Raw genomic sequence first — 70292 nt, forward strand, 5'->3', positions numbered from 1 at the left:
CTGCTACGGCTGTAGTTACGCCACTGCCTGGATATATAGATGTGTATCTTGCGTTCAAACCTGAATCTGTCAGGTCAGCAGGACTGACAGATTCAGTGACAGCGGGTCACGATGGATCCACCTGTTATCACATCTAAGTTATGAAGGGCAATCCCGCTGACCTGACGGATTGGGCTTTGAACACAAGATACAGCTTCTATGTATCCAAGATACATAGAAGCTGTATCTGAAAAAGTAAAAAAAAATGTTAATAAAAACCAATTACAAAGTTGCTTAAAACACCATAATACATTGTTTTATTTTATTTTTTTTTACAAAAAAAATGTGCTTAAAGGTCTCCATAGCCTTTATATCTGCTCCCTATTCTTACTGTACTGTCACCTTAGTCCTCCCCAGTGCAGCCAATCGGTTTCTCCTGTAACCCCCTTATGCCACTCTTCTCAGTATACCCAAATCTAGTGTGACATCCAGTCTTACTTTGGGCATGGTGAGACACATGTATCGCACTAGGCGGTACCATTGCCGAGAAGACCATACGATGCCGGAAGATTCTTGTGAACAGCTCCATTGCTACCCGTGTTTCCCCATGTCTGGGGGCAAAATAAACTTAGGCTATGTTCACACTGAGTTTTTTGCAGGAGGAATTTCTGCCTCAAAATTCCATTTGGACGTTTGAGGCAGATTTTCCTCTCCCTGCACGCCGATTTTCGCGGCGTTTTTCGCCCGCGGCCATTGGGCGCTGCCAGCATAAAACGCCGCAAAATACGTTTTCTCTGCCTCCCATTGAAGTCAATGGGAGGTCAGAGGCGGAAACGCCCGAAGATAGGGCATGTCGCTTCTTTCTCCCGCGAGCTGGTTTTACTGCTTCATAGGAGAGTCTCAGTATCACGATATACTTCAATACATTAGTAATGCAGTATATCACGCAAGCCATCCAACAATCGCTGGTTCAAGTCCCTTAGGAGGACTAATGTAAAATAAAGGTTGTTTTTTTTAAATAAAAAATGTAAAGTTCAAAAAGCCCCCTTTTCGCATAAGCATGTAAAAAAATATATTAAAAAAATAACATAACTGTTACAATTTATCATTACTAAGTCCGCACAGTGAATGCCGTAAAGAAATAAAAAATGCCATAATCGCTGTTTTTGGGTCACTTCATCTCCCACAAAGAATGGAATAAAAAGTTATCAAAAAGTCTCATGTACCCCAAAATAGTACCAATAGAAACTACAGCTCGTCCTGAAAAATAAATCCATACCGCTCAATCAATGGAAAAATAAAAAAGTTATGCCTCATTGTTCCCCTCCTTTCCTTCTGTTTCCCCCACAAACTTAATTGTTTGAAAAAATGTTCAATAAAAAGGTTAAAAAAAAAAAAAGTTATGCCTGTCAGAATGTGGCGACAAAATTCACATTTTATTTTTAACAATCTATTTTTCCCTTGTAAAACATACAAAAATGATAAAAGTTAACATCAGAATCAAGTTAACATGCATTTTTTACCGCACGTTGAACGCCATAAAAACAAAACACCCCCAAAATATTGAGGAATCGCTGTTTTTTTCCTATTCCACCCCACAAATATTTTTTTTCTAGTTTCCCACTACATTATATGCAGGGGCGTAACTAGGAAAGACTGGGCCCCATAGCAAACTTTTGACTGGGCCCCCCCGCCTCCCCTGGGTGTCACACAACCCCCCCCCTTGTAGATAGTGCCTTTTTTACAGCCCCCCCTGTAGATAACGCCATACAGCCCCCCTGTAGGTAGCGCCACACACAGCCCCCCTGTAGATAGCGCCACACACAGCCCACCTGTAGATAGCGCCATACAGCCCCCCCCTGTAGATAACGGCATACAGCCCCCTTTGTAGATATCTACAGAGGGGGCTGTATGGCGCTATCTACAGAGGGGGCTGTATGGCGCTATCTACAGAGGGGGCTGCATGGCGTTATCTACAGGGGGGACTGTATGGCGCTATCTACAGAGGGGGCTGTATGGCGTTATCTACAGGGGGGACTGTATGGCGTTATCTACAGGGGGGACGGTATGGCGCTATCTACAGAGGGGGCTGTATGGAACTATCTACAGAGGGGGCTGTATGGAACTATCTACAGAGGGGGCTGTATGGAACTATCTACAGAGGGGGCTGTATGGAACTATCTACAGAGGGGGCTGTATGGAACTATCTACAGAGGGGGCTGTATGGAACTATCTACAGAGGGGGCTGTATGGAACTATCTACAGAGGGGGCTGTATGGAACTATCTACAGAGGGGGCTGTATGGAACTATCTACAGAGGGGGCTGTATGGAACTATCTACAGAGGGGGCTGTATGGAACTATCTACAGAGGGGGCTGTATGGAACTATCTACAGAGGGGGCTGTATGGAACTATCTACAGAGGGGGCTGTATGGAACTATCTACAGAGGGGGCTGTATGGAACTATCTACAGAGGGGGCTGTATGGAACTATCTACAGAGGGGGCTGTATGGAACTATCTACAGAGGGGGCTGTATGGAGCTATCTACAGGGGGGGCTGTATGGCACTATCTACAGGGGGGGCTGTATGGCGTTATCTACAGGGGGGACTGTATGGCGCTATCTACAGAGGGGGCTGTATGGCGCTATCTACAGAGGGGGCTGTATGGCGCTATCTACAGAGGGGGCTGTATGGCGTTATCTACAGAGGGGGCTGTATGGCGTTATCTACAGAGGGGGCTGTATTGCGTTATCTACAGGGGGGACTGTATGGCGTTATCTACAGGGGGGACTGTATGGCGTTATCTACAGGGGGGACTGTATGGCGTTATCTACAGGGGGGACTGTATGGCGCTATCTACAGAGGGGGCTGTATGGCGTTCCCTACAGGGGGGATTGTATGGCGTTATCTACAGGGGGCTGTATGGCACTATCCACAGGGGGGACGTATAGCGTTATCTACAGGGAGTCTGTATGGCGTTCCCTACAGGGGGTCTGTATGGAACGCCATACAGCCCCCCCCCCCGCCTGTAGGGAACGCCATGCAGTCCCCCGTGTAGGGAACGCCATGCAGTCCCCCGTGTAGGGAACGCCATACAGTCCCCCCCCCCGTAGGGAACGCCATACAGTCCCCCCCGTAGGGAACGCCATACAGCCCCCCCCGTAGGGAACGCCATACAGCGTCCCCCCTCCCAAAAAAATCCGACCTACAGTGTGTCCTACAAAAGACATGTATCCCCTCTCCACAGGATAGGGGATACATGTGTGATCGCTGGCAGCGATAAGGAGAACGGGGGACCGAAAGTCCCCCCACTTTCTCCATGACTAACTTCGGACTTCCGGCGTCTGCGCATCTCAATAAAAAAGAAAGGAGCGCTGGTCACGCATGCGCACAAGCAAGACCGGCGCTCCATTCATTTCTACGGAGCTGCCGACACAGACCCCGGAAGTCCGAGGTTTGTGATGGAGAACTTCAGGGGACATTCAGTCCCCCGTTCTCCCTATCAATGCCAGTGATCCCACATGTATCCCCTATCCTGTGGATGTCCTGTGGAGAGGGGATACATGTCTTTTGTTTAATGGCAGAGCGGGGAGATACCTCCCTGCTCTGCCGTACTGTTCAGTGGCGTCCCGCTGTAGCAGCCATAGCGGCTGCTAGTGGAGCCTCCGGCCATGGTGGGGGCCCGTGCCGGCGGGCGACACGGGCCCCCTCATGCCGCTACGGCTGCTACGGCAGTAGTTACGCCACTGATTATATGGTACAATAAATCGTGCCGCAAAGATCTACAACTTGTTCGGCAAAAAACAAGCCCTCATGGCAATATCGATGTGAAAAATAAAAAAGTTATGGCTTTTGGAAGGTGGGGAGGAAAAAATTAAAGTGAAAATCCGAAAAATGGCTGCGGTGGAAAAGGGATAACAAATGTCATAAATAAAATATATGCACTCTCTCTAATTTCCTGTTTGTAGTCAAATATTTATTTTCAATAAAGTTATGCTTATGGAAAAAACAAAAAACGATGCCGTGTTCTAAGGAAGCCGGAGAGACATTTTGCGCACAAAACAGTGTTGTCAATAAAGATATGATGTTGTGAAGGGGGAAAAAAAGTGGGGGCGGGGCTTTATGTGACAGGTCGCCTGCGTTATCTCCGGAAACAGAAAGTGAGGAAGTGAAGAACGGGAGAAAGTGCGCATACAACACCGAGCCCGACATGACCGAGCCCGGGACCCCGTCACCGGCCGCCTGAGAGTAGGAACCAGGGGGACAAGCTGACTCCGGGGGGCGCCCTCTCAGGTGAGCACGACGGTTCTAGTGACAGTACTGTCTGGACCGGCCCTGCACCAGAAAGAGCGGTGTTGCATGAGATATATATATATGTATGTATTACTGTGTGCAGTGAACTGGGGGGGGGATAAAGGAGAACACAGAGGTAAGGCAGTTGGCACAATGCCATAGTGACCCTGCTCCATTGACTCCTATGGAGGGAGACTGATGTTTAGTAGAGCATGAGATTGTCACAACTTGTCCTGCCTAACGTGTCACTAAGTTGCACAATTTGTATTGTTCTGATCCTTCCTCTGGGATGCGGCTGTCATGTGGCAGCTTCTGCATAATACCCTGGCATATGCCATCTTCTGTCCCAAGATCTAGGTGAGCCAGAGCCCAAGGGAGGCAAACACGGGACTCTGCTGGTAATGTAGACGTGTTGCATGCCTGGAGCACAGTCAGGGGTGCAGCAGTCACACAAAGGCCCTGGTGCTTGAGGGGGCCCTAAATGCTTTTCTGCACATACAAAAACGCCAATATAATAAATGGGAGGTGGGGGCCCTGTTAGAAATTTTGCATTGGGGCCCAGGAGCTTCAATATACGCCTCTGACTGCAGTCACACGGATGATCTGTGTAGAGGAGAGTGGGACATATCAAAAATCATCCAATCCTGAATCAGGAGGGACTGACTCTTGTCCCCCCTTTTCTTGTTTGCTAATGCGTCACTGCCTGGGAGGGAAAGCTGAGTAGGTTTACACCTGGCATGTGGATGGGTCATCCTCTCCGTGCCTACATAGCAGCCTCAGTGACTATAGATATATTTGCATTCATGTACTGTTGATATGTCCAGTGGTCATCACGGGCGATGGTGGCAGGAAGCACACGGGCGATGGTGGCAGGAAGCACACGGGCGATGGTGGCAGGAAGCACACGGGCGATGGTGGCAGGAAGCACACGGGTGATGTTTGCACATACATGATTACATCACTTCAGTAGCCAATTTCCTTTTTCTTTGTGGGAGCACAGTCCGTAAAATTAAAAAAAAATAGGACGTGTCCTATTTTTTTTCGGAAAGTTTCTACGGCGCGGACACCTTCCCGTAAGTATACGGGAAGGTGTTCGTCGGCCATAGAAACTAATGGGACTGTAATTCCAGGTGGTTTTGTGGTCGTGTACACGGGGCCGGATGTTGTTTGGATCTATGACACGGGACTACTAGACGGGCCTATACTCTATCTCTCTGTGCTGCTGTACGGTTGTGTGCGTGGACCTCAAAAGCTCTACATTGTGTCCACCGCTGGTATCAATCATTGCGTTTCACCTGTGGGCAGATATGCTTCTTATATTCTTACGTGAAGTTGTTGTATTCGTCTTTTTTTTTCTTTTCTTTTTTTAAACGTATTTTCTGTCTCTCGGTGCCAGTAGGTTTGCATATTATCAATTACATGACCCAGAAAACAATAGCCAAGCACAAACTGATCGGTAGCTGATATTAGTAATCACTGCTCAGATATGTAATGTCCCGTCCGCTACAGTTGGATTTCACGCGGCTATTTTTTTTTTTTCTATTTTCCTTCCTCTATTTAATTTTTGATCTCTCAGATTTCCGGATGAGGGACTCTCACTGGTTGCATTATAGAAGTACAAGTCACTGAAATAAATATGTACCTGTACTTTTGAAGCACATGAGGATAATTTTTTTTTTCTACTGTACATATTGTACAGAACCCCACCACAATGCCCGCCACGTTGACACAATATATTAGCAGTTATAGTTCCCTCACCCTCTTCTGAACTCATCAGAGGTGTGGAGAGGCAGGGGTTAATGGTGATGAATCGGCTCAGGTTACTGCTTGAGTTGATTCTGCTCCTTCATCGGAGGAGGGGTCCTAGAAGTAACTGGCAGGTCAGTGTACACACAGCACAATAAATCTATGTAGGCAAATGTCTTTCCTCATTGAACAGTCATATTTGACAGAACGTAGAGGAAAAGTGAGAAAATACCAAGGCACCACATGGTGCAGATCACAAGCGAAAATGAGGAAACAAACCCTGGTGAAACTGTTGCTCACCTTTAAGAGTTGGGCAAGTAGTAGGCACCACTCTACTGTAAGCGGGTAGTAATGTAAATGGGTGATGTAGCTGCAGCTAGGTCCAAACCGGTGGTCCACAGACAACCGCACAAAGAGACATTTAAGGAGAAAAATGAAGGGCCTGATGAAGACGCTAGTCCAGCGCTGAAACGCGTAGCCTATCTAATTGCCTATTTATTATTTTTTAAACCCAATAAACCCCATTTATCAACCTTTCTATCTGGACTCCAATTTGATGTTAGCAGCGCTGTACGTTGGTCCTCAATTTTTCTCCTCAAATGTATATTTGACAGAAGACTCTGTGTATTGATGTGTTCTCATCACTGTCTGTATCTTGTTGAGGGGTTCCGTCGGAGGTTTACGTCGGGTTAACCCCTCAGCGGAAAGCAAACGGAAACTTCCGTTTCCCTTCCCATTGAACTCCCATGGTGACAGAAACCTAGCTAATGGTTACCGTTGTGACAGAGTTCCATAGTTTTGACAGAATCAATAGCGCAGTCGACTGCGCTATTGGTTCTGTCAAGAATAACGAAACCCTGTCTCCTCCCTGCCCCTTTCTCACATCATCATTGGTGGCAGTAGGGAAAGGAAGGAGGAGCGTTCCTCCCTCGTACTGTGACGCGGCCGGCACTAACTACGAGCGGGGCGTCACTGCAGGAGGGAGGAACGCTCCTCCTTCCTTTCCCTACTGCCACCAATGATGTGAGAAAGGGGCAGGGAAAGGGTCACTGTAAGAAGAGAACCTCGCGGGCGCTTTACACTGCGCGCACGCCATGTTCGCTTCACTTCTTTCAATACTAAGCTGTGTGGCCAGACAGCTTAGTATCCAAATACATAAATTGACGGTATTGAACAGATGCATCGTGCATCCCTACCTTTTATAGAAGCCTTATCTGTGTGTAGTTACCTGTAAGGCCTTATGCCCGTACAGGACAGTATTCCTGCGGGGAGGGAGGGACCCCTAGCGTCATACATAACTAGGACGCTAGGAGCCCGGCTCCCTGAACTGTGTTCGGTCCGGGAAATGCTTCCGACACACTGTTCGTATATCACGGACCAAACACGGTCATGTGAATAAGGCCTAATGCAGCATGTCGGCCAGCAGCCGAATGGGCACGCATTTACCAGGCACTTACTACCTGGTAAGTGCACCACACAAAGTACTGACTCCCCATTCTCTCCCAGCTTCACACGGCATAAATCATAAACATGAAGTATTAGTTGATATTCTCTCCAAAATCCACAATCTCACAACCCCCGTCAATGGTCCTCATCGTCTTGAGAACAACTCACAGAAAGTTATGTGATCTTTACTTCGTACCGCTATAAAGAGGCCCACAGTAAGTGAGTTCGGTCAATGTTTGTCAGGCTTTCCTGTATTTTTTATACTAATGCAGCTTTTAGCACTATCCTTTCGTTCTAAAATACCATTAAAGTTAGTAGCGTACGTCATGATTCGCTGTTATCCATTTGAAAACTCCTCCACCATCGCTGTCATTGCTCCGTTGTAAGCGGAAGCCTTGGCGCTAGTATGAGCAGAGCCTTGTTGACACATCTTACGTTTTAGTGCACTGACACGTTCATACTTTTATGTATATGTTGTTGTGCTTCCTTAAATCTGAATAGTAGAAAGCAGATAAAGGAATCGTGCAGGATGCAAAAAAAAAAAAAATGTATCGTTCTGGTTGCCAATGATAACCGCCTCATGCAGGGGTTCCCAGAGCGCATAACATGTAATACAGAGATACCAACTACTAGTCCTGTAGTTGATAAGAACTATGGCATGGGGTACATGGGGCAAGACTAAACTTCTGCTGTGGACTTCTTCTCTTCCACTGCTGCTCGCAGCTTCTATTCGTGGCCCTGTATCTGCTCCATAATGGGGACAATTGGCTCCGAACCGTTGAAAATCGGTGACGGAGCTCTATACCAAAAAGCATGTTACATCTGCTGTGAAGGAGCAACTACATAGGACTGACCCGGAGGTAACGCAGAAGTCCTGTGTGGTTGTATCCCCTGTTGTGTGAAAAGAACTCGTATGTATATAGCTAAACTAATGCCGTACAACTGACCTGCAACAAGAATCTTTTGGTATCTAGAAGTCCTGTATGTGCCACACATTATTACACTGCGGCCCGTCTCCGTGTACTCGTAGGAGCATGTGACTGCATATAAACAATAAAACAAGACTGTTTAATAACCTAATTCCAATAATTCCTACTAATCTCTTCGCCTCCAGAGGGTTGTCCGTTAATCACCAACCACAGGATTTAGTTTAGCATCGATAAATCCTCTTTTTCCCAGCCGGCCTCGCTCTAGAAACGTGAGACGGTATAGTCTTACTATCTGATGTTCCTGTATGGAGGTTGGCCGGCTTGTGTATCACTGCTGGGCGCCAAGGTGACACTTCATGCTGGACCTAATAATGCAGCAATTCGAAAGCCTGGTAAACCATTTCTCTTATCCATGAAATGGCCATGTTTGTTAATGTTTCTTACTCAACTAGTCCAATACATGGAATTGAATGAAAGTGTTAAAGCCGTTTCACAGGGAAGTCCGCATTATTGCTTTCAAAATTAAATCTGTTATATATTAGCCCTCTGGCATGCCCAAGTGCCCTAATAGGCCATCAATATCTGATTGGTGGAGGCTTGACTACCGGCACCCCCGCCAATCAGATATTTTGAAAGGGCTGCGGCGCTCCTACGAGTGCCGTGTCCTGTTTGTTCATTATCTGCTCATACTGTGAATCGCCAACACATTTGTAGCAGCTGTTCACAGTATTAGTCTTCTATTCACTGGCTGTAATACTCTGAACCACCACTACAAGTGTGTCAGCGATTCACAGTACAAACCGTGACCGTAATGAAGGGGAAGCCGCGCTCGTATGGACACTGCGGTCCCTTCAAAACAGCTGATTGGCAGGGGTGCCAGGAGTCGGAACCACACCTATCAGATATTGACGGCCTACCCTGAGGATAGGCCATCCATTTCTTATGACTAGACAGCCCCTTTTAAGATACTGTGAGATTGTATAGAATACATGAGGATGTGGCCATAGTAACAATGTCATTGTGCCTCAGATGCAGCAGTAGAAGCCGGTTGTGTGTCTTGGAGATTCCTCTCCATGGATAGTGATACGGAATAGAAAACATTCATGGCGCACATAGAGTAGATTACCAATGTCTTAGAGGTGAGAATTAGGTTCCAAAAGGAAACACACAGTCGCATGAACAAAATAAAAGGAGAAAATATCTGTCTACAGTGAAGGACTGGAATGTCTGAACCTTGTTATTGATGATGTCTAAGAATTTGAGTTGTATTCGGCAGGCTTGTCATGTGTTGGCCAGATCTGTGGACACCTCACAGGGAACAGACACAAAAGCAAATTATCACTGTTGGCTGAACATTGTGTCCTGAACATCAAGCCGGTTATTACCAAAGTCCCGAGCTCAAGGCCAGAAAAAAGCATTATTCTAAGATGTGTGGCAGAATATATGTAGATCACGTGTCCTCCTCCGTAGTGACGGAGCTGGTAATACGGGTGACTGAGCAGCATGAAATCAGACTTTATGTACTTTTATTATGGACCCTGAAAATCCCAGATACCAAAGAATGTTAAATTTTAGCTGACAATACTTGTACTCAGGACCAACAGCTAGAAATTTACTATAGACCTGGCCTGGACAAATCATTCTCTGGTCTAGCAAGTTTGGAGCTAGCAACAACTCATTGTAGGAATGGCCTTAGTCGTCACTTGATGTTGTGCTCTTTCTGGTAGATTAGGGCTCCCCTTAGTTAGAGCAGTGCCCCCCTTTAGTAGTTAAAATGTTTTGATGTGTTGTATACCTCACTTCCCCAGTAATTACAGCAGCCCCCCTCCCCCAGTAGTCATAGTAAGCTCCCTTGCTCAGTAAACGTTAAATACAAGCTTCACGAGGGAGTGACCGAGACCAGGGAAGAGCAGCATCTTTAAGAAAATGAGACCGGAGACATAGTAGGTAAGTTGGAGGAAATGATTGTAACTGTGTCTTCATGGAGCAGCGGTAGAAATTAGATACGCAACCAACCGCGAAGAAAGCAGGAAAGCAATACTGGATTACTCTACCTACATATTTATTATCATGGATTGCTCTTTGCGTTTTGACTAGGCAGGATGGACTGTAGGGAAGTTGGGTGACGTCCACTGTGGGAGCAATGAAGATAGCACTCGGCAGCCCCATAGAAATGAATGGAGTGGCGGTCGAGCATGCGTACCGTTGCTCCATTCCTATGTGTCTACCAGGAACAGCAAGTTAAGCCCGTTCTTGTGATCGGTCATACCCCCAAATATTTGTCACCTACCCCGTGGATAAGTATAAATATTTATTATGGGAAAACCCCTTTAATATTGTTCATACAAGCTTTATTGAGTATGGTGGGTGCACAATTTGAGAAATAAAGCCCGGTAAATCTATCTGTTTTTTCCGGCTTGCTAGTGTTGAAAGAGTGCTCCATACAGCCTGTCTGAGCTTGCGGTTCCTGGTTCAAGCCACTTTATGTTCCCTTGCACCTGTTGCTCTAGAAATCTGAAAGTTTACATTGGCGAGACTCCATAATTCTGCAGAAGAAATTTAAGGTGGACAAGAGAGCTCATAAAGCGATATTAGTGACTCCATCTGTAGTATATAAATGTATTTTCCTCGTGTAGGTTAGTGACTCCATCTGTAGTATATAAATGTATTTTCCTCGTGTAGGTTATCAAAGATTTAATTTTTTCTATGTCTCATTGATCTGCTCCAAGCACTTAGACATAGCTGTTCTAATAACGCAGACTTTTTTTTTTTTTTCTGTTTCTTTCACAGGGTTTGTACATCACAATGTTGCTGAATCTGCATCCCCTGGAGAACCTAAAGTTGTACATCACTAGTCGGCCCCCTCTGGTGGTCTTTATGGTCAGTGTTAGTGGTATGGCCATAGCTTTTCTTACACTTGGCTACTTCTTCAAGATGAAGGAAATTAAGTCCCCGCAGATGACAGAGGTACAGTGTTTTGCTGAACTATACTTATCGATACATTGAAGTATAAGGGTGTGTTCAGAGGCAGTGGACAATTTCCACCACATATTTTGCGGCAAAACTTGAGTGGGTTAGATTTCACTCCTTGCGTTGCAAAGAGAAGACAAAGGAGGATACCTGCGAAAATAGGAAATAGAGAGGACTAGGCTGCAAGTACTCCTTAAAGGGGTTGTCTGGGCATGGGGTGGTTTTTCATACTGGTAACCTATCCACAGGATAGGTCATCAGTATATGATCTGGGGGGGGGGGGGGGGGTGTCCAACACACGGACCCTGCACCGATCAGTGTTCCAGCTGCTTCCGACTCTGTAAGTTATTCAGTGGTCCGTGCTGGAAGCAGATGGCGCCATACATTATATAGCGGCAGTACTGCAGCTCTGCTTCTATTCACTAGAATACAATTATTTTTTTTTGTATGTTCGCAACTGTGGTAACTTCAGTAAACCTAAAAAAATGACCTGGAGAGTGGGGGGGGGGGATTATGGCAATTATTGGGTAGTAATACGTAGTCCCGCCAGATGTTTATCACGCTGCAATATTTAGAAACATGTATATTTATGGGATTAAGGCGGTTAATATGTGTTATGTTACTGTTCATAGGACTGGAACACGTTTCTCCTGAGATTTAATAACCTGGACTTTTGTATATCTGAGAATGAAACTTTGAAGCATCTCCTGAATGAGTCCACACAACCAGAGAGTACAGTCACCACTGGCCAGGCCCGGTCCTCTACACAGACGCCTCAAGCTTTAGAGGATACAGGACCCATAAATATTTCTGTAGCTGTTACCCTCACATTGGATCCACTAAAGTCTTTCGGAGGATATTCTCGAAACATCACTCACCTGAGCTCTACAGTTTTTGGCCGTCAGATTGGTCTTACAGGTATCCATAAGATTTGTATTTGTTAAAGATAATTTCTTTTTTTGGTTTGTCTACTTCTAGTCATCATGTCTACCATAATTTGGTATGTCATGTATACTGGCTAATTTAAAATTGTATATACTGTACTGTGTGGGCTTTGAGATGCTGCAAGTTATGATCAAACCTCAGATGCCAATTTTAAATGGCATAAAAGAAGAAACAAAACAATCCGACCAAATGTGCAGAAGAAGTTTACTTTTAAGTGTAAGTTCACACGGCAAACAAAAACAGCTGTAAAATACGGAGCCGTTTTCAAGGGAAAACGGCCCCCAATTTTCAGAAGTCTTTTATGCATCAGGCGTTTTTTGACGTGTTTTTTAAGGCCGTTTTTGTAGCTGTTTTTCTATTGAGATAATGAAAAACGGCTCAAGAAGTGACATGCACTGTGTCAACAACACGCCGGTTTTTGCCATTGAAATCAATGGGCAGATGTTTGGAGGCGTTTAGCCTCTGTATTTCCAGGCGTCTTTCGGGGCGTTTATGGCCCGAAAAGTGGCTGAAAATAAGCCGTACAAAAAAATAAAGTGCAACTTCTGAAAGAAAACTTCTGATATGTCATAAAGACAAGTGAGAATTTCATTGCTGGGCGTCCGTTCTCTGTGACCCACATTTATGGCTAGATTGAAGGGGCTTCTCCTCATCGGAATGCAAATTGTGTTTTCAACTCTCCCAGAAAAGGAAGTGGCTTTTTGACATGTCAGGAGTTTTCTATAACTAGACACTTTAAAGCATCTGATCGCCTTTGAGCACAATTGAACAGTTTACAAATATAATAAATCTTCACAAAAAGTTACATTTGTAATGCATTGCTTTATGTATCTTGTACCGATTCTAAGTTTATTGCCTGTTTTACGGGGCCGAGGCTGTATTCACAGTTCTGCAGGCTTGAGAGTAAAATCTCCATTCCTTGTTGGTTCAATATTTGCACTGGTGAATCTGGTGGCTGTTATACCAGGCACAGTAAGAAAAACAAACTGTCCCACTGCATTATAGGAGTTTAGGTAAGCTGATATGGATGTCTGATAGCTTGTCTGATGACCACGGGGGAAATCTCGTAACTTTTCTACGCCAGTTTTCAGGCATAAAAAAAAAAAGTTGCAAACTGCACAAAATGGACAGTCACGTCAGGGACGTGAAGCGGAATCCCCGGCTACCGCGGCCGATGCTGTGGCCGATGATTCCGCTCCAGGAGAAGTCCCTGACTTCACTGTCCATATATGCCTGACACAGCTGTGCCTGGTGATTCTGCTCCGGGAGAAGTCACTGTCCATATATGGACAGTGAAGTCTGGGATTTCTCATGGAGCGGAATCACCGGTCGTTGTGGCCAAGGATTCAGCTTCGGGAGCGGGGGACCGCTACAGGGTGGCGGGGCTGTGGCACTACCTATAGTGTGGGGGGGGGCCTTTGTGGCACTACCTACAGGGCGGGGGGTGTGGCACTACCTACAGGGTGGGGGTGTGGCACTACCTACGTGGGGGGTGCCTGTGTGGCACTACCTACGGGGGGGGGGGGGTGCCTGTGTGGCACTACCTACCGGGGGGGTGCCTGTGTGGCACTACCTACCGGGGGGGGGGTGCCTGTTTTTATCAGCCGACACTTGGACCCTGTTGTGTGAACAGGCCTAAACGCTAATCTTAGTAAGTCTGCCTTTGTCTCTACAAAGTCACGAAGTTTAGACCTTTCTAGATTAAACTAAACTATTGGAAACCACACATCTTTTGTACCTCGAGCTTGACCGCACATTTTGGTAGCCTATCTATGAGAAGACCAGTGTTGGGAAGCTTTAATATATAGCACAGCCAAGGAGGAATGTAGACTTCATGCTGTCAGGTTTGTTTTTTTCACTGTTCCCATTAAACTAAAGGACATTAAGCAAAAACAATTGTCATTTTAGACTGTAGTCCAAGCCCTTCCAAACCCTAAACTACTTCAACTTCACAATCGAGCACGCTTCTTATATTTTTATTTTCATACAAAAGATTGATTGCTAGTAAAAAAATATAGTGTGAATGGAAAAGTTATATTAAACTATTTGGAATTGAGTTGATTATGCGATCTGCCCCATATGGAACTTGTCCATTTAAAAAAACACAAAAAAAACCCTGTCTACAGTATAGATGTAAAGCTTAAAGGGATAGTCACAAGATTTAGGTGATAAGTGTGATCTCTGGAAGCACCACTGATGACTAGAATGGGATCCTGAACCTTCCGCATATTTATGGCGCTGGCGGAAATAGCGTAGTGCTATACTCACTATGGCCGTCAGTCCCATAGGCTTTGAATAGAGCGGCAGCGAGCATTTTTGACCTCCACTCATTTCAAACTCCTCCTCATTGCAGTCATGTGGTGAGCAGGAACGGGGGTTCAGGACCCCTGTTCTAGTGATTGGTGGGGGTCCCTGTTGCAGGGCCCCCAGCGATTAGACATTTATCACCATGGATAGGTGACAAATGTTAATCTTGTATATTCCCCTTTAGAGACCGAAGTCTATATCGCTATTGATTTCTTTCTAGGTGACCTTCTGTTTTTATTACTGTTTGAACACCATCTATATATATATATCCCATTTTTATTTTCTCCTCCTAAGGCAGAGAATCCCATGAGGAGATGAATATAACATTTACTTTGCCGGCTGCCTGGAACTCGGATGACTGTATTCTCCATGGGCATTGTGAGCAGGTGGTATTTACCACATGTATGACTGTAACAGCTGTGAGCAACGTGTTCCCCGTCACTGTGTAAGTACTTTATTATTCATTCTTCAGAATCAGATGGATGTTACGTTTATTTCATATTCAGAGGTGTTTGATAACATCACTCTTCTGTACTAGAAAATATCTCCTAGTCTCCCACTTACTTTGCTTTACCTTTTGTGTAGTTAATCCCCACTTCTAGGTCCCCCTCATTGCATTATTGCGCATGTTTGATTTACATATAGTTATTTTATTACAAACTGCTTAGAGGAGTTTTCTTATAGACAACCCCTTTCAAAATAAGGCCGTGGGACAATCGGGCCCTGCTCTCGGCGCCCCCAGCAAACAACGGATTTTGCTGGGGGAAGCTGTGGCCAGCCAAGCATCTATGTAGTATTACACGGCGGCTATTCAGATAAATGGCAGTCATTGTAATACAAGGATCGCTTGAGTCTGCCAGAATAGGAGATGCTTGTATGGATTGGCTTTCTGTTCTAGCTCATTGAGGGTGTCACAAAAGGGAGACCTCTATGATGTTCATATGCCCTAATAAGGCATATGGACAGGGGTTGTCTTCATGAGACAATTTCCTTTTAATCACATTTCCAGAATACTGTGCTGCTGTGACATGTCTAATACTTTGGCTATATCTTGTTTAGTCATTTACAAGTTCAACGGATAGAGGATTTGCATTACAGGTAGAAGAAAATAATACCCTGTTAATTGAAAGGCATTGTTTCTGTTTTTAGACAACCGCCTCATTGCATTCCTGAAACCTACAGCAATGCCACCCTGTGGTACAAAATCTTCACCACTGCTCGAGACTCTGGAACAAAGTATGCACAGGACTATAACCCCTTCTGGTGTTATAAGGGAGCTATTGGAAAGGTGTACCATGCTTTAAACCCCAAGCTCACGGTTATTGTTCCAGAGGTGGGTATATGACTTGGGAAGCTTCTCAACTTCTCTCTCACTACACTACGTGCACTATCGCTTTGGCATGTATGTGACAAGGATTGCCCTCTAGTAGAGGGTGTTCATTGACCTGAAACCTTAGATAATGACATATTGGTGGTTTATAATTTAGTTGGTATTAAAAAAACAAAACTATGATTCAGAGCCTAAAGGTCTTTTTACATGAGCCAATGATCGGGCAAACAATTGTTCATATGAATGCTCATTGCCTTGTGTAAACAGGGCAACAGTTAGCCGATAAACGAGCGTTTGCTCGTTAATTTATCCGCTAGTTTATGCAGCCAATAAAATGGTCGCTAGTCGGCAGCACATCTCCCTGTTTAAATTGGAGATGTGCTGCCGGCATGATGAAAATATATGGGGACGATCGTTCGTCCCTATATACTACCGATCATAGCTCTGTGTCAAGGGGCAAACCAGCGCCGATCAACGAGCTGTCTCGTCCATCGTCGCTCGTTTTCACTGCCCATATCTGGACATGTAAGGTCTTATTTAGACGGCCGTGTTGGGTCTGTGATATTTTTCGGACCGACTATAGTTCAGGGAGCCGGGCTTCTAGCATCCTAGTTATCTATAGTGCTAGGAGTGCCTGCCTCGATGTGGGACTAAGGTCGTCTGAATAAGGCCTTCAAGGACCCTTACCACGTGTAATGATGGTGATTTATGTTAGAGATCTTGATTGTGTAGAGCCCCAATCCACATGGGAATCCAGATAAAACCTGTCAACAAGGCCTAAAACTTTCTGGAACATCTCACTTAGGCTTAGTTGAACTGAACTTGGATTGCCAAAGAACCCCATCCGTGATCTAAATTTGGTTCAGTAAAATTAAGTGACTCCAGGTGTTGTGACTTTTAATAAGGACCCTTAAATGGCAGCTTATGCTAATCCAATAGTATACCTGATATAGATCAACTTTGTAATTTACTTACTGTTAAAATGTAGTAGTTATATCCATGCAAATTCTGTGTCAAATTACTTCTATGTGTCTCCTGAAATGTTGGGTACGCTTTAAGTGTCGCTAGATCAAAACTGCATCGTTCTTGATTTATCCCGATGTCAGAACTAGGCCTTATTCACACAAACGTGTTATACGTCCGTGCTACGCGCGTGATTTTCACGCGCGTCGCACGGACTTATGTTAGTGAATGGGGCCGTTCAGACTGTCAGTGATTTTCACGCAGCGTATGTCCGCTGCGTAAAACTCACGACATGTCCTATACTTGCCCGTGTTTTCTGCAGCATGCACCCATTGAAGTCAATGGGTGCGTGCAAATCGCGCTCGGCACACGGAAGCATTTCCAGGTGCCGCGTGTGTTTTGCGCAACAGTAGTAAAAAGAATGAATGAAAGCAGAAAAGCTCCACGTGCTTTTCTGTTTGTAAACATAAAAACAGTATCATAATGATGGCGGCTGCGCGAAAATCACACAGCCACGCACCATATGCTGATGCCACACGGTCCTTTTGCGTGCGCAAAACTGACACGTCCGTGTGAATAAGGCCTTACAATACAGCTTTCACTTCAATGGGGCTGGATTATAATTGGCAGCACTAGGTTGGAGCGGAGCTGTTTGAGAAAAAAAAAAGAGCAGAAGAAGTTCTGTCCCTTCATTCTTGGCATCGTTAGAAGTCCCACCCGTTGGACCCACAACGTGTAGACATTGGTGGTATATCTAGTTCATATCCTATCAATGTGTATGGTGGGAAAAAGTTTTAAATGTAAAGTACAGGCAGCATTAGGGTATGTTCACACGAGGTCATCACGTCCGTAATTGATGGACGTATTTCGGCCGCAAGTACCGGACCGAACACACTGCAGGGAGCCGGGCTCCTAGCATCATAGTTATGTACGCCGCTAGGAGTCCCTGCCTCTCCGTGGAACTACTGTCCCGTACTGTAATCATGTTTTCAGTACGGGACAGTTGTCCGGCAGCGAGGCAGGGACTCCTAGCGTCGTACATAACTATGATGCTAGGAGCCCGGCTCCCTGCAGTGTGTTCGGTCCGGTACTTGCGGCCGAAATACGTTCCGTCAATTACGGACGTGATGACCTCGTGTGAACATACCCTTACTCTGTTTGCCTCAGTTAGTACTTTGCTGCTTGTATTTTCCCTTCGTACCGTTTGTCTATTTCCTTTAGCACACTTTGCCTACAAACCAAAAACCTCCAGAGGGAAGAGTGTTATCTCAAAGGAAATGCTGCCCTTAGTGATGTCGTTAGCTTTTTATGGCCTTTTAGCCCCTAGGCCCAGTTCATACAGTTTTTTTTGGCACTGATTCCGACTTAGAAACCGCACCAGAAAACGGCTGAAGCCGTCTCCCATTGATTTTCAATGGGACACTAAGGTGTTTTTTCCGGAGCGGCTTTTGGCAGCTCACAGGAGAACAAAGCGTCATGTTCCTTCTTGCTGCGGTTCCGCCTCTGACCTCCCATTGAAATCAAAGGGAGGCAGAAAAAGATTTTTTCGCTGCGTTTTAAGCCTGTGGTGCTCAATGGCCACGTGTGAAAACCGCTGTGAAAAAGTGCTGGCAGTTTCCTGAAGTGATTTTGAGGCATATTTTTTATTTATTTTTTCTAGCTGCAAAATACTGTGTTAACGGGGCCTTAGTATTTCCAAGAGACGTGTTCATATTGCTGCGCACTCCTATGTGACATGTCAAAGAAAAACCATGTTGAGGGATAATGAACACCTATGGTCCATAAGACTGAGCATCTGAAGTGTTTTCAAAGTTTCTCTATATAAACCAACATCTGCTCAGACAAAATCTTGGGGATCAAGTTTTTAAGTTCTACATTTAATTATTTTCTGAGAACGCAGAAATGCATTATGAACATTAGCTGAGACTCTAATTCTGTGCTGGGAAGAAGGGTTGTTATGTAATCGTGTACACTGATGCATTGCGGATATTGTACACACTGTCACAAAGGTCTTGTGTACATCGTGTGACCAATGAAGACAAGTAAGCGCTGTCCTGGCTGTAGGACGCTGGGTCTGCTTATGGTAGGATTTGATATGCCTTGTCTGGTCCTCAAACACAAATCTAGATGGCCAGGTTCAACCACATTGTCTTGCAATCTGAGGGGAGGTTATTGCTTGTCCAACATATTTTTTATTTTTTTAAAATTTTTATTGCAAGCTGAAACTGGAAAAATGTTATGATTGATGTCCCCCAAGATAGTAGGTTGTATGATTATCAGACCGTAAGGTCTGTAGGGAAATCTTACCATGTTGTGCCAGCGTACAGACCAACCGTACACATTCCTACTGGTAAATGAATGGACGTTAACAAATGACTGTTTTGACGTGGGTGGCCGCTGCAGAGAAAATGTGGTCGTACATACTCGCCGTCCAAATGTATAGCCTACCATGTAGCCACAGCGGATGGGATATATGGAAAGGGATTCTTTCATGAGACAACCTTTTTACCGTTTAGATAGAGATCAGGGTATTAATAGTTTATTACAATTTTACAAGAAAGGTTTGTAGGAAGTCACCACAAATAAATAATAGTGTACAGCAAAAGGGTTCAAATTTATCTCAAAATAACGTGTTTTTCTAAGGTTTTCATCTGAAACTAGGGTGGGCAGTGTATTAGACTCTGCCATCATCCCACATTTACCTACCCCAACTTTCCGTGTGTCGGTCAGCACTGTGCAAGCATTGTAATGACTGCGCACGCAGCATCTCTCTGTAAGCGGGGAGAGGTTTCGGCGCATGCGCAGATCAGAATCTGCGCACCGCGCTACGCAGGGACTGGAACAAGCGATTAGAAGAGATTTGCACATGTGACCACTGATGGCAATACCCGCTGGTGGACGTTACCATTGGAAGCGGTTTTCAAAAAACAGATTTTGAGCATGGAGCACTGGTAAGCTCGTAATTTTGGATAGAGGCATTTACTGAAATACAATACAGTATGTGTATATATATATATATATATATATATATATATATATATATATATATATGAGTATCCTACAGCTAGAAGATGTGTAGCCCATCAAGCTTTCTATAAACGCTGCTTTATCGCTTGGTAAGTGTTTGTTGTTTGTTTTTTTTGCCATGTTTCACCTATTTTAAAGCATTACAAAAACCTATGATGAACGCCATGATTGTTCACGAAAGGTTACGGCTAAACACCAGTTTTATCTTTCACAACAGGACGACCGCTCTCTTATCAATCTGCATCTGATGGACACCAGTTACTTTCTATTTGTGATGGTCATCACTATATTTTGCTATGCAGTCATCAGGGGACGCCCAAGCAAGCTGAGGCAAAACAGTTCTGACTTCTGTCCCGAAAAGGTATTTCTATCTGTTCTCAATGGTTTCCAGCCTTTATAGTAATGTGTGGAAATGCCTGATTCCGAAGTGTAATGTTTGACTTTTAAAGAAGATACATGAGCAGCAAAGCTTCCATACAAGAGCAAGCAACACTGCTGGAGTGGACCAGGGAGAGCGCTTCACCAATCTGCTGCTTGCCATGTGTGACCAGTAAATACGACATGAGGGAAAGTGTTGAGGGCAGCTCACTTCCACATTGGATGATGACCATCATGCTCTCCTCTGTAGAACTCCTGCAGATGATGGGTATAAGAAATAGAAAATCCAATCTGTTGAGAAGTACAACGGTGAGCTTAAAAATGATGTCTCCAGCACACTATATTTACCGGTCTCTTTTTAAATCTCCTGTTGGGACGGTCTATCTCTTAGGAAATTGTTGCACACTAGAGAATCTCCTGCATGGTTTCTATTCTAATGAAGAGATTGGACCAGCATACCTGCTGCAGTGGTGGCGCCCATCAGTGACTGGGCACTAACCAAATGTACGGGCTCCTCTCATTTGCATCCTACACTTTTTTTTTTTTTTTTTTACTCATTGGAATTAATAGCCTGTCTTCCCAGCACCTTGATAGGTCCTATTCTTATGAGTTGAGCAGCATGGGGCATATAAAATGATATGCAGTATAAATTTGTCAGTCAGCTTAAATGTTATCACCCCCGAGGCTCTCAATTATGCCATTGTAGTTCCAGAAGCTGGAACACATTTGCTATATCGTGACATAAATGTCTGCCTCTGCTGTATGTAAGAGGTAAATGCATTTTGGCTTGATACACACCATTTCAGTGGTTAAATTTTGTCAGAAGTGACTTTGCCAGACATTTCAAACACAAGATCAAGAACCCTAGAGAAATCTTTAACCTACAGTCCCCCTCTGCACAAATGCTCATTGCCCCCCCCCCCCCATAACCTGCTTCTCTACCGTTACTGATGGAAAGCTTTCCACCCTACTCTCCAAATCACACTTCATCACGTGTACACTTGACCCAATTCCATCCCCAACTTTACCCATCTCTACAACCTATCTCTAACCACTGGCATCTTCACTTCTTCATTTAAACATGCAATATCACACCCATCCTTAAGCAGCCATCCCTCGACTGGTCCCTTTTGTCCAGCTATCGTCCATCTCAAAACTCTTTGAACAACATGTCCAGCTTGAACTGTCAAATTCAAAAAAGGCTGCCTGCCGGCAGAAATAAGCCCTGTTTTCCAACCATTATTAAAGAGTAAAAATAAAAAAGTCTTTATTCAATTTGCAACAAGGACAGACTACATGAAATTTAAAAGTTAATGTCCATTTCTGACAGCAATTAGCACAGTGCCAGACGTAGGAGCTCTGTCTAGAAAGGGTTAAGTACCACAACCACAGAGCGCTACATGCAGTTAGTTATTAGTTAGATTCAAAGGTGTCAATAGGACAATTATTAAAATAAAGGTAGAAGCCCCCCCGACATGTTTCGCTACGATGTAGCGTCCTCAGGGGTATCGGGGCCAATGACGGCTTGAACTGTCCTCCCACCTCTCATCTGACTTTTTTTTTTGTCCCAAACATCTACAATCTAGCTTCCGAAGCCACCACTCTACTGAAACGGCCATGACCAAAGTCCCTAAGGATCTGTAAACTGCCAAAGCCTCATGATATTACTCTACACCCCTGCCCACCCCCAGCCCATCTCGCCAAACTTTTTTTTTTTTTTTTTTTTTTAACCAGAATGATTGATTACAGTAAATGTCTCCACACAGCCTGCTGCCTCTGGATAACCTTTTGATTCCACCTCCTGCAGTCCCTACCTAAAAAAAAACAAAATGCAATAATTTCTCGATTTCCACTTTCTACATGCCCCCATCATGTACCGCCTAGACATCTACAACATCCTTCTCTGTGCTCTCGCATCAAACACTCTTGCACCCCTCCAATCCACCATCAGCTCTTCAGCCCAGTTGATCTACTTCTTTCCTCGTTTCACCTCTTCCTCTCCCCTCTGCCAATTTCTACATTGGCTACATATTGCACAGCGAATTCTGTTCAAAATTTTAACAATGACTGACCTACAAAGCTGTCCACATCCTGAATCTCAGACCTAATCTCATAAGAACTCCTTTTTTTGCTCTCCTTTTGTCTGCTCCTTATATCATCGTCTCCAAGATTTCGCATGTGCATCTTCCATACTCTGGAACTTGGAACCCCAACGCATCCCCTTATGCTCTGGAACATGCTACCCCAACGCATCCCCTTATGCTCTGGAACATGCTACCCCAACGCATCCCCCTATGCTCTGGAACATGCTACCCCAACGCATCCCCCTATGCTCTGGAACATGCTACCCCAACGCATCCCCCTATGCTCTGGAACTTGCTACCCCAACGCATCCCCCTATGCTCTGGAACTTGCTACCCCAACGCATCCCCTTATGCTCTGGAACTTGCTACCCCAACGCATCCCCCTATGCTCTGGAACTTGCTACCCCAACGCATCCCCCTATGCTCTGGAACTTGCTACCCCAACGCATCCCCCTATGCTCTGGAACTTGCTACCCCAACGCATCCCCTATGCTCTGGAACTTGCTCTCCCATCATCAACCTATAATAGTCCTGCTGCAACTACACAACTGGATAAACCGCTTCTACCATCACCTTCTGTCTCCTTCCCCTTGTAGATTGTAAGCCCTCCGCCGCAGTCCTCTCTCCTTTTGTACAAGTCTGTCATTCATTAAGTTCATGTTTATTGTATTTTTTTTTTTATTGTCTCATTTGATTTACACTTAGCCTTTTTCACGGACGTAACTAGGGAAGACTGGGCCCCGGCCTTCCTGACAACAAACATTCATCTGTGTGCAATGTAAAAATAAGCTAGACCTCCACCTCTAAGTACACCTCTTATCCGCTTCTAATTAAAGGGTTGTGAAAATTGTAACAAACCGTTAAGCACTGATATATATATTTTTTTTTAATTATGTTGTTTCATAGTCATAATAGGTTAATTTAAAAATTTTTACCTGAATCTCAGAAGGACTCCTTTCCATTTGTTCTTAACTTTTAAAGTGTAAAGGCGAGGAGCGAGTATAGCCTCTTTATTCTGTTACAGCTATCCCTGATTGCATCCACCCTCCCTCCCTGTTTTAGGAGATCCCATTATAATATATATCTATATTAATGGAATTTCCTAAAATAGGGAAGACCTGGGTGGGTGGATCATCTACCCCTCCCCTCTATTTTGAGATTTCATTAGTAATGATCCCAGAGCCCCCTGTAGGTAGTGCCACACACAGCCCCCCCCCCCTTGTAGATAGTGCCACACACAGCCTCCCAAACAAAATAAAATAAAAACCTCATACTTGCCTAGCCCCATCCCTGCGATGAATGAATGGAGCTGCTCCATAGCCTTCTCAGCCATGTTAGGTTTGCAGCCTCTGAGACGCCGAGACGGGACACTTGCGTAGACCGTCTTGATCCAGTGACATCATCGCGCCGGCCTGTGCAGGGATCCTGTCCCAGTGTCTTATAGGCTGCAGGCCTAACATGGCCTGTAACCTACTGAATGGTGGAGTAGGGAGCTAGCTCCCTGCTCTGCCATAGTATTTAATTGTGTCTGCGTTCTGAGGACGCAGATACAATTGAATGTGACACTTGCAAGCACCGGGTATCAATGTTCTCTGCTGGGCGGCACGGGCCCCAACATGTTGTGGGCCCCGTAGCAGCCGCTATGCCTGCAATAGTGGTATTTCCGCCACTGGTCTTTCATATGTATAGCGCCCTGGAATTGATGGCACTTTAAAATAAAAAATAATTAATGTTTCTCATGTTTTCTAGGTTGCACTCTCTGAAGCATAACCATCCTCTTGTACCATGAGTGGATACAACCTGGAGTCATTGCCTGTTGACCCCACCAGAAGAATGTGTCCTTCTAGAGGGGGAGGAGGGAACACACAATATTGCAATGTTGGTTTCTTCCAACCAAAGACATTTCAAGTGCCTGTAATTGATTTGTACATATTTATAAATGGGTACATCTGAAGCTTGGTGCAGTGTTCTGCATCGCCTGTGGACTAGCTGTCGTCTCCTCGTGTAGATATGTTTCGTGGATGTTTATAGTCAGCCGTGCGAGTTGCCTAATTGATGGGTATGTCTAATGAATGTGATTCTGATCTCAAGCAAAATTGCACTTTTTGTTTTCAAATCTGGAAAAATCTATTATCTGAAAGAAAGAAATATCACTTGTGCATGGTGAAGGCCTGTATTCTGGTAGCTCTATATTAAAAGCATCCATACTTTATGATGCATCCGTTTTTGGATTCTGTGTATACTTAAACTAACGTTTGTCTGTTCTCCCTGTGAAGTCGATACATAACACAGCTTATTGGCAAGGGCAGCGTCTGTTTAATTGTTGTCATGCTGGATATCCTGATACGTGACCTCAGGAGGGGGTCTTCAAGTAGGCAACAAGCAGGATGCATTCAAAATCATTCTACATGACCGTGCCTTGTTAAGTGAAAATAAAGCTAATCCGCTCTGATGGCGCTTCAGAACGTATTTTTTTTATTTTATTTTTAGCACTACCCATTATAAGGCTGTGTAGCCAGGGTCTATATGCCATTGCTTAGTATCTCGTTTGTCCCAAAAGAATGTATTGAATCTATTGGATAACCCAAAAATGTATTGTGGGATCCAATTTGGGGTCCCAATGGAAGCCATTTTTGATGTAGAATGTAATAAAAGATGAATCCTTCTCCATTTTAAGCTGCATTGGATTTACCAGAAACTAATGTTGTAGTTCAGTCTTTTAGCTGAGGGTCTTCTAGTTCCGCCACGCCACAATGTTACTATCATTTGGTAGGTGATCTGCTGGTCATTAGTAATTTTCCAAGCACCATCTCTCATGCAGCTTATGGGTCTTCAGGGGAACATGCAGTTGGACGGGAAGTAGAGACCTGTCACTTCAAAACATTACCAGGTATCTCTTACACCATTTGCGGTTTATTTTTCTTTTTTTCCTTTAAAGATTACTTTTCCATGAATCATTCATCACAAATTACAGCGGTTTTTATTTTTAGTTTTTCATATTTTTTATTTTTTTTGTCACGCTCTTTTCCTTCCATGTGAATTGCTGGATACCATGTGGACTCCTGGTTTATATGGAATTCTCTTTGGTTTTCTGAATAAAGCTTTTCCTGGTACTGTGACTTCTGCATTTTAGTTCATATATACCAACATTCAATAACAATACATTAAAACATGTATGTAATAAAAAAATTTGGGGTAATAGTTTTTATTATGATTTCTGACAATCTCTACTAATAGTTACCAGTAAACCTCTTGAGGAAGCGTGATACCTTCTAAAGTAACTTTTCCCCAAAAATACATATATTTAACATTTTAGAATTTTCTTAAAGTTGGTTGACCATTAGCATGGCCAGCATTAAACCTTCGGGTTGGAGCAAAGTGGCAAATGATCGCCTGAATTCTGCCGTTAATGCCATACCACAAACTACATTTTCAGCTGTTCGCGTTTATTTTATTTTTTTTTTAAATACTGATCGGCCATTTCGGAACAGTTATTTCATGTGTATGGCCAGCTTTAGAAAGGAATTGCCGGCACCGTGTGTGCTCGAGACGCTTGGACCCAGAAATGTCTTCTTTAAAGGAGGTCTAGAGTGTTTGTATAATGAGATCCCTGAGATTGAATATTGGATTCCTGACTTATCCTGGACTCCTGACTCATTCCCTTCACTATTAATGGCCTTGTCCTCAGACATTTATGTCTATCTCCCATTTACTTTTTGGGATTTATACCTTTTTCTTAATTAACTTTTCACAGCTTGGTCAGCAAACCTGCTAACTAACAAGTTTGTTTCTGAGTACTACCCAGACCTGAATAAGAGGGAATCTCTCGACATTGTGTCTTCAGATCACCTGTTTGTTTAAATATAAAATATCATAACTTCTATTACACATCAAACTCCTTCCTACACATCACAATTCCTGAATTACAAACCTCAGGTTATTTTATGTATTTCTTTTAAAGTATTTTTTGTTTCATGTGATGTTGATCTCCATAATTTTAGCCCTATCTTCAAATGTTTTCTAAGTTTCTTAGAAAATGTAAGTGAAAAATACATGAATCGCTACGGTGAACTTCTAACATCTTCACAATTTATCATTCAGATTCACTCACATATACATATTATCATTTAGTGAGAAACTAGACATGGACTGCACATCCACTATATACTTTGGTCTATCGTGGCTAGGCAAAATGAATAAACATGAACATGAGGTTCTTTAACATTTTGATCAAATTGTATACAAGCCCACTTGCCACTTCAAGGCGACCTCTTTAAAGTGGGTCCTTACTCTCTGTTGCGGCACTGCATGGCGGTCACCGTCACTGCAGCACCGCTCCTGCAGAGGGAGCAACCCAGAGGCCCAAAAGCACCCATGCCAAGCCTCCTTGGCTCTGGGATACGTCCCCCCACAAAGCGAGCCTCTGTGCGGACAGATAGTCTTATTGGAAGAATGGCGCATAGTGATCCATTCTGTACTGCAAGTGAAGTTGGAAGTCACATCCCAGACCTAGGGGGGAAACCAGTGTCGATGCAAACCATCAGAAAGTGTTTGCATGACATTGGGCTACAAGCCAGACGTCCAGCTACAGGTGATCCATTGACTGCACTCCACCACTCTTAAAGTCTGCACAGCAATGGAGGTCTATCCTCCTGACACTTTTGTCTCGGCCGCAATGATAACCGGAGATTGGTCTGGAGACCACGTGGGCAACACCATGAAGAGGCCTTCACGATTTCAATGTTGAGGAGTGTATATATCGTAGTGATTTTGACATTCCCCCGCAGCCAGTCGCTGGTCCTCTTTGGTTATCATCTGTATAGAATGACTTAACATCCATGTGATCATGGTAACCAATCACCACCGCATGACGTAATGTCAGCATAGATGGATCTTCATAGAGGCTGGCCTCGATTGGCTACCACGATTATGTGAGGCCAGATGGGCATTGTGTCATTGCATGCGGTTGATAAGCAAGGTGGAGCGGGGATGGATGTTTAGGAAGAGCATAGAATCACAAACGTTACAATTTTGCTTACAGGTTAAAAAATGTTTTAACTTTATAAATCCTGAAAACACGGTTTAATATATATATATATATATATATATATATATATATATATAGTGAAGGAAATAAGTATTTGATCCCTTGCTGATTTTGTAAGTTTGCCCACTGTCAAAGACATGAACAGTCTAGAATTTTTAGGCTAGGTTAATTTTACCAGTGAGAGATAGATTATATAAAAAAAGAAAATCACATAGTCAAAATTTATATATATAAATTTGCATTGTGCACAGAGAAATAAGTATGTGATCCCCTACCAACCATTAAGAGTTCAGCCTCCTCCAGAACAGTTACACGCTCCAAATCAACTTGGTGCCTGCATTAAAGACAGCTGTCTTAAATGGTCACCTGTATAACAGACTCCTGTCCACAGACTCAATTAATCAGTCTGACTCTAAACCTCTACAACATGGGCAAGACCAAAGAGCTTTCTAAGGATGTCAGGGACAAGATCATAGACCTGCACAAGGCTGGAATGGGCTACAAAACCATAAGTAAGACGCTGGGTGAGAAGGAGACAACTGTTGGTGCAATAGTAAGAAAATGGAAGACATACAAAATGACTGTCAATCGACATCGATCTGGGGCTCCATGCAAAATCTCACCTCGTGGGGTATCCTTCATCCTGAGGAAGGTGAGAGCTCAGCCGAAAACTACACGGGGGGAACTTGTTAATGATCTCAAGGCAGCTGGGACCACAGTCACCAAGAAAACCATTGGTAACACATTACGCCGTAATGGATTAAAATCCTGCAGTGCCCGCAAGGTCCCCCTGCTCAAGAAGGCACATGTACAGGCCTGTCTGAAGTTTGCAAATGAACATCTGGATGATTCTGAGAGTGATTGGGAGAAGGTGCTGTGGTCAGATGAGACTAAAATTGAGTTCTTTGGCATTAACTCAACTCGCCGTGTTTGGAGGAAGAGAAATGCTGCCTATAGCCCAAAGAACACCATCCCCACTGTCAAGCATGGAGGTGGAAACATTATGTTTTGGGGGTGTTTCTCTGCTAAGGGCACAGGACTACTTCACCGCATCAATGGGAGAATGGATGGAGCCATGTAGTGACAACCTCCTTCCCTCCACCAGGACATTAAAAATGGCTCGTGGCTGGGTCTTCCAGCACGACAATGACCCGAAACATACAGCCAAGGCAACAAAGGAGTGGCTCAAAAAGAAGCACATTAAGGTCATGGAGTGGCCTAGCCAGTCTCCAGACCTTAATCCCATCGAAAACTTATGGAGGGAGCTGAAGATCCGAGTTGCCAAGCGACAGCCTCGAAATCTTAATGATTTACAGATGATCTGCAAGGAGGAGTGGGCCAAAATTCCATCTAACATGTGTGCAAACCTCATCATCAACTACAAAAAATGTCTGACTGCTGTGCTTGCCAGCAAGGGTTTTGCCACCAAGTATTAAGTCTTGTTTGCCAAAAGGATCAAATACTTATTTCTCTGTGCACAATGCAAATAAATATATATAATTTTGACAATGTGATTTTTTTTTTTTTTTTTTTTATATATATAATCTATCTCTCACTGGTAAAATTAACCTAGCCTAAAAATTCTAGACTGTTCATGTCTTTGACAGTGGTCAAACTTACAAAATCAGCAAGGGATCAAATACTTATTTCCTTCACTGTATGTGTATATATATATATATATATATATATTAAAGCCATCTCCATATATTGTACATTAAATACATCAATACCTATATGCGACTAAACAGTACCTGATCATATAACTGAAGGAATGTGAGTGAAAGCCTAACTAGGAATCTATGACATAATTGGTCTACAATCTGGGGAATATTGATCATGGTATACCTGGCTCTTGCTAACCCGTTCATATATGTAAACCAGATGATGTCAGCATAGGAGCATGATGGGATGTAGAACATGTAAATTCTCCGTATACATTTTAACTAATAAATCTGTGCCTTACAAATGACAAAATATCCACCAAACTTGCTGGTTGCCGTTAAAATATTCTATATGGATCCATTTGTGCCTGTCGTGTATATAATATAGTAGAAAAACCCAAGTACTCTATAGAAATGATGGACGTAGAAATAGATTATCTCAAATCATTGTTTTTTTATGAAATTTCTACGTCCATCGTTTCTATAGAGTGCTTGGGTTTTTCTACTACACTATATTGTGGGATATCCGTCACGAACCCTAATAGCACCTGAATATTCCTGTCCAGGAGTGCAGTCCATCATTTTTTCTATACCTGTCGTATATAAAACGTTATTTTCTGGCACTGTGGGAATTCTGCCTTGGCACAAAGATAGAAATGATAGAATGTGACCTGCACGGGAGCCGGCAGATTGAACGGATTTGCTATTATTTTTTTTGTGGCTTGTAAGTACAATAGTCTGGAAATTCACACATTCGTCATCCTAGCAAACCTTACTAATGTATTCAGTAGATATGGGGAAAGAAAAGATGATTTTAAGAGATTAATGTTTACAACTATCGTCCATAACATTAAAACCACCTGCATAATATTGTGTAGGCCTCCTTCGTGCCGCCAAAACAGCTGAGCTGTTGAGGCATGGACTCCATAAGACCTCTGGAGGTGTCCTCTGGCGCCAAGATGTTCGCAGCAGATCATTGGCCAGAGCATCAGACTGCTTAGGCCAGCTGCCTTCTTCCCATAGTGCATCCTGATGCTATCTCTTCCCCAGGTAAGCGACGCACGTGGCAAACTACATGATTTAAAATAAAGCGTGACTCATTAGACCAGGCCACATTCTTACGTTAATCCATGGTCCAGTTCTGATGCTCATCCATTATAGGCGCTTTTAGCAAATGACTGGTCAGCATGGGCGCTCTGACTAGCTAGTAACTTTTTTTTAGCAATTTGCGCTATAGTAGCTGATTTAGTATGATTTGACCAAATGGGTTAGCCTTCATCCCCACACGTCAATGAGCCTTGGGCGCCCATGACCCTGTCGCCTTTCATGGACCACTTTTGGTAGGTATTAACCACTGCATATCGGGAACACCACACAAGAGGTGCTGTTTTGGAGAAGCTCTGACCCAGCCGCAATTTGGCCCTTGTGAAAGTCGTTCAGATCCTTATGCCCATTTTTCCTGCTTCCAACGCATCAATTTAAAAAAACTGTTCACTTGCTGTATAATAGAGCATATATAGTATATGGCTTTAATGTTATGTCTGATCAGTGTATATGTCAATGTAATGACTGAACTGAACAACTGTCTGTGTTGTGATGGCATTACATGCATGTAAAGCATATGTTCACCTTGTATAGTTTACATGTATTGCATTACTTAAGCCCTGTTTACGTCTCCTTTTTATCTTTCTTTGTTTGGTACATACGCCAGGAAGATCTCGTTGCCTACGTCGCTCATAGACTCCCATGGTAAAAAAAAAATTAGTATACGGTGTAGTACAAGTATACACTATCTCTTTGTATTAAAAAGCCCTAGTCTATGGTTTTTAATACTGTGGCGAAAAATGTATCCCAACACATGCCACCTGAACATCCACTATATGGCCATAAGTATTGAGACGCACCTCTTAATCATTCAATTCAGGTGTTTTATTCAGTCCCATTGCCACAGGTGTATAAAATCCACCTCTTTAGCCATGCAGTTTGCCTTTACAAACATTTGTGAAAAAATGGGTCGTTCTAAAGCGCTCACTGAATTTGAGCGTGGTACTGCAATAGGATGCCGCCGCTGTAACAAGTCCGTTAGTGAAATTTCTTCCCTCCTAGATATTTCACGATCAACTGTGAGTAGTATTATTGCAAAGTGGAAGCATTTAGGGACCACAGCATCTCAGACACACAATGGCAGACCACGTAAAGTTAGGGTATGTGCACACACACTAATTACGTCCGTAATTGACGGACGTATTTTGGCCACAAGTCCCGGACCGAACACAGTGCAGGGAGCCGGGCTCCTAGCATCATACTTATGTACGATGCTAGGAGTCCCTGCCTCGCTGCAGGACAACTGTCCCGTACTGAAAACATGATTACAGTACGGGACAGTTGTCCTGCAGCGAGGCAGGGACTCCTAGCATCGTACATAAGTATGATGCAACGAGCCCGGCTCCCTGCAGTGTGTTCGGTCCGGTACTTGCGGCAGAAATACGTCCGTCAATTACGGACGTAATTAGTGTGTGTGCACATACCCTAACAGAGCGGGGTCTTCGGGTGCTGCGACACATAGTGCATTAAAGTTGCCAACACACTGCTCACACACAAACTACGCCAGCAGCTTCAAGGCATGGGTTTCCATTTCTGAGCATATGCATGCCAGCCTTACATGGAGTGGTGTAAAGCATGCCGCTACTGGAAACGTGTTTTAAGGAATCACCCATGTTCCTACGGCATATGCTGTTGTCAAGAAAAAACAGCCTTAGAATACAGGCTGTTTTTGGAGCTGATTTTCAAAGCATTTTTTGCAAGCGTTTTTGAAGCGTATTTTGAGACGTATTTTCATAGCCTTTGTGAAGTGTCAATAGGAAATGGGAAAAATCAGCTCGTAAAATGCTTCAAAAAGTGACGTGAACTATACAGTGTATTTTCCATTTAAATCAATGGGAAGCTGTTTGCAGGTGTATTTCAGAGCGTTATACGTGCATTTTTTTGTACAAAGCTTTTTCTGGAGTCACCATTGGGAACAGGAGAGAAGCATGATTCTGACTGACCTTGGTGCCAAGTTATAATATAACATCCTTGGCGCTTTATATGAATGACAGCTGGTGAACAACATGAAGAGGATCTGGAGCCACTAGTTCTGGAGCTCTGATCTAGACAATAACTACCTAACAATTTGAATGTCCTTCATACTCTTTTATTCTGTCATTTAGTATTGAAGTTAATGGAGCTGAGTTGTAGTACCAGACACATCCCATGGACAAGAGTGGTGCTGTTTTGTTTTTTAAATCCTTTTTCTAATGCCGAATAACATCTTTCAGGGAGTGCTGAGTGATGTTGCTGGTTAAACCTGAATTCATTTAAACGGTGCTTTCTGCTTGCTATTAAAGGGGTTTTAGATTAATAAAGTTGTATAAATTAGAAATTATACAACTTTCTAATATACTTTTATGTTTCAATTTCCCACTATTTTTAATATATTTGTTTTCTGTCAATGAATGAGAACATTCTTGTTTAGAGACTGCAAATCAGCAAGTTTGGTGTTTCAGAGGCTGCAAACCTGTACATACCTAGTCCTGGGACAATCCACAGGAGGGTTCCTGACCGCGTCCAGAGTCGTTGCTGCCGTCTGCTGGCCCCTGCTCGTCCAAGCCGGCCCGCCCAGACACTTAGGGTATGTTCACACACAAACTCAAAAATGTCTAAAAATACGGAGCTCTTTTCAAGGGAAAACCGCTCCTGATTTTCAGAAGTTTTTTGAGCCAAGAGCGATTTTCGTGACGTTTTTTACGTCCGTTTTTGGAGCTGTTTTCTATAGAGTATATGAAAAACGGCTTCAAAAACGTCCCAAGAAGTGACCTGCACTTTTTTCGCAGCCGTTTTTTAAGTGGCCGTTTTTCAAAAAAATGGCCCCTCGAAACAGAACGCCGTTTTTCCCATTGAAATCAATGGGCAGATGTTTGGAGGCGTTCTGCTTCCGATTTTTCGGGCGTTTATGGCCCGAAAATAGGCCGTGAGAACATACCCTTGACAGCTCCGTGTGCTCTGTTCAAATGGATGCGCGGCTGCGTGCTTTTCGCACAGCCACCATCTTTATGACACTCCGTTTGGATGTTTGTAAACAGAAAAGCACATGGTGCTTTTCTGGTTACATTCATTCTTTTACTGTTATTGCGCGAATAACGCTTGTCCCACGGAAGTGCTTCTCTGGGGCATGCGTGATTTTCATGCACCCATTGACTTCACGCGGCCATTGACTTGTGCAATTATGTTAGCACCGCTGTAAACAGTTTTGCTGTTTAGAGGAGCTATAAAACTGACCTTACTTTGAGCTAGTTGAGAATCTGGAGCATTACATTTGTGGGTTCGATTAATCTCTCCAAATGGCTAGAAAAAGAGAGCTTTCATGTGAAACTCGACAGTCTATTCTTGTTCTTAGAAATGAAGGCTATTCCATGCGAGAAATTGCCAAGAAACTGAAGATTTCCTACAACGGTGTGTACTACTCCCTTCAGAAGACAGCACACACAGGCTCTAACCGGAGTAGAAAGAGAAGTGGGAGGCCCCGCTGCACAACTGAGCAACAAGACAAGTACATTAGAGTCTCTAGTTTGAGAAATAGACGCCTCACAGGTCCTCAACTGGCAGCTTCATTAAATAGTACCCGCAAAACACAAGTGTCAACGTCTACAGTGAAGAGGCGACTCCGGGATGCTGGCCTTCAGGGCAGAGTGTCAAAGAAAAAGCCATATCTGAGACTGGCTAATAAAAGGAAAAGATTAATATGGGCAAAAGCGCACAGACATTGGACAGAGGAAGATTGAAAAAAAGTGTTATGGACAGACGAGTCAAAGTTTGAGGTGTTTGGATCACACAGAAGAACATTTGTGAGTCGCAGAACAACTGAAAAGATGCTGGAAGAGTGCGTGACGCCATCTGTCAAGCATGGTGGAGGTAATGTGATGGTCTGGGGTTGCTTTGGTGCTGGTAAAGTGTGAGATTTGTACAAGGTAAAAGGGATTTTGAATAAGGAAGGCTATCACTCCATTTTGCAACGCCATGCCATACCCTGTAGACAGCGCTTGATCGGAGCCAATTTCATCCTACAACAGGACAATGACCCAAAGCACACCTCCAAATTATGCAAGAACTATTTAGGGAAGAAGCAGGCAGCTGGTATTCTATCTGTAATGAAGTGGCCAGCGCAGTCACCAGATCTCAACCCCATAGAGCTGTTGTGGGAGCAGCTTGACCGTATGGTACGCAAGAAGTGCCCATCAAGCCAATCCAACTTGTGGGAGGGGCTTCTGGAAGCATGGGGTGAAATTTCTACCGATTACCTCAGCAAATTAACAGCTAGAATGCCAAAGGTCTGCAATGCTGTAATTGCTGCAAATGGAGCATTCTTTGACGAAAGCAAAGTTTGAAGGAGAAAATTATTATTTCAAATAAAAATCATTATTTCTAACCTTGTCAATGTCTTGACTATATTTTCTAGTCATTTTGCAACTCATTTGATAAATATAAGTGTGAGTTTTCATGGAAAGCACAAAATTGTCTGGGTGACCCCAAACTTTTGAACGGTAGTGTATGTATGTGTGTGTGTGTGTGTGTGTGTGTGTGTGTGTGTGTATATATATATATATATATATATATATATATATCCTCTTGCTATATTTGATCTATTGTGGCTCAGCAAAAATGTATGAACATGAGGATTTTAGTTTACATTTTGATCAAACTGTACGAGCCGACTTGCCACTTCACTAGCTATGTATGGATTTGTTGCCTCTGAATGTAAACAAAAATGTTCTTATTCACTGACATCAAACTAATATATTTAAAAATGGCATTGGTGTAATGCTCTAATCTGGGGTGATAGAGATCCCTGGCCTAAGTTGAAACTAATAAATAACAGGCCTGTGACAAAAGGGTTAACATCCAGATTGTAAAAACTGATGATAAATGAAAAGAAGGAAATCCCTTTGGGGAGGTTATTACCAAATGGGAGAGAGGTGAGGGACTTCTGTCACTAGAACAATGGAAAAGGATTTAGAGAGATGTTAAACAGTTATTAGGAAGTCCGGAAGTCTTATAGATTGACACAGCTATTTATAATTTATAGAGTATAATACTCCCCGTATAGAATTGCTTGGTTTGATAAAAATTAGAATCCATAAAGCCCTAAATGTAAAGAAGCTATAGGTAATATATCTCATGTACTCTTAGATTATCGTAAGATTAAACAGTTCTGGGGGGTGGTCTTAGAATATAGTAAAACAATATATACGATCTTTATTACAGAAAAACAGGGATGTAAACCGGGAGACATGCTGCCGACATGATAGAAATGTATGGGGACGAGTGATCAGAGTAACGAGTGCTCGTCCCCATACATGGCTCCATGTGAAAGAAGCAAATGAGCGCCGATCAACGAGCTGGCTCGTTGATCGCCACTTGTTGTTACGGCCACAATGGGCCGGTGTAAAAGAGCCTTAAGTATTGGATAAATTATGTAAACGGCTTTGCAATATGAGAAAGTTTATTGGTGAAAGGCAAATAAAATATATGGATTTCTAGAGTTTTGGCAACCTTGGATAACTATATTTGGTAAGATATTGTTCTCCCACTATGGTATTATTATTTATTTTTATTTTTTTCAATGCGGGTGGGTGAGGGGATAGGTACTGAGGATTTAGACCGGGGAAGAAAATTTTAATGTTGTTTTATTCACCCGAGAGAAACAAATTGAAACGCAAAAGTATATTAGGAAGTTATAGAACTTTTAATTTAGGGCCTGTTCACATCAGCGTTAGGTTCCATTGATGGGTTCCGTCAGACCTTTCCGTCAGGGGAACCAATCAACAGAAATGTAAACGGAAACCATAGCTTTAGCATAACCATTGATTTATTCTGTTTATAGGGGATTTATCCTCGGTCAACCATGTAATTCAGCCATACCAAGAGTTTGCTGAGGGGCTGGCCTTCAAATCAATTGTCAAAGGTCTAGTTTGTTAAATATCTCGGCCAAGGTTAACCCCCGATCAGATTTCCTCCTTGAATTCTGTATATTAATTTTTTTCTTCAACTGTCTGATTTGGTTGCCAGGGAGAATCCCAGATGATACTTCTAATGACCTAATTTGGAATGGGAAAAAAAAAAATCGCACTATTTTTCAGCTTCTCAGTTTCGGGACTGGGGGCTAATAGATTTTTGTTGAAAACACTAGGGGACAAATGGTCTAATATATTAGAAGCCCTAGAAAACGGCATTCTGAATTCCCCTGATATGGGACTTGGGCCTGTTTATGGTAACGAGCTGCGGCTCAAACTCATTGAAAAAATGAATACTTTTATTGAAGTCACTCCTCTATGAGACAATAGGAATATTGGTGAGTTTGACGGCCTCCCGGGCTCTTGGTTTTGGGAAAAGCATCACAACACAAGGATATCACATTTATTTAATAATGCACAACTAAAAGCTTTTACGAAACTGCAGAGACTGTACAAGGTCCCTGATTACGGTCTGTTTAGGTATTTACAAATTAAACATGCCTTTGTGACCATTTTTAAATCACGGTTTGTTCTTACACATTTTCAATCATTAGAATGTTTCTTTTGTCCTCACTATATAAAAAAATGTATTTTAGGGGATGAAGGAAATAATATTAAAGAACAAGGTAAATGGGATAAGGATTTTAGGATTAGGATCAATTGGGGGTTAGTTTATAAACATATTGGAGAATCACTGATTTATTTGTTTTATGATCAATCATAGACTTTATTATACACCGAAGCTTTTTTTTTTATCAAATCTGTTTTTATTGGTGTATAGTACAGTTAACACATAACAAACATTACACAGCATTACATATTTCTTTAACAACACTAGACATTTTCTGTCATTTGGTCTCTCAAAATAAATGCCATTTATTACAACCACAGTGTGTACTTTATGCAATTCAGTTCAAAGCGTATCAGTAACACCTTTAATCGTACATTTAGAAATACGCCAAATGATGACATAGAAAATGATTATACATCAAACATCAAGAAGGGGGAAACCCCAAACGTGGGGAGAGGGTTGGTAATAAAGACAGCTTTTGGAAGTAGATAAGGAGGGGGGGGGGGAATGAATGAGTGTCAGTTATACCCTATAATTAAAAAACCATATGTATTATAGATTTATATGATTATCAAATTATAAAATTGACCGGCTTAAGTTATCTCTACGTTGAATCCACGGAGACCACATCTTCAAAAACCTCTCGTAAGTGTTTTCCACTCTATTGGATAGTTCTTCCATACGACAGATTTGGTTAACCTTATCTACCCAGTTCCCTACTGTAGGGGCAGTGGTTTGCAACCAATACAAAGGTATTCATATTTTTGCAGCTGCTAATAAGTGCGTATGCAATTGCTTTTTTGACAAGGCCATGGTACTAGAAGGAAGTCCCAAAGCTATGTTTTCCCAGATTAAAGCTATATCTGTGTCACATACCCAGTTTATATGTCTTTCGATCTGCGTCCAGAAGGGGATAACCCTCGGGCAGGTCCACCAAATATGTGTGAACGATCCCTCATGAGACTTGCACCTCCAGCAGAGAGCATTTGGGGCAAGCCCCATACGATATAGTGCTTGCGGGGTCTTATACCATCTAGTGAGCAACTTATAGTGATTTTCTTGCAGTTTCACACACCTGGAAAATCCATGTGAATTACACATGACCGTATTCCTCTCCTCATCCGTCAGCTGCAGCCCAAGCTCCGCCTCCCAAGCTGCTACGAAGGATGGCAGATCTACCCCCCCAAGTGCCACCAGTTGGTGATAGATCTTAGATATTTTATGATTACTCCCTTTATGTGTAGCTAGGTACTTTTCAAACCACGTGAGCTCTCTAGTTATATTGTACTGTTTTAGAAATTTTTCACATGCCATTTGTATATGATGTATCTGAAGAAAGTTACATTTTTGAGCATTTACCTGCCTCATTGCCTGGATCTCCTCTGCTGTTGGGACTCTATTCTCCGACATGAAATCTATAATCCGTATTCCTTCAAAACATTTCCACAAGTCTGAGCAAGAACCAACCCTTAATGAAATAAGTCTAGGTAATGCCGCTACCGGTAGCAACGGTGATGGTTGAGGAAGTACATCCTCTTTCAAGCCCACCTTAGCCCAAACCGCCAAAGTGCCTTTCATTAAGGGATTCTTCATAGAGCTTATGTCCTGTTGGGTCGGTGCCCAAAGAATCGCTAAAGGATTATCTTCTCCCTGTACTGATTCCCTAACTAACCCTCCTAGATCCTCAGATGCTGAAGCCATATCCAACCATCTCTGCAAGTGTATAGCTTTATAGTAACTCTCTACACTAGGAAGACCCATTCCACCCTGACGCTTACTCTTTGTGAGAGTGCGGTATGCTATTCGCGGCCTTCTTTGTTTCCACAGGTAATTGTTAAACATTTGTTGCACTGTCTTGAAGAAAGTTTTCGGCAGGTAAATTGGAACCATATTAAGTACCACAGGTAGAATATATGTCTGGAGCAAATTTCTCCTACCCATCCACGAGATGTATGGTATATTATAGGAGGTAAGAAGCTCTTTTATCTTCCGAAGGAGTGGCTTGTAATTTAACTTGTATAGCTCATTAAGATCTGCAGGCAATTGGATACCCAAGTATTTCACAGATTCCGAAGGCCATTGGAATTCGGAAGCAGTTGCCAACCTTTTCACTTGTCTCTGTGGTAATGTAACATTAAGAATTTCTGACTTAGTGTAGTTTACTCTAAAATTAGACACCAATCCATAGTTGTGAAAAACTTCTAAAATACATGGTATAGCACTAATCGGATTTGTGATGGTAAGTAACATATCGTCCGCAAATGCGTGAACTAAATGTTGTTTTGAATTTATAGTTAAACCTTGAATGCGGTCATCTTGCCTCAAGGCTTGCAAAAGAGTCTCTAAGGTCAAGATGAATAGAGAAGGTGAAAGAGGGCACCCCTGTCTTGTGCCATTCCCTATTGAAAAAGAAGGAGACAGAACCCCATTCACCCTTATCTTAGCCGATGGCCTACTATATAGTGTAAATATTGCCTTAACCCCTTAATGACCGGGCCATTTTGCACGTTAATGACCAAGGATTATTTTTTGTTTTTTCACGGTCGCATTCCAAGAGTCGTAACTTTTTTTTTATTCCGTCGACATAGCCGTATAAGGGCTTGTTTTTTGTGGGACGAGTTGTATTTTGTAATTGCACCATTTTTAGATGCTTACAATATATTGATTAACTTTTATTAACTTTATTTTAGGAGAGAATTGAAAATAAGCAGCTATTCCAGCATTAATTTTCACGTTATAAATTTACGCCGTGTACTATGCAGCGGAAATAACATGTTAACTTTATTCTATGGGTCGGCACTATTACGGGGATACCAAATATGTAAGGGTTTTATATGTTTTTTCTACGTTTGCACAATAAAAACCCTTTTAGAAAAAAATTACTTGTTTTTGCATCGCCGCGTTCCAAGAGCCGTCATTTTTTTATTTTTCCGTCGATGTGGCCGTATGTGGGCTTGATTTTTGCGGGCCAATGTGTAGTTTTCATTAGTACTATTTTGGAGTACATAGGACTTATAGATTAACTTTTATTTTATTTTTTATGGGGGGAATGGGAGAAAAGAGAGAATTTTGCTGTTGTTTTTTGCGGTTTTTTTGGACGCCGTTTATCCGGCGGTTTAATTAATGTGTTAATTTTATTGGTCAAGTTGTTACGATCGCGGGGATACCATATATGTGTATGTGTGATTTGTTTTGACACTTTTACTGAATAAAACCACTTTTTGGGCAAAAAAAGTAGTTTTATTTGATTTTGACTGTAATTATTATTATTTTTTTCTACAAACTTTATTTAACTGATTGACATTTTTTTTTTTTTAAGTCCCATCAGGGGACTTCACTATGCGATCTGCTGATCGCATATATAATGCTTTGGTATACTTAGTATACCAAAGCATTATTGCCTGTCAGTGTAAAACTGACAGGCAACCTGTTAGGTCATGCCTCCGGCATCGCCTAACAGGCAGATGCTGAAGGCAGACCTGGGGGTCTTTGTTAGACCCCCGGCTGTCATGGAAACCCGACGGCGACCCGCGATTTGTTTGCGGGGGCGCCGATCGGGTGACAGAGGGAGCTCCCTCCCTCTGTCAAACACATTAGATGCCGCTGTCACTATTGACAGCGGCATTTAATGGGTTAAACTGCCGGAATCGAAGCACGCTTCGATTCCGGCAGTTGCAGCAGGAGCCAGGCTGTGTATAAGGGCAGATTCACACGAACGTTGCGTTTTTGCGCGCGCAAACAACGCAGCGTTTTGCGAGCGCAAAAACCATTTGACAGCTGCGTGTGTCATGCGTGTCTGATGCGCGGCTGCGTGATTTTCGCGCAGCCGGCATCATAGAGATGAGGCTTGTCAACGCCCGTCACTGTCCAAGGTGCTGAAAGAGCTAAATCTTTCAGCACCCTCGACAGTGAATGCCGAACACAACAGCGAAAAACCTGTAAAAAAAAAAGATAAAGTTCCTACTTACCGAGAACTTCCCGGCCGTTGCCTTGGTGACGCGTCCTTGGTGACGCGCCTCTCTTGACATCGGGCCCCACCTCCCTGGATGACGCAGCAGTCCAAGTGACCGCTGCAGCCTGTGATTGGCTGCAGCCTGTGCTTGGCCTGTGATTGGCTGGAGCTGTCACTTGAACTGAAGTGTCATCCCGGGAGGTCGGACTGCAGGAAGGAGACAGGAGTAATCGGTAAGTTAGAACTTCGTTTTTTTTTACAGGTTAATGTATTTTGGGATCGCAAGTCACTGTCCATGGTGCTGAAACAGTTTTAACTCTTTCAGCACCATGGACAGTGACTATCTCCTGACGTCGCGTACCGATAATTTTTTTGCCGGGATCGGCCAAAACGAGTTTGGCCGAACCCGGTGAAGTTCGGTACGCTTGTCCGGCTTCGCTCATCGCAAAGACACTCCGTTTGGATGTTCGGAAACAGAAAAGCACGTGGTGCTTTTCGGTTTTCATTCATCCTTTTCACTGCTGTTGCACGAATCACGCTCGTCCCACGGAAGTGCTTCCGTGTGGTGCGCGTGATTTTCACGCACCCATTGACTTCAATGGGTGCGTGATGCGCGAAATACGCAGAGTTATTGAACCTGTCGCGCTTTTTGCGCAGCAGACAAACGCTGCGCAAAAAGCACAGACTGTCTGTACTGCCCCATAGACTTGTATTGGTCCATGCGTGCCGCGTGAAAACCACGCGGCCCGCACGGACCGAATACACGCTCGTGTGAATCCCCCCTAACAGCCGTGCTCCTGCCGCTGATCGCGTGGGTACAGTCTCAGTACCCGCGCCATCACAGGACGGATATATCCGTCCTCCTGCGCGAACTACCTGCTGCTGAGGACGGATATATCCGTCCTTCGGCGTTAAGGAGTTAATAAATGGTTCTGGAAAGTTGAATTTTGCTAGAGTGGCTGCCATGAAGTCCCATGCCACTCTATCAAAAGCTTTCTCAGCATCTGTACTCATTAGCACTAGAGGGATTTTAGATTCATGCGCTTTCTGAATGTAGTCCATCAGTCGAATGGAGTTCTGTCTTCCCTCCCGTCCCGGCACAAAGCCCTTCTGATCTGTATGAACTAAGGTATTCAGAAACTTTTTAACCCGAGTGGATAGCAATTTAGCCCATATTTTAAGATCTAGATTTAAAAGAGATATAGGCCTGTAGCTAGAACACAAGAGAGGATCTTTTCCTTCTTTAGGTAAAATTGTAATATACGCTTCCAACGACTGCGCCGTGAATTTATTCCCCCGTAGCAAGTCATTGAACGCTCTAACCAACGGAGGTAATAAAATATCTTTAAAATTTTTAAAATATTTAATAGTTAGACCATCCGGTCCTGGGCTTTTCCCTGAAGGAAAGGAATGTAGTATTTTTGACACCTCTTCAAGGGTAACCGGAGTCATAAGTTCCTCCGCTTCATCCCCTGAGAGTGTAGGTAGTTTTAGTGGCCCCAGAAATTCTTCAATCTGTGCAGATTTGGAGATATCTGAGGTCAAAGAGGGAGCCGGGATATTGTATAATTTCGAATAATATTCACTGAATTCTCCCGCTATTTCTTCTGTAGTCGTACATGTATGGCCCTCTGGAGTTTTAATCTTATGGATAAAGGCCCTTTCTTTTTTCTTTTTGATCAGGGCCGTCATTAATTTTCCCCCCTTCTCCCCATGTGTGTATAACTTCTGTTGATAGTGCATCAAATTAGCTGCTCATTTTTTGTTCAGGGTATCTTTCAAATTATTTCGGAGAATCTGCAATTCAGACTGTAACTGTTTGGTTGGGGTAGTTTTATGTAACTTTTCAGTCTCCGCTATTTTCGATAGCATCCCTAAAATTTCCTTTTCCCTTTCTCTTTTGATTTTTGTTCCTAGGGAGATTAATATACCCCTGATATATGTCTTGTGCGCTTCCCATAGTATAGTCCCTGAAACATCCGATGTGTCATTGATGTCAAAATAGGACTGCAATGACTCTATCAATATCTTGCACAGATCTGGGGAGTCCAGAAGAGTTTCATTTAACCTCCATGTCCACTCTCTAGAGGACAGCTCTGCAACCCTCAATGTAATAAACACCGGTGCGTGATCTGAAACCGTAATCTGTCCAATACTCATTGCCTCCATTGATGTTATAAAGTGTGCCTGTAGAAACAGATTATCTAGTCTCTGATGTGAGTAATGAGGGTGAGAGTAAAATGTATAATCCTTTTTTGTTGGATTCATCACTCTCCAAGCATCATGTAAGTTGAGTTCTTGGAATTTGTTCAAAAGTTTCTGTCTACCAATCTGTGGGATGGTTGATTTATGGGTTGAAGAGTCCATTTCTGGATTAAGAGTTAAGTTCAAATCTCCCCCTATAATAATAGGGCCTTCTGCAAAAGCACGTAACTCTTCCAGAATTTGGAGTAACCATGTTATCTGTGATTTGTTGGGGACATACAAATTCGCTAAAGTGCATGTAAGTGTGCCCAGTTTACCTTTAATAAATAGTGCTCTGCCATCCCTCGCATCATGTCTAGCCAGAAAGATGAACGGTAGGTCCCTATGTAGTGCAATAGAGACACCTCGTACAGCAGAGCCCGAGCTGCAGCCATGAAACCATGAAGAAAAATAGTTAGTAGGCAATCTAGGTATTTTATCAACTTTAAAATGTGTTTCTTGTAAAAATGCTACAGATACTTTTTCCTTTTTTAACAGCGTTATAATCTGATTCCGTTTCTGGGGTGAATTCAGTCCATTAACATTATAAGTCACTAACTTTATCGTCGCCATTTTTGTGATGTGTGTGTTAGGCTAATCCGTTTGTTAAGGTATTGCTGTAATTGTATTTTGCTAGGGTATAGTATTTGACAGTACAGGAGTAGGGGGGAAGGGAAGGAAGGGGGGAAGACGTACAACAAAACAAACAATAAGTGTCCAGGCACTATGGAACTGCAGCTTATATATGGCCTATTTGGCCTCTTTGTGACAATTGCATAATACAATAGGTGTGATAGATATCTCACTACCCACCCAATACAGTCACCATTACATCGCTGCATATGGGAGGGAGAAAAAATAATCCTGAGCCGGGGCCTGGCCCAGATCCATAATATACTTATTAAATTAGAAAAAGAAAGAACAATGAGAAATTGAATATTCAAATATCCGAACAATTTAAGGAAATCATTCTAGTTCAGGCACTAGACATAGAAATTCTTTCTTATGAGAGCACAACCGGATGCTACCCATGCTTCTTATGGTAATATAAACTAATGTAATAACTTACTTGGCACTTTTGGCCCAGTAGTGTTTTAACAAAAAACATAAGTGCTGCACCATACTATCTGCAATATTCCACTAACTGGGATTTCATATAGTATCTATGGTCCAGCTGCTTCGAGAAGCTTTGCCGGGTAACTCCTTGTCATAGCATTTGGGGCCGACATCTCTCCTTTACATGTTCTCCATCTACCACAAATATTATCTGGTACCTAGAAACATGTAAGCCCCTGTCAACATAGCTAGAAATATCAAAACTTTTCAATCATTTTGCTGCCTCAATAAATGCATTATAACAACTCGTATGAAGTAGAATTTTCAGCATCATTTAAGGACATAAATAAGTGAAAGAAAACGGAATATCTCACGAACGAGACTGGACAGTTCAAGGCACATCATCCTCCATTGCTTCTGCCCTCTGATTCTTTCCACGTGGCGTTCTGTGTTTGGAATACACCGACCAAGGCTCCATCTTCGGCAGGTCCGGCAGCGTGATGTCTGTCTGAGCTGGTAACCAATTTGGTATCTGGATAGGGCGGATTCCCAAGCGTTCCCAAGCTTCCTCCAGATCGTTTGGTGTATGAATCAGGATCCTCTTTCCTTCTTTAATGATAGCCAGACCGAAAGGAAAAAGCCAGGTATAAGGCAAATTTATCTCCCGGAGTTTCGCCAGCAATGGTCTCATAATGCGTCTCTTTGCCAGTGTAGACGCCGCTATGTCTTGATATAGCTGCAGAGTAGAGCCTTCAAACATCACCCTTTGCTGCTCTCTGTTAGCCGTTAAGATGGCTGCTGTATCCACATAACTTAAAAGTCCACAGATGACGTCCCGTGGTGTGTCTGTCGGCTTAGGTTTAGGTCTCAGGGCCCGGTGAATTCGTTCTATCACCACCTTTTCCGCTCTGTCTTCTCCTAGTAAGGAGGCGAATATTTGCCGTGCAATCGATGGTAACGCCTCAGCTGCGTACGATTTCAGCTAGGCCCTTCAGCCTAATATTTTTTCTGCGGCTTCTGTTCTCCATATCCTCAATCATAGTTAGTGCCCTGTTCATTTGCGACTCCTGGACCTGTAGTTTATGCCCCACCGAGTCCGCATGATTGACTGTGTCTGACACTGCCGACTCTAGAGCCTCCAATCTGTGCCCCATACGTTTAAAATCTGACCTGAACTCCGTTAGTTCCTTCATCACTGGCAGTATAGCTTGCTGTAAGGTTTTCTTAAGGAATGCTTTAGTTATCCCTCCTGCTTCTGGGTTCGCCGCAGCAGCTCCACACAGGCTGTCTGCATCTGAGTCTTCAGAAGCAGGGTACGGCGCCATCTTGGAAGCTCCAGCCACCGTCTGTGAATCTCGTCTTTGCAGAAATTTATCCAGGTCGGCCTGTTGTTTTTGCGATCCTGGAGTGCACGATGTGTCCCTGAGTTTGTCTTTCCCCGTTTTCACCATTTTAAGTAAAGTTGTGCCTCGTATTTTCTATGAATCTGAGCCGGCTTGTGAGGAGCACTATCTTATGCTGCCATCACGTTCAGCGGTCAGGCTCCGCCCGCCTACACCGAAGCTTTTAACCCCTTAAGGACACAGCCTATTTTGGCCTTAAGCTCACAGCCAATTTTTTTCAAATCTGATGTCTCAGATTATGTGCTTTTATGTATCCAAGCGATTCTGAGATTGTTTTCTCGTGAAACATTGTACTTTATGTTAATGGTAAAATGTCATTTATTTTTTTATTTTTTTTTAAAACACCAAAATTCAGATAAAATGTGAAAAATTTAGCATTTTTCTAAATTTAAATGTATTTCATAGTAAGACCAATAGTAATACCACACAAAATAATTACTAGATAACATTTACCATATGTCTACTTTATGTTAGCATCGTTTTTTAAGTCCTTTTATTTTTCTAGGACTTTATAAGGCTTATAACTTTAGCAGCAATTTATCACATTTTCAAGAAAAATTTTTTTAGGGGCCATTTAAGTTCTGAAGTGGTTTTGAGGGGCCTATATATCAGAAAACCCCCATCAATTGCCCCATTTTAAAAACTGCAACCCTCAAGTATTCAAAACAGCATTTAGAAAGTTTCTTAACCATTTAGGCATTTGAGAAGAATTAAAGCAAGTGGAGGGGAAATTTACAAAATAATTTTTTTTAACCGAAATTTCATTTTAATAAATTTTTTTCTGTGACACATAAGGTTTTACCAGAGAAACGCAACTCAATATTTACTGTTCAGATTCTATCGAGAGGTATAAGGAGCATTTTGACACCACAGGTTTTTTGCTGAATTTAGTGGAATTAGGCGGTAAAATTGAAAATCAACATTTTTTCCTATAAAACATTACATTTTTACAAGGAATAAAGGAGAAAAAGAACACCAATAATTGAAAAGCAATTGCTCCCAATTATGGCAACACCCCATATGTAGTAATACACTGCTGTTTGGACACACGGCAGAGCTCAAAAGGGAAGGAGCACAATTTGGCTTTTGGAGTTTGTTTTGAGGATTGTTTTTTGGGTGCCATGTGGCATTTGCAAAGCCCCTGTGGGACCAAAACAGTGGAAACCCTCCAAAAGTAACCCCATTTGGGAAACTACACCCCTCAAGGAATGTATCTAAAGGTATATTGAGCGTTTTGACACTACAAATTTTTTACAGAATTTATTGGAATTAGGCCGTGAAATCTAAAATATAAATTTTTCTAATAAAATGTTGTTTTAGCTCAGATTTTTTGATTTTCACAATAGATAAAGGAGAAAAAGCTCCTAACAGTTGTAAATAAAATTAATCTGAGAACAGCAATACCCCATATGTGGTAATAAACTTCTGTTTGGACACACGGCAGGGCTTAGAAAGGAAGGAGCGCTATTTGACTTTTCGAGCTCAAGTTTTGCAGGAATGGTTTGCAGCGCCATGTCACATTTGCAAAGCCCCTGAGGGACCAAAACAGTGGTAACGCAATGGAAACCCCCTAAGAAAAGGTGACCCCATTTGGGAAACTACACCCCTCAATAAATGTATCTAGTGGAATATTGAGCATTTTGACCCTACTTTTTTTTTTGCTGAATTTATTTGGAATTAGGCAGTGAAAATGAAAATCGACTTTTCCCACTAAAATGTTGAATTTTTTCATTTTCACAAGGAATAAAGGAGAAAAAAACTCTTCAAAACTTGTAAAGCAATTTCTCCTGAGTACGGCAAAACCCCATATGTGGTCATACAATGCTGTATGGACACACTGCAGGGCTCAGAATGGCAGAAATGCTACTTGGCATGCAGATTTTGCTTGATTGGTTTTTGGGCGCCATGTCGCATTTGCAGAGTCCCAGAGGTACCAGTACAGTAGAAACCCCTGAGAGGTGACTCCATTTTTAAAACAGCACCCCTCAGGGCATTCATCTAGGGGTGCAGTGAGCATTTTGACCCCACAGGTGTTTCAAAGATTTTATTAGAAATGGCAGTGAAAATGAAAAATTTAATTCTTTCCAAATTTGTCGTTTTTGCTCCCAATTTATTATTTTCACAAGGGGTAATAGGCAAAAAACAAACAAACAATTTGATACTCAATTTTTCCCGAGTACGGCAATACCCCAAGTGTGGCCCTAAACTGCTGTTTGGGCACATGGCAGAGCTCAAAATGGAAGGAGCGCCATTTGGCTTTTAGAGCACAGATTTTTCTGGATTGGTGTACGGGCGCCATGTCGCATTTGCAGAGCTCCCTTATGTACCAGAGTACAGTGTACAACCCTGAGAAGTGACCCCATTTTGGAAACTACACCCCTCAAAGCATTTATCGTTTGCCTGGACATATGACAGGACTTAGGAGTGAAAGAGCACAATGCGCACGTGAGGCCTATTTTGGTGATTTTCAGAGCATTAACCCACAAAACCCCAAGTAGTGACCCCTATTTTGGAAACTTCACCCCTCAAGGCATTTTTAAGGGGTTTAGTGAGCATTTTGACCCCACAGGTTTTTTTGTTTTTTTTTATTAGAAATGAACGCTCAGCAGATGGTGCAAAGTGACAATTTTCCACTCATATGCCATTTTAGTGCACAATATGTTGTGGGCACAACATATTGTGCATTAAAATGGCATATCAGTGGAAAATGGCTACAGTTCGTGCCACTGAAGACAAATACCTAATCTGTTAAGCGGGTTCTCCCGAGTATGGCGATGTCATATATGCGGAAGTAAACTGCTGTTTGGGCACGCTGTAGGGTTTAGAAGGGTGGGAGCGCCGTTTGGCTTTTGGAGAGCAGATTTTGCTTGGTAGTTTGGGGTATTGCCAGTATTTTAGTTTATAATATGGGGGAATATGTAGGTTGTGCGGAGTACATCAGAGCAAAATAAGAGGGTATAATAATGTGGTAAATAAAAAATAATTCACAGATGTGTGGCCAGTGTCACACTGATAAATGTTGCCCCAATCTTACCCGCTTTTAAGACAGTGTGCACATCTTGTGTCGCAATATTCTGGGCTTATTTGTTGCGGGAGAATCTGTAGTTTTCATTGGTACAATTTTGGGGTACATGCGATTTTTTTTCATCACTTTATATTTCATTCTTTGGCAAGCAAGATTGACCAAAAACCAGCAATTCTGACCATGTTTTTTATTCTTTTTTTTTACGACTTTCATTGTGCGCTATAAATTCCATTTTACTTTATTCCCCGGGTCGATACGATTACGGCGATACCAAATGTATATAGTTTTTGGTTTTTTTTAAACACTTTTTTTATTAAAGAATTTTCAAACACATTTGTGTTTGTCGGGGAAAACAGAAGGTAGGGGGAACAATATATTACAGTGGATACAATCAAAGATCATGTAAATGTCTAGTAAGAAATAAGATAGTATCAAGTAATTGACTAATCCGGTCAAGCAATGCAAGGGGGAGAGGGGGAGGATAAAAGAGAACAAGATAACTTTAATTTTTAGCTCGCTTTGCTTGGGAAAGAAACAATGTAGATAAAACACTCACATTTTATATGATAAACAACCTCCCCTACCCCAGTGAATTATAAAGAACATATGCAGGGATGGAGATGCCCGCAGGAATCAGCCCACCGCACATCACAACCCCCGTCGAAACAGAGCCCATCATATATAGGCAGGGACAAGAGAGGATAAAAAAGAAGTGCATGCACGTATGTGGGACCAAAATGTACGAATGAGAAGGCACGACCATAAACAATGATAGAGGTTGGCGTCAGGCATGTGGCATTTAAAGCAGTATGAGGTATCATAGATAGCAATTCTATGACCCACTTGCGGGGTCAAGTAAGACCTGTGAGCAAATTTTAAGTTGCATTTCCAGGGAGCGAGCCGTTGGTCGAAATTTGTGTGCCTGTTCTAAAGCCGCTAGTATGGTAGTGTGGGTTAAGATCTGATCGTCATTCTGCCATTTAGTTAGAGGAGTCTGGGTTTGAGAGCAGTCAAGGGGAACTTGACGGAATTGGTAATTTCTAGATATTTGGCCCTTTGGGGAGTTTTGACTAGAGAATTTTAGGAGCAAATAAGGATTACACTCCAGGTCTGGTAGTTGCATTAAAACCTTTTTTATAAAGCTTTCGACTTGGGAGATAGCTAAAATGGTCAATGGGGAGATCGGGGTATTTAGAACGGACTTCTGAAAATGAAAGAATCCTGCGGTCTTCCAGATGTACGAGCTGTTTTAGGGAGGTGATTCCTAATGTGTGCCATCGATGGAAGATTGTCCGTGGGTTACCTTCCTGAAAGTGGGAATCACAGATTAATGGTAAATGGAGAGACATTAGAGGGGAAAGCTGGAGATGACGCCTAATTTTCTGCCACGCTTTCCAGGTGTTAAAAAGTAGGGCATTGGCTCTCGTATCAATAGATAAACCCTCATATGGGAGGTGCAGTAGACCCGACAAGGCGCATCCAGAAAAAAAATCCAGAATCCAGAGAAATTGAGGTGTATTTAGAGGTCTTCCGAAGCCAGTCAGAGACATAGCAGAACAAGGCCGCCAGGTTATAGTGTCTAATGTTGGGGAAATTAATGCCCCCATAGGTTGTTGTAAAATCTGGTAGGCTATGTGGGATCCCCCCCCACACATCAAGGTTCTATAGAGGTAATAAATAAGTTTTTTATCCTTTGGAGTGAGATATATTGGAAGGGTGTGGAAGACGAGGGAACTCCGCCATTTTAAGAAGATTGGCCCTCCCCAAGTATGAGAGAGTGATATAGTTATTTTTATTTTGCAGTGTTTAAAAAAAAAAACCTGTGATTTTATTGTGCAATCACTTATTTTTTGTGTCACCATATTCTGAGAGCCATAACTTAAATTTTTTCGTGGGGAGTTTTGCTTTTTGCGAGACTTTTTGATCACTTGTTATTCTGTTTTGGGAGGGGTGGTGACCAAAAAACATCAATTATGGATTTGTTTTTTATTTTTTTACAGTGTTCACCGCGCGGGTAAAACAATGTGATACTTTTATAGTTCAGGTCGTTATGGACGCGACAATACCAAATATGTGTACTTTTACTAATGTTTTAATTTTTTTTCCTATAATAAAAGTTTTTTGTTTTTTTTCTTGATCGCTATTCTAATACACTGCACTACCTACATAGTGCAGTGTATTAGAGCTGTCAGCTATTCATTGACAGCAAGCTTAAAAAGCTTCGACTCCAGGCGTGGCCTAATAGGCTTCCGTAATAGGCAGACCAGGAAGCCATTCTTAGGCTTTCGGTTTCCATAGCAACCATCGGCACCCCTGCGGGTGTCGATCATTGCCATAGCAGCCATTGTGTGCGATCTAACCACCTAGATGCAGCGATCGCTTTTGATAACTGCATCTAACGGGTTAGGGAGTGTGCCTGTTAACTAATCTGTGGCAATCAGATCTCATCAATATTTGCCAAGCACTCTGAGTCAGTTTCTATGTGATCATTTCACCTTTGATACAATCAGGCATCCATGAATGGGTGCTTGCTGATTCTCTATCTTTTTTCACATACATCTCAGTCTGCGCTCTTGATCTGGTTGCCAACGCCTGTACCTGGATCTTTTGGCACTCTGTGCCCTACCAATTTTAATAATTTTGATAATAAACAATTATTTTAAACGTTTATACAGGCAGAATATTAACGGGTTAATCGGCTGGATCGGAGGCTAGCTCCGGTCCTGACCGTTACAGCGGGGTTGTCAGCTGTGACAAATTACTGACGCCTGCAGGTGTTGGAGCAGGCTCAGCTTCTGAGTCTGCACTATCTTCTTGGCCCTGATAGCAAGGCTTTTAGGCCTCGCATCCGGGCAGGGCCTAAAAGGCTTCTCTACTTGGCAGACCAGGAGGCCATTGTTAGGCCTCCGGTTGCCATAGCAACTATCGTCATCCCTGCGACTGTCGCAAGGCTGCTGACAGGCTAGAAACCACCTAGTGCAGTGATCGCTTTTGAACACTGCATCTAAGGGGTTAATCGGCCGTATCGGAGGCTAGTTCTGGTCCTGGCCGTTACAGCGGGGTGTCAGCTGTAATATACAGCTGACACCGAGCGGTGATGGTGCTTGCTGAGCTTCTGAGCCAGCTCCATCACCATCACGTGCAATTATGTGGGAAAGTGCTAACACACCAGCACTCACGACGTAACTGTACATGATTGTGTAGGAAGTGGTTAAAGGTTATGGTTAAGGGATAAGGATAAGTGTCAGAAATGCGGAATACACCAAGTGGATTTCATCCTGTGGGGTTGTCCCAAGCTACATAGATACTGGAGTGGAGTAGCAGCATCTATTTCTAAATTAATTCGGAAAGAGGTTCCATTGATGCTATTTATTTTTAGCACCTGTACTCTTTTTAAAGATTGTGGTTGTAATAACTTAATTAGAAAGATTTTTTTTCTGGCAAGATTGGTTATCATTTATAAATGGATTTCAAAAGATTTCCCACTGGAAGTAGAATGACACCATAAGGTGAATAGAGTGATGCTTTTAGAAAGATCATATTACTTGACGCTAAGTAAAGAGGAAGGGAATTTTTTTTTATAAGATCTGCAACAGATGGATAGTGGAACGAGCCCTAGAACAGAAAAAGACCTTCGAGCTGGTTTAAAATGAAATGTGTTAGTAGTTGTTTGAGTAATGTTATTTTTTTTGTTTGTTTTGTTTTCTTCCTTTCTCTCTCACTCTCTCTCTCTCTCCCCCTCCACACGCAACATTTTCCATGGTTTTAGTGGGTGATTGTTGATTTTTCAGTATTATCTATTTGAACCTCTTTCAGAATAGTGTCTGTAATTCATGATTCTTTGTTAATATAATGTTAACTTGGAACATTTTCTTAGTTTTTTTTTATGTTATATGAAATATTTTGATGTAATTCAACAATAATAAAAAAATATATTATAAGAAAAAAAGCATTGATTTCAATGGTAATGCTTCCATTGCTAACGGTTTTAATTTGTCTCCGTTCCATAAGGCTTCCTTTTTTTTGCCGGAAACAACAGCACAGTCGACTGAAACGTTACGGAACGGAGACAAATGGAATCCATTAGCAATGGAAGCATTAATGGTAATGCTAACAATGGTAATGCTAACAGAAAGCTATGGATTCCGTTTGCCTTTCTATTGATGAGTTCCTCCGACGGAACCCATCAACGGAACCTAACTCTGATGTGAACACATTATACAGAGATTAAGCTTTATTGACCTAAAACCGGAAAAGTACTTTAACCCCTTAACGCAATATCACTTAACTGTACGTGATAAGGGTTAAGGAGAAGTATGGAGCGAGCTCACGGGCTGAGGTTGTCCATACAGAGCGGGTGATGCAGCCGACACCTCACTGCAACGGGCGGAATCAAAGTTCACTTTGATTCCACCCATTTAACACCATAAATGCCACGGCCAATAGCGACCGCGGCATTTAAAGTGTTAGAATCAGGGGGGCGCCGACTCATACAAGCCATCGCGCTCCCCCGGTTGTTATGGCAGCCTGGGAACCTAACAAAGGCCTTCAGGTCTGCCATCTTTGTACTCCGGCAGGGCTTCAAAGGAGACTGTCAGAACCACGATAAACTGCAATACATTATTATTGCAGTATATCATGCAAGCGATCCAACGATCGCTGCTCAAGTCTCCTAGGGAGACTAATAAAAAAAAGTAAAAAACAGTTAAATAAAGTTGGTTTTTTTTATGTTCCAAAAAAAGTATTAAAAGTTGAAAACACCCCATTTTTTCCCTAAATCAATGTTAAAAAAAATAAAAGTTAACATAACTGGTATCGCCGCATCGGTAAAAGTCCGAACTATCACAATATAGAATTTTTTTAACCCGCTCGGTGAATGCTGTAAAAAAAAATATATAAAACATGCAAATTGCTGTTTTTTGGTCACCTTAGCGCTCAAAAAAATGAAATAAAAAGTGATCAAAAAGTCGCATATACCCCAAATTGGTATCAGTGAAAACTACAGCTCGTCCTGCAAAATTTAAACCCTCACATCGCTAAATTGATGGAAAAAATTATGGCTCTCAGAACATGGCGACACAAAAGATTTTTTTAATTTAGCAAATAGTTTTATTTTTTTTAAAAGTGGTAAAACATAAAACAAAACATATAAATTTGGTATCGCCATAATCGTATCAACCTGTAGAATAAGGTGAATATGTAATTTTTACCGCCTGATGGATGCCGTAAAAAGGAAACCACCCAAAAATGGAGTAATTGCTGTTTTTTTGCCCATTTCACCCCACAAATATATATTTTTTTCAGCTTTCCAGTACATTATGTGGTACAATAAATGGTGCCATGAAAAACTACAATTTATCCCGCAAAAAACAAGCCCTCATATGGCTATAGAGACGGAAAAATAAAAAAATTATAGGTTTTGGAATACAGGCAGGAAAAAAAAAAAGTGAAAATCAGAAAAATGGCTGAGGAGGGAAGGGGTTAACTGTCATATAAGTTGAACTGGTTAGCTGACCTGAATATCGCTGTCTCCCTGATTCCAGCGCTGTTTTTTTTCCTCCTGGACCCCCTGTTGTGTTGGCTCAATATATGCTAATTTGCTGGAGTTAGCCAATGGGGTGGAGCTAGCTTCCCCGCCTCTAATGCTGACCAATCAGCGTGAGGCAGCTTGAGGGTAGTTAACGTCCTGTTGGCTAACTACAGCAAATTTACATAATGTTAGCTTCTACATATCGTTATTTACAATTTCTCAGTTCTTTCTGCTGAACATACATCATTGTGCCAAACCGCAAAAATAAATCAAGCCAAGTAAGGCCTTATGCACACGACCGTAGCAATGTGCACGGCCGTGATTTTCGGGTCGGCCGGCCACAGATTGACAGCCGCGAGCCGCCCGCAAATCGCGGGCCGTGCACACGGCCGCGGCCATTATTTTCAATGAAGCCGGACCGCAGAACACGGCCGTAATAAGACATACCCATTCTTTCTGCGGTGCGGGCTCCTGGGCCATGCACGGACCGTGAAAATTACGGTTGTGTGCATGGCCCCATAGGAATGAATGGGGCCGCAATTCTCCCGTGGATTTTTTGGGGAATTGTGGCCACAAAAACACGTTCATGTGCATGAGGCCTAAATGTTTTTATATGTATTTTAAAAGGTGGTAGTATCACACATAAGGAAGACATTGAGAAACCTCTTTTATTGCCTTTCAAGGATTGTAAATCAGCTCTAAGGGCCTGTTCACATCAGCGTTGGCTTTCTGTTGAGGGGTTCCAAAGTCAAACGGAAACCTTAGCTTCCATTTGCATCACCATTGATATCAACAGTCACAGTCGACTGCGCTATTGATTCCGTCGAAAAAACGGAAACCTGCCGGAACTGTGACAAACGGAAACCCTTAGCAATGTTTCCATCACCATTGATATCAATGGTGATGCAAACGGAAGCTGTGGTTTCCGTTTGACTTTCCGTTGCGGGGTTCCACAATGGAAACCTCTGACGGAACCCCTCAATGGAAAGCGAACGGTGATGTGAACAGGCCCTTAGAAGCATCTTGATCCTCGTGTAACAGCATCTTTGCAAAGGTTGCACTTTACTAATGACGAGGGCAGGTGAGACAGCAGAATGCAGGACTTTGGCAATGTGAAACCAGGCGTTAGATATCTGATTAAGATGAAGACGAAAACCCCATGAATATATTAATGACAACATAAACAAGGCAAGTCCGACCCTCGATGTATGAATGCCTGCCTGCTTAAGATTTGGCCTACTAAACCAAGCCATAGTTCCAAAAATAACATCAAATGCATTTTAACTGGCGAGAAATTACTGGGATATAACTTTTTTTTCTATACACACATGTGTAGCGTAAAGTAACTTTAATTACAATGAATTTACAGAGATATTCAATAAATACTGTCAGATACAGTTTTTTACAGCACCTCCAAAGCAAGAAAATCCAAAGGTTTTATTGAATTCAAATATTAGATGCAAGATACCTTGCGTTTATGGGTCCATACTGTACCTTTGTATGCCTCTGATATCATATAAAGGGATAGAGAGGTTTTTTTCTGAGGGATTCCGGCGCAATGTGTCAGAAAAAGTTGTGACATGTTCCATCAGTCACTGCACTTCAGAGGTATCCTACAGTAGAAGAATTGCTTCTAGGGAAGAATACCTCCATAATATGGTGACATACGGAGGCTGCATAATATGGAGAAGTAGGGACTCCATGTACTGCCGCACTGTTGTGCTGCCGCTCTGCTATGTGCGCATGGAGTCTAAGGCTGGATTCACACGACCTATTTTCAGCCGTAAACGAGGCGTTTTACGCCTTGAATTACGCCTGAAAACACGGCTCAAATACGTCGGCAAACATCTGCCCATTCATTTCAATGGGTTTGCCGACGTACTGTGCCGACGACCTGTCATTTTACGCGTCGCTGTCAAAAGACGGCGCGTAAAATAACAGCGTCGTCAAAGAAGTGCAGGACACTTCTTGGGACGTAATTTGAGCCGTTTTTCATTGACTTCAATGAAGAACAGCTCCAAATTACGGCCGTAATTGACGCCTCGCAAAACGCGAGTACGAGCAATTACGTCTGAAATGCAGGAGCTGTTTTCTCCTGAAAACAGCTCCGTAATTTCAGCCGTAATTGTCAATATCGTGTGCACATACCCTAATGGTTGTGTTTCATGCTGTGAACCAAATCTTAAACTGTTTTCATACGGGTGCTTTTTTGCATCCGTATTACAGATGCAACACCCAGCTTTCCTGCACTTCTGATGAAATGCGCGAGGTCCAAGGGGAAATTTACTATGCAAAATGCGCTGAAATGCACCTTACTAGATAGTTTTGAAAAGAGAAAAAAGGGCATGGCGAACAGAAGTCGTAATTTGTGCCAGAATAATTAAAGGTGTGCACCATTTTTTTGGGTGCAAAATATTGATAGAAAATATGCCAGACAAGAGGTGGCGTAATGAAGCAAAAAGTGTCTAAGGTGTCTAGCAAGATGTGCCAACTTTATCATACAGTGTGCGCCATTGTGGGGCATTTTCACAGTTTCTGCCTTTCTGGTTTAGTTTTACCCTGTTAACATTTAGAACAGAAATAATAAAACTCACCCAATATTGTTTATTTTACCTCCTTATAAGCAGGAGACTGTCAAAAGCATGTTCACCTATAATGTCCGTGATCAGTCTCTTGAATACAGAATGTTCTTCTCATTAACACAGACCCAGTGATTGCAAGATATTCATGTACCATCTTAATAACATTCTTTTTTTTTTTACTTAACATCTCAGGAGCAAATGCAAGATTTTTAAAGTCCGTTGGTCCCATGACAGGGAGGGCAAGTTTTGCTCCTTCCACCTCCACCACTGATTATAGTCACTTTCTACATGTACTACATCACACATTGTTATATAGGGCAGTTTAGGGGTTAGTGATGATCGTATTCTTGTCATATCCCTCGAGGTTTACAGTAGATTGGTGGTTAATATCTAGTATCTCTAGTGGTTTATAGTGATAAAGGGGTTAATATTGATATCCATTGTGGTCTAGGCTGGTTATGGGTTAATATCTAATATCCCTAAAGATCTAGGTTGGTTTTACGGTCAACATTTAGTACAGTATTCAATAATAATATATTTATATGGTTTTTATTATAGGGTTGAGGATAGTGATGAGATTAACGGTTGAGGTCAAGGATAGAACAGTGTACCTATAATTTAACTTTATTTATTCTTTTCGCTTTGGTCATTATCTTTGTACTGTGACATCACTATGTTTATTATCCTTGCAAAGAATTAAATATTTGTTCAGAGCCCGGATAGATAAAATTCACACTTTATTTTAATACATTAACAGTCCACTTCAGAATCGGTTACAAAAAGACAAACGCTTACGCGTTTCGAACGCCAATAGCGTTCTTAATCATAGGACAGAAGGCAAACACCTACATCTCGTATTTAAATATATCATAGTCAATGAAAAGCACAACATAGTATTTAGGTGGAATATCCAGTATGCTTCTTGGTTGAGAAAGATACGTCTCCGATCTCTACCATGAACGAGTCTCTTCACTTTTTCGATATCGAACACCTTAAGGCCTCATTTACACGAGCGTAATATACGCGCGTGCGACGCGCATGCTTTTCACGCGTGTCGTACACACCTATAATACTCTATTGGGCAGTGCAGACAATGCGTGAATTTTGCGCAGCGCGAGTGCGTTGCGTAAAACTCACTACATGTTCTATAATCGTGCGTTTTTCGCGCATCACGCACCCATTGAAGTCAATGGGTGCGTGAAAACCACAAAGGTCGCACGGAAGCACTTCCGTGCGAACTGCGTGATTCGCGCAAGAGCTGTCAAACTGAATGTAAACAGAAAAGCACCACGTGCTTTTCTGTTTACAAACATCCGAACGGAGTGTCTTAGAGATGAGCGAACCGAACTTCACCGGGTTCAGCCGAACTCGTTTTGACCGAACCCGGCAGGAGACAGTCACTGTCCAGGGTGCTGAAAGAGTTAAACTGGTTCAGCACCCTGGACGAACATCTTTTTTTTTTAACAGGTTACTCGATATGGTGATCGGAATTCACTGTCAAGGGTGCTGAAAGAGTTACTGCTGATCAGTTAACTCTTTCAGCACCCTGAACAGTGACTGACGTCGACTAGCCTCATCTCTATGATGGCGGCTGCGCGAAAATCACGCAGCCGCGCATCATACACTGATGACACACGGAACTGTCAAGTGCCTTTTGCGCACGCAAAATGCTGCGTTTTTTTGCGTGCGCAAAACGCACACGCTCGTGTAAATCAGGCCTAAAGGACTTGGTTGAACTAATGTGTGCGGAAACAATTGTTTGGCCGCATTAGAAATATTACAGTTATTAATTCATTCCACACACCGTATTACATAAATCACATAGTCACTGTTACAATGAATATATTCCTTAATAGGAAATTGCTTAATAGAATCTGAAAACCGCTTCTTGGTACTTCATAGTGACACATTTTTCAAAGGTGGGAATTATATCTGTTAAAGCCCCTATGGTGCAGCCCGGTCATTTTTAGTATTGGGCGCCACATACATACTGGGGAACATAATATATCCAAGAGTTGGTTGTGCTTTTGACACTACTCGACATCAGTGTTCTAAGATCTGCTGTATTTTGTCTTCATCATATAAACCAGGAAGGTATTTCATAACCACTTGCTTAATTTAATAAAACTGTTTGTTATATTGTAACACTTACGTTGGCCTTTTCATCACATTGGGGGGTGATGAAATGAAAAGACCAGTGTTAGGGTTACAATATAACAAACAGTTTTTCTCAAATTAACCCCTTAAAGACCAGGCCATTTTTCATTTTTGTTTTTCACTCCCCGCCTTAAAAGAGCAATTACTGTAAGTCCTCCATTGGTTTTTGGGTTTCATATATACGACTTTCACTGTGCGGTAAAAATGCCAACTTAGCTTTATTCTGCTGGTAAACACGATTACAGTGATAACAAATTTATATCTTTTTTTGTGTTTTACTACTTTTACAAAGAAAAAAACTATTTGTTTAAGAACAATTTTTTTTTTTTGTCGATTCTGTAGTTTTTTATTTTTTTTCTCGGTTTTCGTGGGTAAAATATTGTTATATTGTAATGGTTCAGACTTTTACAGACGCTGCAATACCAATTTTATTCATTTTTTTATATTTTACATTACTTGAGAAAAAGTTTTTTTTTTAAACTTTTAATATCTTTTTGTTTTTTTGTACACCACTAAAACCTTTTTTTTAACTATTTTTATTAGTCCCCCAAGGGGATTTGAACCAACGATTGCTGGTACAATACATATATTACAATAGAAATGTATTTCACTGTTTCCACTGTTTCTCCCAAGCTGTAAACTGGAAAGGAAATAGTTAAAACAACATTCTATTAAAGTCCAGGCACCCAATAGCAGCTTCATCTATGTGCATATTTTTCCATTTTAACTCTATCATTTCCAGAGCACACAGCTTAGTGCAGAGCTTATTAAACGTTTTCTACCGGGCCCTCACCAAACAGAAAATAGTGATGCCTGGACCTCACCACCAGTTGTCAAAATCTGTGCTTAATACTGATCAAATGATCTTTCATTTGTCTCCTAATCCCAGTATAACATTAAAATAAGCAAAAAATGAGTCAATACTGTTGCTAAACCAGAGATTGGTTATGACTATTTCTGGGAAAACTGCCTCTCTAGCTGCGTCTCACCAACAACTGGAGGGCACCTCGCGGCTGAGGCCAGCCTCGTAGGCCCATAGGCGTAAAGCCACAGGGCCTTTGACTTCACTGCATGAATAAATTTAATCTGGCAAGGTATGGGTCATACTATGCTAGAGGCGGGTTAGGTATTATTGGCCAGCATGGATAGGCTAATAAAAGCCCGGGAGTTATAGGTGGGTGTTTTCCCAGCATCTATATAAACCCCCGCCCCCTCCTTATTTTCTTCTCATTCCAAGGATTTTCAGCTTCCGGCTTACTACTTGCTGCCTCTGTATCATTATGGCCTCTCAGGTTATTCTTGATTATATCCGTGCGTGAGGAGGACAATGACTGGCTGAAGGCTTTCCTTTAGGAGATGTCTGCTTTGCGCTCTTCTGCATCCCTGCCTGCCACTGCTAGCTGGTGGAGGTCCACGCGGCACTCACGGCCTCCTGCCCAGCCTTCGTCGTCTACTGTTTCCAGTGCCCACCGCTCCTCTGTGTGGTCGGGCCTGAATGTGGCTGTGGCTGCTACATGCCCCCCAGCACCAGCTAACGTTTCGGCACCGGAGACCGCAGGCTCTTAGTTCGTACCCCCGTCATCGCTGCTCCCTCCGGTCTGGGACGGGCTCGTCCCCACCCAGTGACCGTGTGGGGTCCCGTGGCTACATCGGCCAATCCCTCTGATTATGTGGTGGCGCTTCCCATAGGCTTCCTCTTCCCCCTCCTCGTCTGCGGCATGGTCCGTCTTTTTGCGCAGCTGCCGGATCGCAAGCAGTTTTGACCGCAGCTGGCATGCGTTAGCCCCCCCCAGAGGACTTATATCTGTACCCTGCGGGAGATAGTGATGCTGACCCTGTGCCTTATGCGCAGGATCAACTGTTTGTTAGGCCGATTGCTCCGCCCCCTGTTGCTGGCCCCTCCCCTTTGACTATGGCTTCCCTGTGGCAGGCCTATATCCTTACTGACCGCCAGTCTCGAGCTTCCTCCCTGGACTCCCGGCATTATTGGTAGGAGGTCTCGCTCACCTGCCGACCGGTCCGCTGTTGCCGCTGCGTCGCACCGTTCCTCCGAGGAGAAAAAGAAGACTTCACGTCATAGCTGTAGATCCTCCTCTTCAGCTGGTTCATCGGTATCGGCCTCCCGGAGTTCCTGCACTGGGCCCTCCAGTCGTAGCAGTATTCTGGTGGGTAGCGAGAGGACCGGTCCGGTCGCATGTCCCTGTGGGTTTCCCCAAGACAGCCTCCCATTGCTCCTCCCGCGAGATCGCTTGTGGTGTTTCCGCTTCCTCCATCCGTTCCGCTCCAGATGCCATCCTCTGATCAGGGTGAGTCCTCCTGCCTTCGTGCTTGGTTACTGTCTGGTGTTGCTAATATTGATGTTTTGTCTGTTTTTCGCTCCCAGTTGGCCGTATCTGTCCCTGGCCCTGTTGGGTCTAGGGCTCAGTCCTTGGTGGGGAAGTCTTTTGTTGAAGCTTCTACTTCCACGTCGACGCCCTCGGTTCCGGCCTTCAGAGAGTATTATTTTCGTGGCATTGCACCCTTCGGGTCTCACCTCTCTGAAGACACCAAGGACAACATTCTTTGTAATGATTATGTTGACATTTGGTCCTTAATTTCCATCGATTCTACGACGGTTGATAAGGAACGTAATTTCGAACAGGGTTTTCAGACCAACCCGAGGTTAGCTAAAAGCTTTAATGATTGGGTTTAGGCGTTTGCTGTTTTGGGTAGTGTATTGGGTCAGAAATTCCCTGATCGAGTTTGCCAGTTATTTGTGTATCTAGATACTATTTTTAGTGCTTATCGTGCAGAATAGTGGCGCCGCATGGCGGCTTTATGATGAGGGGTTTCATAGGTGAATAGAGTAGGGTTCGGTGGGACTCCAAGGCGACAGATGTCTGGTTACACCATATGGTGATGCAGCGGCCCTTTTCGTCATTCGCCTCCTTCTCCTCCTCGGGCCCCGCGGGGGTAGGGTAGGGGTCGTCCGCTGTACAGGTGCGTGCTGGCTCTTCTATGAGGGTCATTGCGGTTTCTACGGATCGCGTAAATTCTGCCATGAATGTTCCACTTGTGGTTGGGGTCCATTCTGCGCTTCCATGCCCCCGTTGCACCGATGCCCAGCCTCATGCCGACCTCTCTGGTCGCCGTGAGGACACCAGTACGCGTGTTAGAGATGTTGCCCTGGCTCGACTCGTACCTCAAGATGCAGGAAGCCGCTCTGCTTAGAACATAATTTCTGTTTGGATTATTTTATTCTTTTCATGCCCGATGCGCATCCGTTTTTTTTCTGGCAACTTGAGATCTGCATCGGTATTTCCCTTGGTTTTACGGGACAAGGTGCGTAAGGAAGTGGAATTTGGCCACATGGCCTGCCCTATTTCTGATTTACCTTTTAGCAACCTGCATGTGTCCCCGTTGGAAGTGGTTTCTAAAAAGAGTCGGGAAAGTTTTGTTTAATACATCACCTTTCCTATCCCAAGGGTACGTCCGTTAACGACGGCATTTCTAAGGATTTGGCGACAGTGTCTTACGATTCTTTCGACAGGGCCGTCGATTTGGTGTGTAGCTCTGGTCCTGCGGCCCTTATAGCTAAGTCTGATATTGATGGGTGTAGCCAGTGTTTTTCTAAAAGAAAGAAATAAAAACTTATGTCACAGTTGCTATTTTTAAAAATTATAAACAGTTTGCCAACATGCTCCTAAGAAGGGCTGTTTGGCAACTGGGTATTACACCTTTTGCACACGACCGAGTTCAAGCCATGAAAAGCGGTCCGTGTGTCAGACGGATTTCCCAGCCATAGACATTTATGATGCTAGGAGTCTCTGCCTCCTCACAGAACTCCTGTTTCGTACTGAACAAAATGATACAGTAAGGAACAGCAGTTCCGTGGGGAGGCAGAGACTCCCAGCATCAAAAATGGCTATGATGCCAGGAGTCCCGTTCACCTGTACCGTGGTCGGGCCCGGAAACCCATTCGACACTCGGAACGTTTTTCACGGCCCAATCTCGGTCGTGTTTGCAAAAGCACTTACAGACGGAGGGAACTAATGTTTTTGATAATAAAGTTATTCTTATATATTTAATAAATAACTGTGACTGACCCCGAGTCAACCCACATTAAAAGCTATTTGGCCTCCTGCGTATTTATTTTAGCATAAACAACTAAGCCTAGCATGGTGGGAATGGTTTTAATTAATGTAGTCTCACAGTCAGGGCCGGCGTCAGCATCAGGCGAACCCAGGCAAGTGCTGGGGCCCACTACCCTTGGGTGCTAACGCTGCCATTGTCACGGCATCACTGTCCATATGTGGACAGTGATGTCAGAAGGAGAGAAGGAGTCCCAGGAAATGCGCTAGCGGCTCTGCTCCGGGACTCCGTCTCTGGGGAAGCCCCTGACATCACTATCCATATATGGACAGTGATGTCAGGAGGAGAGAATGAGTCCCAGGCAGAGCGCTAGAAGTGTCTCTGCTCCGAGACTCCGTCTCTGGGGAAGCCCGACTATGGGGGTACAAACTGGGGGCCTAACTTTAGTATGAGGACATAAACAGGGACTAATGTCTACAATGGGGCAAAAAGTGACATTTTCTGCCATTTTACTGTCGCCGTGAGTTCCCCCGCAATGGGGTCTACTAAGTTTCTGTCGCTCAAGGGCCCACGTAAACCTGGAACCGGCACTGCTCACTCTTTTCTTATTATTATGTGATGTCAGAAGCTAACTCTACTGTAGAACAAACTCTGCTTGACAATTCGATAGTTGTCCACTAGATGTCACTATGGTTTTTCTTAGATTTACATATTGTAAATTGTGTACACCATTAAAAGATAAACATTTTTAGAAAACGAAAAAAAAGTTTTTCATCATTTGAACAATTAATTGTATATGGCACTAAATCTACTGTACATTTAGAAAGATTCACTGCTTCTTTTATATTTAGCTTTTGTCATATGAAATAGTTTTATTTAAAATCCAGGGGTAAACAGGTATTCCCATCTGGGCCCATTCGTGGGGGAACTCAATTAAAGCTGCAGTAAAATGGCAGTTTGTGCTCCCATGTAGAAGTTAGGCCTTGTTTATGCCCCCATATAGAGTTTAGGCCCCCAGTTTATGCCCCCATATATACAGTGCCCTCTGTAGATAATGGCACACACACCCCTGTAGATAATGCCACACACACGCCCTGTAGATAATGGCACACAGCCCCCTGTAGATAATGCCACACACAGCCCCCCCTAGATAATGCCACACACAGCCCCCCTAGATAATGCCACACACAGCCCCCCGTAGATAATGCCACACACTACCCCCTATAGATAATGCCACACACAGCCCACTGTAGATAATGCCACACACAGCCCCCTGTAGATAATTGCACACACATAGCCCCCTGTAGATATTACCACACACTGCTCCCTGTAGATATTACCACACACTGTGCACTGTAGATAGTCCCACACCCCCCTGTAGATAAAGCCACACACACCACCTTGTAAATTGTGCCACACACACCCCTCCCTGTAGATAGCGCCATTGGGGCTCCCACTAATAGTGGAATCCCCGGCCAGAGAGTTGCCGTACGCTCTGGCCGGGGATTTCGGTCCCAGAGGAGCACTTGACGTCACAGTCCATATATGCACAGTGATGTCAGGGGCTCCTCCAGGAGTGGAATCCCCAGCAAGAGTGTCGGCAACGCTCTGGCCGGGGATTCCGCTCCTGGAGGAGCCATGATGGCAGCATAAGGAAGCACCAAGGGGCCGAGTGAACACCCCAAAGGGCAGCGGGTGTTGATGTCGGCCCTGGGTTTGAGCATCTGACTGACTGCTGAGGGCTCTATGGGGAAGAAGTATAATGCAAGTGTGGCGGTCTTACTGACTGCTGAGGGCTCAGCCCGGCTGCCTCTCTTCGGTGTCTTCTCTCTGGCGCTCCTGCTCCACTCTGGTGGTGCGGGCAGTGTCAGGGGAGAGGAGGGGAATGTTCCATCAGACCTGCCTATCGTCGCACGTCTGCTAGATAAGGGATCTTAAAGGAATAGCGCAGCCGCGGCGGGGAGAGGGTAGGGAAAAAAATATTGAGAGCCATGACAGCAGCGTTAGCACCCGGCGGCCGAGTGGGCCCCCACAAGTGTAGTGGGCCCCCGGCACTTGCCCGGGTTCGCCGGGTGCTGACGCCGGCCCTGATTCCCATCTTAGAAATTTATGGCAGATCCACGGTATAAGCGTAAATGTCTGATATATGCGGGACCCACCTCTGAGACCCGTACCTGTCTCCAGAACATTTGTCCCCCGACCTATCCCACCTGGTGAAGAAGCCGTTGGCTGCTGCATCATGTAGAGAATCCAAGGAGAGGTTGCCAGGAATTATGGAAACAGCTGGGCTTGATGGACTCGGATGTTTCCGCAACCCCTTCTCTAGATAGGTGTGGGTTTGAAATGTGGGACCCATATCTGTTAGATATATATGGCATATCCTGCGGATGGGAATACCCCTTTAATTATATTAGCAATAGCCTTGTTTTAAAGGGAACCTGTCAGGACGTTTGGAACCACTAAACCACCAGCATGCCTTTCTGGAGCTGGCTTTAGTGTTCCAAATATGGGTACCACTAAAACGGATATTTAGGGAATAATTTGTAACGTAAGTTAGAACTAAAGCTCTGTTCAAACCTCTGTTTAGTTCTTTTTCCTCAGACTTTAGTTCCTTTTTTACGGTCAGAATAGCGTAGCATGCTGCAGTATTGTATCCAGCAAAAAAACCTGACGGAAACATGACTGATGCTGTAAAGGATCTGCCAGGCACAGCTTCTGTGTCAACACCCATAGGTAATCAGTCTGCACCTGCTTCTATGTCTGTGAGACTGACTCCATCTTCCACCACTCAGGATGGCAGGCTTAGGAGTGGGAGAGCCTATCACAGCATGGCCAGACGGAGCTAGCTCCCGCCCTCTGTCTATTTATACCTGCCTTTCCTGTTCCTCCTTGCTTGTGATTCTTCTCGTTTGGTTTCCTGGCCCTGCTGCAGCTTCTTGAACTATTTGTCCCTGCTTCATACTGACCCTGGCTTACTGACTACTCTCCTGCTCTGCGTTTGGTACCTCGTACACTCCTGGTTTGACTCGGCTTGTTCACTACTCTCCTGCTCTGCGTTTGGTACCTCGTACACTCCTGGTTTGACTCGGCTCATTCACCACTCTTGTTGCTCATGGTGTTGCCGTGGGCAACTGCCCCATTTCCCTTAGCTTCTGTGTACCCTTGTCTGTTTGTCTGTCGTGCACTTATTGAGCGTAGGGACTGTCGCCCAGTTGTACCCCGTCGCCTAGGGCGGGTCGTTGCAAGTAGGCAGGGACTGAGTGGTGGGTAGATTAGGGCTCACTTGTCTGTTTCCCTACCCCCATCATTACAGATGCATTATACTTCCGTGGAGAAAAAAAACAGATCCGTCATGATTGATAATGACGGATCATAATGGATCCATCAGGGCTCCTGTAAAAACTTAAATCATGACACAGGTCTTAACAAAACCTTAGCGAATGGGGTCCGGGTAGTAAGTCCGGCTGCATCGGGCATATGTGCATTGCGCACATGAAACCGAGTACAGTACACTGCTTCATGTGATTATTCCCTAAACTTCAGTTTTAGAGTTAGGCAGGTTTATAATACTAAACCCCAGCTGCATAACGGCATGCTGGTGGTTTAACCAGTTCAGGACCGGGCTATTTTGAGCCTTCGGGACCAGACACCGTTTAGCCCTTTTTTAGCACGTGTTAGTTAAATGGCTATCATTTTTTTTATTTGTTGGTCTAACGACTTGATTTTTGCGATGTTTTTTCCGTAGACAATGAAGGTTTCTTTTTTATCGTTTTTATACACATCCTTTTTCCTATTTTCGCATTTTTATTCTTAAAGTTTGAAAATAATAGTAAAAAAATAAGCTTTTTTGGTAATAACATAGTTTTACCCTAAAATAGACCTTTTAGTTGTGATCGTCATTGTCTACCGTAAATTTTAATATATTACATGTCTATATTAGGGTAATTTGGTCCGGGCTAGCGTTATGACAATGATTGGCGGGAGGGGAAAGTTTTTTTTGCAGTTGGTATTTTATGTGTATTTATTATTAATTTCTTTTGCACTTTACTTTACTTTTATTTTTTTATTACTATGGTCTGTCCCTCAAAGGTCAAAAAAGAACTTTGGGAAACTTTATATATTTTTTTTCTTTCAATAGGCCCCATGCACACGACCGTAAAAACTCCCGTAATTACGGGCCCATAGACTTCTATTGGCCACGGGTACCTCCCCGTATGCTTACGGGAAGGTGCCTGTGCTGTTGAAAAAGATAGAACATGTCCTATTTCAGGCCATAATTACGGCACGGGCAGTCCATAGAAGTCTATGTGGCTCCCGTAATTACGGGTGACTACGTATGTGCACCCGTAATTACGGGAGAGTTGCTAGGCGACGTCAGTAAATAGTCACTGTCCAGGGTGCACACACGTAGTCACCCGTAATTACGGGAGCCCCATAGACTTCTATGGGCTGCCCGTGCCGTAATTACGGCCTGAAATAGGACATGTTCTATCTTTTTCAACGGCACGGGCACCTTCCCGTAAGCATACGGGGAGGTACCCGTGGCCAATAGAAGTCTATGGGCCCGTAATTACGGGCAGTATTTACGGGAGTTTTTACGGTCGTGTGCATGGGGCCTAACACCATGCTTTTCCACTGTAAGTGGAGCTGCACTGCAGCACCAGTTACAGGGGAAATCAGCCCTCTCATAGTGACGATTGTCACTAATAGGGCTGTGCTGGGTCTAGTAAGACCCAGCAGCAGTCTGTCACTAACTGCACCCGGCGATCACGTGACCAGTCACATGAACACCGGGCTCAATAGAGACAGCGGCGCGGCCACTGCCTCTATTCCTATACACCGCGTTCATTGAGCGCTGTGTACAAGTGATCAGAGAAGACAGATGCAGTGAAAGTTGCTTCTATCCTCTCCTCAGGGTCCCCGGCAGTCACTGACAGCCGGAGACCCAACATTCAGCTGCCCGATCGCTCGGGAAGAAAGTTAAAACCTGAGCCGTAAAAAGTCTATGGCTCGGGTTTTAAGGACCCAGACCGTTGGCCATAAAAACACAGCCAGCGGTCTGGAACTAGTTAATGACTCCAAACGTACTGAGAGGTTTGTTTTAAAGTGGCCATGGTGGACCCCCTTCCAGGCCCCTATGTAGCTAAACAGGCAGGCCACACATACAAGATTTCCACCTCTGCACTGGTAGTTCTTGAGTATTAGGAGAAAGATTAGTTATAAGCCCAGCTTAAGTGTCTACAAATTTATTTTGCAGCAGTAACTGCAGGAGACTTGGTATTATGTGGTATCAAATTAATGGTAATACAAGGTTGCGATAAGACTTCCAGATTGAGAGCAGTTCCTTACAGCGGCTATCCTCTATGTCTAATATAAGGAGGCACTAACCAGATGACTCCTATGAAGGATGGTCAATTTGCTTATATTCTCTGTATTAAATTACATTGTAAATTATCAAGCAGGCCGAATTCTACTTTACCTGTAATGACCTCCTTCCCCCCTTCTATTTCTGAAATACATAATCTTTGAATGTTTCTTTTGTAACCTTGCAATTAGTAGTCTGGCTGAACGCCCAGACATAAAGTTATTACATTTGAAACAATTTCTCTTTATCGTTATATTTTCATATGTATGTGAATATAACTCCCCCATGAGAAAGAACAGCTCATAAGGATGCTATGGTATTCTTGTCTCCAGGTCTTTGCTTCTGACGTAAGCATCTAATGAAGAATTATAACATTACCTTTGAAATGTATTGTATGTTTGCGATTGGCTCAATATGAAATATTCTCATTGTATGCTATTGGCTGAATCATGGTTATTGTCGCATTGCCTCGGATTGGTTAACCTCAAGCCTACACCCCTTTTGAATGATATTATTGTAAATGAGTTTGGCAATAAACCTCAGAGGAGTATTTTGAGCCTACAAGCAATGTCTGTGTCTCTGCTTCTCTCCGATATATATCGATCTAATACATGATTAGCATCTGGATAGACTTCCTGGAATGAGTGTTGGTTGAAACACTCGTCTAAAATTTCAGTCTAATATATTTTGAGCCATGACTTCCGCAACACTCCCACCTATGACATTCATATTTCCTAATCGGGCATATGGACAGTGGTTGGCCTAAAGGGACAACCCCTTTTCTACTTTGAAAAAATTGCTAAAAGCTGTATTGATTTGATTCTGGATAAGTACGAATCCTGGAATGCCAGATGCCAGATTAATAGCGTTTAATATGCTAAAATTCTTATCCAACTGTTAAATATTATTTTTGTTCTAGATATGGAAATGAAGTTACTGGTATCTTGGTATATTTGAATATTATATATTTTTTAATTGCTGCGTAAATGACTGTTTTGCCTTTTTACAAAGTTCTGTTATTAACCACTTTTGATTTTACAGAGCCTTGTAATGTAAAGCTCTACCAAATAATGCTCCAGAGATATCTTGTCGGCATTGATATAAAAAGTCTAGTACTGACTTTACAGTCCATCCCTCTCAGACGTTACTTGTAGCTAAATCAGAAAGATTAGTTTTATTGCGGCTGAAAGATTTATTGAATAAGTGATTTACTCTCTGTGATAATGTCAGTGGCACCCTCGAGACTGTAACAAGCTCACAGGTAAAATGGATTATCTGTAATCTGTCTGCATGTGAAAGGAATAAAATATACACAAAATATAGTGTCGGCTTGTAGAAGATCACTTATGATGTAGTATACACAAATTATCCAATACATATACAATACATATCATAATTACATAATAATGATCAGCGAACAAGGAAAGTAAATTTCAAAAGTTTAACTGGTTGTTAATGCCATGAATATCTGGTTGCCATGAATATCTTTACATATGTTTATGTGTTTGAATTCTCACTAGGTGATGCCACCATAGCACTGGCGTAGCTATAGGGGTCGCAGCCCCGAAGCCAGGGGGCCCACGGCCCCCCGCACCACATCAATAAAAAGTTACTATAGTAACTCGGGCCGCGGGCCCCTGTTACTATAGTAACATACTTTAATTACCTTCCTGGTTCCGGATCGCAGCGGCGGTCCTGACGTCAAGCGCTGTGCTCAGCACATGACGTCACAGCGCTATGCGCCGCGCACAGCATCGAGACGACAGAACTCCCGCCACGGCCGAAGAGGAAGGTAAGATTAGCCCTGACTGGCGGGGTCCGACTCCCGGGACCCGCCAATCAGCTGTTTTGAAGGGGCCGCAGCACTCGTACGAGAGCTGCTCCCCTTCATTCCTGTCACTTCATTCCGGTCACACTGTGAATCCGTGTCGGCGATTCACAGTGTGAGCGAGTAGTGAAATGAAGGGGAAGCAGCTCTCGTACGAGTGCTGCGGCCCCTTCAAAACAGCTGATTTGCGGGTCCCGGAAGACACATCAGCTATTGATGGCCTATCCTGAGGATAGGCCATCAATGTTTAGGGACTGTACAACCCCTAAGCCTACGATGTAGCAGGCTTAGGGGGCCCATGAGACAGGATCACAGATTGTGTGATGCTGTCTGCTGGGCCCTGTATCTAAGCC

The 70292-nt window shown here is 43.2% G+C and overlaps 1 protein-coding gene across 1 annotated transcript; it reads left to right on the forward strand.

The window, feature by feature from the left end:
- Positions 1 to 4090: 4090 nt before the first annotated feature.
- TMEM248 (transmembrane protein 248) lies at positions 4091 to 25074 on the forward strand. Its single transcript, XM_075854261.1, has 7 exons — positions 4091 to 4273; positions 11185 to 11361; positions 11997 to 12282; positions 14911 to 15061; positions 15766 to 15949; positions 20154 to 20297; positions 24148 to 25074. Exons 2-7 carry the CDS (start codon positions 11200 to 11202, stop codon positions 24166 to 24168), a joined length of 948 nt encoding a protein of 315 aa, XP_075710376.1. The 5' UTR covers positions 4091 to 4273; positions 11185 to 11199; the 3' UTR covers positions 24169 to 25074.
- The last annotated feature ends 45218 nt before the right edge of the window (positions 25075 to 70292 follow it).

Source organism: Rhinoderma darwinii, chromosome 2, assembly GCF_050947455.1.
Source record: "Rhinoderma darwinii isolate aRhiDar2 chromosome 2, aRhiDar2.hap1, whole genome shotgun sequence".
Taxonomy (NCBI): domain Eukaryota; kingdom Metazoa; phylum Chordata; class Amphibia; order Anura; family Rhinodermatidae; genus Rhinoderma; species Rhinoderma darwinii.

What these genes read in the sequence shown, in the direction of transcription:
- TMEM248 (XM_075854261.1), top strand. Translation starts at nt 11,200, where the DNA reads ATGTTGCTGAATCTGCATCCCCTGGAGAACCTAAAGTTGTACATCACT. An exon ending in AGTCCCCGCAGATGACAGAG is followed by an intron (nt 11,362 to 11,996) that starts GTACAGTGTTTT and finishes TACTGTTCATAG; the next exon opens with GACTGGAACACGTTTCTCCT. An exon ending in CCGTCAGATTGGTCTTACAG is followed by an intron (nt 12,283 to 14,910) that starts GTATCCATAAGA and finishes TCTCCTCCTAAG; the next exon opens with GCAGAGAATCCCATGAGGAG.